Source organism: Phalacrocorax aristotelis, chromosome 1, assembly GCF_949628215.1.
Source record: "Phalacrocorax aristotelis chromosome 1, bGulAri2.1, whole genome shotgun sequence".
Classification (NCBI taxonomy): Eukaryota; Metazoa; Chordata; class Aves; order Suliformes; family Phalacrocoracidae; genus Phalacrocorax; species Phalacrocorax aristotelis.
In genome coordinates this window covers 69788953-69843278 of record NC_134276.1, presented here as the reverse complement: position 1 = coordinate 69843278, position 54326 = coordinate 69788953, and the positions used below count along the sequence as shown (strand labels likewise).

At 41.0% G+C, this 54326-nt stretch overlaps 1 protein-coding gene and 1 long non-coding RNA gene across 3 annotated transcripts in view; one reads left to right on the top strand and one right to left on the bottom strand.

The window, feature by feature from the left end:
- The window catches only part of LOC142056849 (uncharacterized), a 10636-nt gene extending 9330 nt beyond the window's left edge, over nt 1-1306 (top strand). The window contains exon 3 of one of the 2 annotated variants that reach the window (XR_012660439.1): nt 1-1306. This exon is cut by the window's left edge and continues 600 nt beyond it. This is a non-coding gene — a long non-coding RNA (uncharacterized LOC142056849). The other variant, XR_012660438.1, reaches the window with a different exon arrangement.
- Nucleotides 1307-14794: 13488 nt separating this feature from the next.
- Nucleotides 14795-54050, bottom strand: TGFBRAP1 (transforming growth factor beta receptor associated protein 1). The gene is made up of 12 exons (XM_075092345.1): nt 53510-54050; nt 50290-50991; nt 41353-41547; nt 40216-40370; nt 34323-34405; nt 27831-28172; nt 26444-26501; nt 24968-25111; nt 23777-23923; nt 22027-22186; nt 20324-20757; nt 14795-19468 (listed from the first exon to the last, which is right to left on the bottom strand). Exons 2-12 carry the CDS (start codon nt 50972-50974, stop codon nt 19280-19282), a joined length of 2592 nt encoding a protein of 863 aa, XP_074948446.1. The 5' UTR covers nt 50975-50991; nt 53510-54050; the 3' UTR covers nt 14795-19279.
- Between the last annotated feature and the right edge of the window lie 276 nt (nt 54051-54326).

Sequence of the window (54326 nt, the reverse complement as noted above, 5' to 3'; positions counted from 1 at the left end):
GATGACACTTGTACTGTGTCTTGGTCTGGAGCTGTCTAAAGCACTTTCTGAATTCTGTGGAACAGGAGGAAAAACTTTCAGGCAATTGAAATACATGTGATGCTAACCAAATCATGTTTCTTGTTTTAACATAAATTTATGGGTATATTAGTACACTTGTTTGAAATGAAGAAACTGAGTGGTTTACAGCTCAGAAGCTCATCTTGAAATATTTATGTATCATACAGTATATTGAATTAATACTTGGACTGGATATTTTGAAGAACCTCTGAGAATCTACTGACGTGCTTTTGGCTAACATCTGTGCTTTTCTGGTGACCAGTGGAGGTCTGTCAGGATGTTTTATCCCTCATGTTGGATATCATGTTGGAGAATAGAGGGAGCCCCACTGACATTAGCTACTGTCAACAGCATTTCAGTCAACGGGGGGCCAGGGAGGGCTAACAGAGGCCAACAGGGAAGGGGGGTACACAGCAATTCTCTGGATTGAACACAAGAAGACAAGAATTAATTTTTGACAGACAATAAATCTAGTCTTCTTTTTTTTCCTTTACTTGGGAAGGAATCCCGCACATTGTAGGTCCCGTTCATGCAGTCTTTCTATCCACTTGCCTAATTGGGCAAATATTTTAATGTCATAGTTCTCTTCACCTCCTTCTCCCTGGCACCCCTGAGTCAATGCTTCAGGGGCTTATGCAAGCACTGCTTCTGTTACGATGCTTGTGCCACCCAGGGACCGGTGGCCAGCCTCGGGCTGGCCAGGGTATTGTAACTGTTGAGCTAAGGAGAAAGATGCTGCAACCCATTCATGAAAACATGCAGACAGCGTGGGCAATACCCTACTCCGGGCAGAGTTCTTGTCTCCCCACTAGCTAGGTGGAGCTCCTTTACTTCAGTTCTCCTCTGTGCTTGCACAAGACGGATAGCACTGAGCAGGGGGAATCACAGAGTCATAGAATCATCTAGGTTGGAAAGGACCTTTAAGATCATTGAGTCCAGCCATAAACCTAGCACTGCCAAGTCCCACTAAACCATGCTGCTAAGTGCCACATCTACACGTCTTTTAAGTACCTCCAGGGATGGTGACCCAACCACTTCCCTCGGCAGCCTGTTCCAGCGCTTGGTAACCCTTTCAGTGAAGAAATAACCGCATAAACAGGATCATTCTCCTTTCTGCATGATCTTTCCCCGTGATATACTGGCTGTTACGTATTTTTCCCCATACACCAGAGCCTTACTAGGCTGGAGTGCCATTCACAGCACACTTCCCGCCCTGGAGATTGTAGTCAGCCCAGATGGCTCTTTGTCGCTAAGTATACGTGAGTGCTAAATTGAATGTGCGCTCTTGTCTAATATTTAACAAAGCACATTGAGTTAATGACTAATGTTTCATTATTGCAGGAAGCTTTTAGTACCAAAAGGTTAAGTGGTTCATTTGAATATCGCCCGAGCAGCTTTGCCTTGTCGGGATTTTTTTTTTCCCCTAAAGTTAATTTGCTATTGTTGTGATCAAGTCTGACAAGTGGTGGGTAAAAGCAAAGGCAGGTTATGGGGTTCTGTTTCCATGACATAATTTTACTGGTATTTAGCAAGTTAGATTTTACTCAGCTGAACATCTAATTTGCATGGACCCTTATTCAGGGATGAAAGGACTGTTCTGAGCATAGGCCATCTTCCGCTGGGAATTATTTGCATCAGAGGCAAAAGGCTTGAGGGGAAGTGGTAGAAAACCGGGCAAAGTTAATGGAGCTAGAAGAGGTTACCAGAGCTACCAGAAGAGACTTGCTATGCATTCACACAGGTAGGGGAGTAGGCTTAGGAATTATTGTTAAATATAAAATTCTAGTGGTTGAATGCTACTAGCAAAGCACTACGGAAACAAGTTTTTCTACAACAACATTAATGATATAAGCCGCTTGAGACATATGGTGATAAAAAGCTGCCATGTTGCTTTGTTTATGCTGAGCTCTCAGTTCTTTGAATGAATTTTTTCAGTGAAAAGCGTATTTCTAACAGAGGGGTTCACCATGTCTTTTTCAGTCTAGTTTGTTGAGAAGGGGAACACACATCAAACCCACACATTCCCGCTTTGCTGCTTTCCTGCACAGGAGCAGTTTATGAAGCTGGCTTCTGAACCGTGCAGGAAAAACATGGCTGTTGCAATTAATCAGCTTTTTTTCTTCCGTAGTCACTGTAGTGACTTTGCCACCCTACGGCAGAGTGTAACGCTAGATGTTCGCCTGTGGCTTTGCAGCACCGGCATTTTTAGCATAAGTTCTTCTCAGGTCTCTGCGTTCCGGTTGTCTTTTGAATAGATTTGGATACTTTTCATTCAGAACCTTCAATTCAAAAATTGTTTTGCTTCTGATTAATGATAGCCCCCTATAGATTTACCTCTCTGGAAAAGAGCTCTAGCTTAGTACACCAATGCTAATACCAAGAAAAAAGCAATCAGGGGGGCTTTGATTTTGAGATAGTGTGCATGGAGTTTCTTTTTTTAACTAGTTCATTATTACAGTTTCTATATCAACTCTTTAAATTGGGCAAGCTTCTTTTTTCTAAATAATCTAAATGATTTTTTTTTTCTAAATATTTTTTCTAAAGCCATGTAAAATAAGATGACTGTTTAAATAAGACTTGCTTGCAACCGAACCTGAAATGTTGATAAATTCAGGTACCTCCTGGTTACATATACTTGTTCAATATGTAAGACAGAAATGAAACTTCTTTACAGCTTTCAATTTGAACAGTCTGATCTCCCTCAAGCATTGGTAGGGAGGGTATCCAGGAGTCAGCCTGAGAACAACTATGTCTGTGCACTAGTATAGGGGATCTAAATTAACCATCATCAATTAATCTGACACACCTGCAGACTTCTTAGCCCTAGCACAAAGTAGTTTGAAGTCCTTTCGTGGGCTTCCAAGTAGCTATTTAGGTGTTCCTGCGGCGGAGTGATGCTTCTGTCCAGGAACGCATTTCTGCAGTGTTACAGTTACAGGAGAATTATTGAACTCCTTCTTCCCCCAGAAACAATCCTGATTTTCTTTTTGTTTACTTTGCAGTCCAAAGCTGGAAATGTTTCCTTAGACGGTTCTCAATGGCTCCCTATGTGTCTCTTAAGCACAGTAACTAGCTTAAAATTCAGCCTCACTTTTTTCGATGTTTCAGGAGTCTGGAGAATTTTGAGGTAAAAATATTTTAGCTCAAAGTACTTGAAGGGACTACTCTCTGCAGGAAAAAAACCTGACTGCTGTCATGCCAAAGACCTGCCCTTCCCAAGCCCAGACCTTTACCTCCCTTAGGGCAAAATCTCCATGACTCTTAACAAAGCACTATAATGTACTGCTTTTCTGTGTGCTTTGCTTATTCAGGGTTCTCTGTACATCTCAGCATCAAGATCCTACAAAGGGATCAGCCCTCTTATTATGAGTTTAGACCAAAAGTAGGCATGAGGAAGTACTTCTGTAAATGTGCTCTAATTCATCCAAAGGCATTATTCTCTAAGACCTAGTGAACAAGATCTTACGGGTTTGGCTTGATTTCACTCCTTTTTCAATACAGTCTTTTTTTTTTTTTTTGTAACAGTATTTCCTGCCTTATTACATCACTAGATCCCTGTTTCTGGTGGTATCTTGTCACCTCTGACATTAAAAAGCAAAACACATATTTTAGAAAGCCTTCTCAGAACAGGGTTAGGCTGCCAGGCAAAGTACATGATACAAACCGAAGCAGCCTGTATTGAGCATCACGGTGAGTGCGTACTTAGAGCCAAGACACTGTGCCCTATTTAAAAGACCAAGGAACAACTATTTGTTCACACCCTCAGGACTCCTTCAGGAGAGACACCAAGGAAAGGGTGACCAAAAGGTACACCCACAGCGGAGCACACACCTCCTCTGCCACAGAGCAACGTAAAATATAATGTCTCATTTCAATAGACGCCTCACATTTCAATGTCTGCCTCCCAGCCGTTATCGCTCAGGGATGCAGCGGCACCCACGCCAGGGCAGCAGCTGTGCCCGGATGCAGGCAGTGAGGTGTGAGAGAGCTTCTCTTAACGTGCTTATCACTCCCTGTGCTGTCTGAGGCCAGACAATGCTGCACTGAAGCCTGAAGCAGTGCTGGAGTCTGTTTGCTCCATGGAGCTGAAAATGTTTGCCCATTGGCACTTTAGAGTTGCTAAATTTGTGTCAAAAGCCAATACTTTCATGCTTCTGCAGGTCCTTGCAATGCTCAGCTCCATGTACCCTGCAGAAAAAATAAGTTTCTGTGTAGTGTCTCATTTTCCGAAACAGGTTTTCTCAGATAAGTAATTTTTTTTTAACCTTTTCTTGTCTTTTAAACTGTGAAAAGCCCAGAAGGTTGAAGGAGACCTCAGAAGCCACTAATGCTTCTCTTATGTGAAAGCAGACTCTCTGAGCCTTGCAATGTGATCCATTCCTTGACCTTACACTCACTGAAAATAGGGAATTTTGCAGTGCTGAGTAGCTATATATAGTTACTTACTATAATGTATTTCCATAAATGTACCTCTCTAGGATCTGAATCAATGTAACGATCTTCCCAGAGTCCTTCTGGTTTGAAAGTTCCCTACTTATGTCTCATTGTAGATGTTGTTTTCTGCCATTCCTGGGTGTATCTGAAGTTTGCTAAGTCTCTTCTAATTTTGGCTGTTTCCACACCTTGGATGTTAATATACTAAACTCAAACTTTTAAAAAGAAAGTTAAAAGGACTAATGTGCCAGTGCAATTAGGTTTTAAAAATAAACTAAATGGACTGCTTGAATAACTGTGACAAGAGAGGTTTCTAACGAAGAGTGTGAAAGGAGTGAATGTCTGGGACAGACACGGCTAGAGATATGTGTATCACCTCTTCCAAGACAGACAAAATGTGCTCATTGGGAAACCCTTCAGCTTATAAGTAACCATCAAAGAACAGTCGGGAAAGTGTCCTAATGTGAGTTATTATTGGGCAAAACGTGGTCTATAGACAATACTGGGATACATACCTTCTGTGTGAATCAAAATAGGCCTCAGTGGTAGCCTGGGGTGGATTTTGGCTTCTCCAGTGCTAAACTTGCAAGGCCTTAACTCCTCTGCCAGCAAAGCGCTACAGCTCCAGGTCCACTCATGTTTCCTTTCTTATCTTCAATTACTGCAGAGATGCAATAGACATTTTATGTGGTGGATACCGTGCATTTTTTCAAGGTATTAGAGCTGTCCTGTGGGGACTGCTGCCCCAGTTTTGTTTTGCTCCGGTGCGTGTTGGGGTCATAAGTTTTAATGGTGTGAATACGGAAGCCTCATCCTTACCTGTGTAGAAGCTCACAGGAACTGCCAGTGCCTTCACCCCATTCTCTGAAACAACCACAGCGCGAGCTGCCTGGCAGCACCTCACAAGGCCAAGAGGCTTGCACGTGGTGGACCCCCATCTCTCCGACAATCAGGGTGATGCATTGGCGGGCTAAAACTGCACACCCACAGCAGGTCAAGCCTCAGCCACATGCTGAAGAACTAATAGCATTTTGGTCATTAATTGGCTGTACAGACCTAAACCCAAAACTTCTCCAAAGTAAATGCAGCACAACTGGTAGCCTCAATGTAAAGACAACATCCTTCTTTTTCATGCATGTCAGGGCCCTGCCAATCGTTTTTGCCAGAAGCAAACTGAAAAAGGTCAGTGATGAAGCGAAGCTGCCGTGTCAGTGGTTACGAGGCTGGCTTACATTCCTTTGCGTCCAGTTTTCACCACTGCAGTCACGCTTGATTTTCCACGGGCATATATCTAGCCCTAACCTGCTGAGTTTTGTCTCTTACCATATGCTTCTCCCCTTTAAGCACAGCGTTTCCTATAGGACCTGTGCCTAGTGCCTATTTCTAATTACTCTGTTTCAGTGGTATTTTCTGGTAGCAGGCGATGGACCAGCCTGCCGTAGGCAAAGGTGCTACCTGGCGCCCACGGGGCGTATCGCCTTCGCTGCTCTGCAGCCAGACGAGCACCCTGCTCACTCAGTCGCTTCAGCAGATGTGCATGATTAATGGATTATTTACCTTTTGCTGCCTGATTATTATTTTTTCTGCCTCTAACCTTTTCACTTTTACAAATTTATTTTGACTTTGAAATTCTGGGGATTCCACTTATAACCTTTATGTTTATTAGTGAAGTAGCTATTATTAGACTGTTTTTCCCCCTCTTTCTAATTCTGGAGATTAATTATATTTTTCTTTCTGCCTTTTGGTACAGGTGCAGTAATTAAATGACATTAAGTCTGTTTCACGATTATTAAGTAGGCTCATTATTGTCCTTTTTGTATATATTTGAAGTTGTAAATAAGAAGTCACCTTTCTAATGAATCCACCTGATAAAACTTTGACATATCATTGAGGTAGTGATGCTGTGGCTGTATGAAGAAATGTCTCGAGTTAGGTGTAGACCCTGGCCTTTTCCAGCAACCAGCACAGAGAGGTCAGGGTGAAAAGACAAGCATAAGCCTTGTAGGTGGGAGGAGCCGAGGGGAGGAGGGGAGGCTGGGAGGAGAGCAGCAGGGCAGAGATTCCACTTGACTCTTAGGGGCAATATTTTCAAAGCCCCAGAGGCACGTGGGTGCCTCCAGCCAGAAAGATAGTCCTAAGAGCTGAGTGGGCACCGGGGGATACTTGCATAATCTTATTTTTCCTCTGCCTTTCCTTTTCTTTCACCTTGGCTTTTGTTCTTTTCCCAGTTCTTTCAGCTCCCTCCAGCCTTTTCTCTGGATTTTTTCATGCCATTTCTATAATTTACCTGATAAGGCATGTTGTGCTGGTTCCTTCCTTAGTTTTCCTTTGGATTGCTTCTCCTTCTCCCTGCCTTTCTGACTGCTTGTGCACACTGACCAGGCACCGATGCTCCAGGGACTCTTGGTCTGTTGCAGCTCTTCTCTTGCATTCTCTCTGTAAAAGCCAATCTGACTTGTGCTGAATGTTAAATAATAAATATGGATACTTAAAACACTGAAGTTATTCAGGGCTGAGTGTGTTTTTAAACTCAGGCGTGTGAGCTCATGCCACTTGGCTGAGATCCCTGATATTTTCTGTGGGTTTGGGGTTTTTTCAGTGTTTCTAAAGTACTATTAATGGAAGAATATAATGTGATAATTGTTAAACACTATTTAAGTGGTGGAACACTAGGTACCATATTGATGCAGTGTGCATAATTTCAGAAAGGGTGAATTAATCGGCTTTATGTGTTGGCTGTGCAGGAATGGACCTTGCATGAATACAGACCTCACACTTTAAAATACTGTAATGGGAGACAGAAAACATAATAGAAATGTCCCAAAGGTGAACTAGGGTGAGGAGCAGGGAGGAAGAAGAGGGGCTTCTTAGTAGCATAACTCCACAGTGTTAGTGCTCTTTTCAGCACTAGCTAAGGTGAGAAATTTATTCTCCATTATTATACTAGAGGAGAAATGTACCCATCTTTTGGAAGGCACATACACAGATTTTAAAATTTTCTTGTAAGAAAGCACGTAGAGTGAAAAGCATGGACCTGAATAAATGTTGCCTCCATGTGGTACACATCTCTCCATGCTGAAGTCTCTATGCTCCCTATGCTCTCTCTATGCTGCCAGTCTTCTCTGGATTGTGTGGATTTTTGTGGTGACCTTCTCCAGTGCCATCAGAACAAGCAGAAATGTGTTGCTCCTGAGACCAGGCTGGGTAATTTGATGGAGTAAACAGGTCAAGTACAAGAGCACCTGTCTGCGGGCATCGCCAAGTAGGCTGGATGCTGCGAGTCAATCTTTATATTTTATATACTATTGTTATTGTTCTGCTGTAGAGCACATGGGACTATGTTGGTCTATGTTGGGTCTATGTTGGTCTTCAGTGCATCAGTCTCAGCAGTTGTACTTAGTTGTACGGGTGTTCCCTTGGGTGTCCTGCCTCCCACCAGCTGCTGGGACTTGGCCAGAAGAGGCCACGCAAAGGACAGCCTTGTAAACAGCATGTCTTGCTGCGCAGCTGAGGATGTGGTACGGTTGCCTCCGACTTACGCGCCCTCCGCCGTGCCGGTGCTGGTTCTCTCTCTCCGCAGCACTGGGGTCCTGCAGCGGGCAGAGTTATACTGGTGAGGACTTGCACTTGTGCTGATGCCGCCTGCTTTCGTTACAGCGTGGTTATATTACCTACTGGAAAGTACAGTCAGCATGAGCACAGTTTTAACACCGCTGCCATCAATTTGCCAGTAGAGCGTGCCGATATACAAGGACAAATGAGGTCCTCTTTTGCCTTTGTTACAGTTTTCTGCCCCTCAAATGTTACAAAGAACAGGGAAAAAAGCTCTTTGTATGCCAGAGTGTTGCCAGCACCCTGACAGTTGTGTAAAGCAACAGCAGGTAATGATGCATAAAATGAGCATATCAAAGTTGCTGGTATTTTTTATGATTCCCATTGCCGGGACTACCTGAACAAGACATTTTATAAGTTTTCTGTGTTGGGTCTGACCTGACGCTGCAGGGAGCACACAACACTTGGGTGCCATGTTATACCAGAACTAAAGTATATAGATAAGATGTGATGACATGATGGAAAAACGTGGATAGCATTTAGCTTTTCTTCCACCTCCCTCAGCTTACCTCCACCAGCGATGGAGGTCAGCCCAGATGGGCCAAGAAACCCGCAGCCCACAAAATTTGCTGCCCAAAACTGGCATGTACTTCACCCTCAAAATGTGGTTTAGCCTCAGTCAGCAACCAAGCACCATGCAGCCGCTTGCTCACTCCCCCCAGTGGGATGGGGGAGAGAATCAGAAGAGTAAAAGTGAGAACTCGTGGGTTGAGACAAAGATGGTTTAATAGGTAAAGCAAAAGCTGCGCGCAGAAGCAAAGTAAACCAAGGAATTCATTCACTACTCCCCACTAGCAGGCAGGTGCTCAGCCATCCCCAGGAAAGCAGGGCTTCATCATGCGTAAATTACTTGGGAAGACAAACACCATCACTCTGAACATCCCCCCCTTCCTCCTTCTTCCCCCAGCTTTACATGCTGAGCATGACATCATATGGTGTGGGGTATCCCTTTGGTCAGCTGGGGTCAGCTGTCCCAGCTGTGCCCCCTCCTTGTGCACCCGGCAGAGCACGGGGAGCTGGAAAAGTCCTTGACCAGTATAAGTGCTAGTTAGCAACAACTAAAACATGTCCATGTTATCACCACTGTTTCCAGCAAAAATCCAAAACATAGCCCCGTACTAGCTACTACGAAGAAATTTATCCCAGCTGAAATCAGGACATAGGCCAAAAAAAAAGGTTTTCTTCTTTAGGAAAATGCTATGGAATAAAAAGAGAACTGCCCAAACAGGCTGGGTGGCTTTAATGTTTCAATGTTATGTTGGTGGCATGAAAGAAATGAGAAAGTTCAGGTGTAGTCGTCACCTCTGTTACCAGGTATTACCAGCTATGCTGTCACCCCGCTGCCAGGGTCTCAGGCTAGATCTGGAGGGGCTTGGACATATGAAACGAGGAAGAGCCCAGCTCCCTGTGCACTTGCCAGACACCTGTCATGCTCTGGTGGGGAGGGGTCATTGGTTTGGGGTGGTGGAGATGAGGAAGAATGAAAATCAAGTTGAAGATATCTCACAAACATTATTCCTGTAAAAACTGTTCAGCAGTTAAGCACTGCCAGTCCTCAGCACATTCCTCTCAGCCCAAGTCTTGCTATGAGAGAGTAAAATGAAGCAAAACCTATAGCAGGTGCAAGTCCGTTTCCTTCAGTTCAGAAGACAGGGATATCTTCAGGATTCACGATTTTTGATTCAAGAGATGTGTCTGAGACTTTTATTTTGCATGAAATCAGTACTTGCTATTTATTGTATGATATAAGTCTGCATGCAGCAGGGCTGTCGTCGCCTTAGCTTCCTCAGAATCCTACAGATACAGCTGGGCAGAATTTGGCAGGGCTGATTACAAATGCCTTCAGACTCCTGTCAATATTAAACAGTTAAGTTGACTTAATAGCCATTGGTTTCCCTAGAAAAAACATGAAAGATTACATTTCTGCATAGATACTTCATTAAAATAGTGGGTGTATGAAAACGTTTCCACACAAAAAGAAAAGATATTGCTGCCAAATTAAGAGACCTTGAATTCTTGTGTTAGAGCACAGCTTTGCTCTTTCTTTAAAGCGACACTTTTTAACGAAGTCAGGAACCTGTGTTTATCTTTTCTTTATTTTTATTTTCTAGCGTTTTACTAAAGCTTAATATCACACTGCACAAAGTTTTGATTCAAGTCTGGGGGAGAAAGTGGACGAACCCAGGCAGAGGAAGTCCCCCCAGGCAGGGCACAACCTGCACTGCCTTGAGAGCCACGCAGCTCTTCCGCCAGGGAAAATGCCTGGAGAACAAGGTGCAGCCAAGCAAGGGAAGCAGGTGAGCAATCCAGCCAGGGACCGGCGGGGAGCCAGCGGGCACAGCGGAGACTGGCAGCCTCTGAGAGCAGGAGCAGCGGGGCTTATCCCCAGGGGAGCAAGAAAGGGCTGGGTGGAGCGGGCTTTGCAATTTAGGAAGCCACCAAAGTCTGTTCTGAAGCCTAACACGAAGTTAAAGCCTCATCTGGCAAGACACAAGGCAGGGGGTGGGGAGGGAATTTGCTTGCCAAAAAACCTTCCTCCCTACTCACAGAATGGCAGGGGTTGGAAGGGACCTCTGGAGATCATCTTGTCCAACCCCCTGCTTGAGCAGGCACACCCAGAGCAGGGGGCACAGGAACGCGTCCAGGTGGGGTTTGGATGTCTCCAGGGAAGGAGACTCCACACCCTCCCTGGGCAGCCTGTGCCACTGCGCTGGCACCCTCACAGGGAAGTTTTTCCTCATATTCAGGTGGAACTTCCTGTGTTCCAACTTGTGCCCATTGCCCCTTGGCCTGTCGTTGGGCACCACTGAAAGGAGTCTGGCCCCATCTTCCTGACACCTGCCCTTCAGATATTTATAAGTATTGATAAGATCTCATGAGATTTTCCATTTTAACTCAATTCATGAGGTTTTCCATTTTAAAATTATTCTAGCTCATGCTTGCCTGAAGCCTGGATTTTGCATTCTGAGCTCTCTTGGTGTTTTGTGGGGTATTCACTTTGAAAAAAAAAAGCCCTGGCAGATCTTTTTGACTGCCTTCAAATCCTGTCACGGCCTGGCTTCAATCAAGAAAGTCTTTCCTTTTTTCCTCCCACAGGGAGGTAAGTTGTCAGAACAGGTGATTATTTGTACGAAACACTACACACACTTGTGACTTGGTGTCAGGCAGGTGGGAAAACCAAAAGCGTAGGATATCAAGGTACCAATAATGAATTGCAACTTAACGAGAGACTTCCTCCCTCCTCCAGGATTGTGATTCCTTTAGTTTGTACTTTCTAGTTTTGACCATCATATTTCTATGGCCATTCAGCATTACAGAATGAGCAACCACTGTCAGAAATATTTGCACTCCTGGCATGATCACTGGAGTACCTAGGGGCGATGCACTGAGCAGCTGCTATCCTGAACAAGAGCTTTCAGGAAGGTTTTGAAGGAGGAACACTAAACCTCCTGCTTGACAAATGAGCGTGTCACAACAGGGCACCGAGATGCTTTGGAATAAGATAGGACACGTTAAAACCTAAAGATGGATGAGTACAGAAATGAAAACCTCCTTTCTTCTTTGCAAATGTAAATCCCCAGTGCACTACATTGTTTTAAAAAGCAGATACAAATCCATCCTGTGCTCCTCCCTCCCCATCTTCAACTGCTCGTGGTTCAAGTAGGAAAAAAACACAAACCCTTGCTTCTGTCACACCCTGGCAGCTTTCTGGCCTGACACTGCAGAGTAACCTTGTATGTTACAGGGACTAGAGGGATTGAATCATCTTTGCACGCAGTCTGTGACTTTCAAACAGATATAAAGAACTTGCATTTTATTTGAATATACTTCCTCAGATCAGAGAAGCAAGCACTCCTGAAGCTCTCATCAGTCGCTGTTATTTTCTAGAAATTTCCTGTTTATTCAGCCCTTCTGCAGTATCTGAAAACAAGACCAAACAAATCCCTCCAAGACAGAAGACATTTGGACCCTTCCCAATCTGGTTTCAAGCTTGTCAGCACTGGTCTAAAACAACACAACCAACCTGACACAGGTTGACCCTGTTTTGAGTTGGGCTGGGACAACACGGCCCCCAGAGAACCCAGCCAGCCTAAATTTATCTAGGATTTTAACACACACTGGGGATGGTCAGCTCCCACCCCATGCAAGTACCACAATGGCAAGGCAGTATCTTCAGGAGGTTATTGGCAGCTACAGACAATGGTAATGCTGTTCATGACTGCTATTCCATTTTTAGGTGCTATTATCAGCCTCGTTAACCTATTGAAAACCTGCTGTGTGTTCAGCCATCAGCTTTCTGTTGGCAACCCCAGACTCTTTGACCCTATGCTGTCCTGCAGCTACGGTGCTGCACTGAACTGGACCTTTGGGGCTCATTTCTGCCAAAACTCAGCTATGCTCTATTGGTTATTTGTTTTGGAAGGAGTTGCCATCTGGATAATTAGCATGGACCATTTTCTAACCACTGTCTAGAGGCACTACTAGCTGAAACCCCACGGTGCCAAAGCCACAACTGCTTTTTTTGATGCTTTCTGCGTTGTCTTTCCTCCACTGACTGGATGGATGGATAGGGAAATGCAAACCAGGGCTCTCCAGGGTGTATTTCCTGCTGGCTGAGTTAATGAAGTGATGCTTGTTGCAGTAACGTTTTCCATTCCTTTCAGCATCATGCTGCACTCCAACCTTTGCATCCCAAACACCCTCTAAGAGCCTCCTGAGCACCCACCAACATGCCCACAGCCTTTGCTTCAGCCAAAGGAACGAACTTGACCTGGTAGGGCTGTAGAAACCTTGCCAGGTGAATGGAGACCTGAACTTCAAAACTAGAGCCCTTCACTACCATTCCCACTCTGCTGGATTTTCACCCTGCTGGCTCCCCAGGTACGCAGCGCACAACCTGCCTTCGGCATGCAGCAGATGCCTGCAGTGTTACTGGCACCTGCCTTCCAGGGCTGAGGGCTCACCCCTTCCTCTGCTGCCTGAGCACCAAGATGCTTCAAGAGGTCTGAGCTGAGCTCAGGCATAAGACATCCAGGACTGTCCCCAAAGTGCCTGAATGAGGAAAAATAATCCAACCTATGCTTCTGATGAGAGTCACTCAACCGTCTAAGCAGCGGTTTCAAACAAGTAGCTGAAAATCAGGGAAGAATTAGCCAAACTGCACAGGTTTTGCTTCAGCAAAAAACCCCAATGGCTTTTAATGTGCAAACCAAACTGGAGAATGAGCACATTCCCATTTGTTATTTGGCTTTGAGACATCAATAAAAATGACAACAGTGTCATAAGTTCAAAACCATGCTTGCAACTAAACCCAGGTTGACTGAATGGCATGTAGCTACTGCTCAATGGTCTTTTTGATATTGTTTCTTTACATATTACTTTCAGCTAAAAAATGCAGCAACAAAAAGACAGGTGAAAACATTGTTTGCACAAACTTGAAACAAGCAGCAAGTCCTGATGATTAAACAGCATATGCAAAGAACCAAGTGATTTTTAGCACAAAAGCAGTAAAATATTGAGGTGACAGATTCATTCATACCACAGTTAAACCACGGTTTCAGTGAGGTCTGCCCATTTTATAGTTTACGAGGATAACCACCACCATCCACAAACAGCACATGAGGGAGAAAGAGAGAGGGGTGTCCTTTGCTTCCCTTCCTAGCTGCCTCCCCTCAGAGGTAACACCGGTTTTCTTGGCTTACCACAGCCTCCCTCCGTACCAGCCCATACCACCCTCCCTTTCCTGGGGTTCCCCGATCAGTGGGTCCTATAGCGCCACTGTGGTGGCCCTGGCCCCGTCTGCTGGAAGTGGGGAGAGGGGGACACCTGGCCCTTCAGCCCTGAAGCTTGGTCTGAGCCAAGGCCATTACTCCTGAGCAGCAAGGAGAAAGGTGAGGAACGCCAGCTCCCTGCTGTAGAGTATATAGGTGCCAGCCTCATTTCCACATTGCAGGGCTATAATAATCCCTTTTTCCTGCAGGCATGGGCTAGGCTCTGGCAGTAACTTTGCTTTTGGCCTCTTAAGGTTGGATTAGGGAGCTCTAGTAAAAAAATAAATAAATCCTACCTTGGTAGCACTTGCATCTTAGTTTTAGTAAAACCAAAAATTTAGGAAGAGTGTGCCCCAGTAGAGAAGCTGCAGGTTAAACTCACTTTCTACCTGGTGCCAGAGGCACCTCTGCAAACAGCATCTGCTTTAACTGCTCCCGACTACCAGCCTATGCTCCCAGATCAACACCAGCCCTGCTGAGGTCTTCCCCCAAAATATTTCAGTACTTCTGTTCGTATTGCTCCAAAATGTCCACGTACCCGTCAACGACCAGACCCGCCGTGCAACCACCAGCTTTAATCACGGAAGGGATCGCTTTGGCTACACAGAGGCAGAGCAAGATCTTCCCATTCTGTGATGGCAGTAGCTGCTTTCACCTGAATCTGTCAAAACCCAGATTCAGTCAAGGAAGAGGTAAAACCAACGTAAAACTTCTTCCCCAAAGCAAAACTCGCTAGCTTAAGAACACTTTTTTATCTCCATTAACACCCTGCACTTGCTTAATTCAGCCTTTTTCACGCGACCACCTCTATCAGTCACCCAGATGAATCCTCTATTCACCACTGAAGAACCTTTCTTGTTCACTTGGCCACTCACATCCCAGCATTTATATGCATCTAGGAATGAATGACAGAAACATAATTAAAAGGTTTTTTTATTAAAAATCAACCTATTTATACATTTGTACATTCCACATACCTCTGTTTATGTTCACCAACATAACCATTAAATCAGAAAGCATTAACGGTACAGATTTCCATCTGAGCAAATTTACTGCAGGGGTACTTCAGTTTTGTAATCAATCACACATTACAGAACGTCATTAACTTCTTTTCTTCTTTTTCCCTTTAAAAGTAGCAGCACATTTAATTATCAGTGTTCACAAGGCATAAGCCCCCAAGTGTTGTACAGCAAGAGAAAAAATTAATTAGTAAATATAGGCAATAGAAGGAGAGCTCACAATGAAAATGCATTAGTAGCTGCCTATTGCAAACAGCAGTGTGTTAATGAAGCACCCAGAGCTACGCTGAATAGAGACTGCAGCAAATAGGGAGGAGTAATAAAAGAAAGTTACCTCTTTAAACACTGTACAAAATGCAAAGGACAGACCTTGTTATAAAGATTCAGCAGAGTCCCGATAATGCTTGTGTGTTCAAACACGTAATAAAGGTCTCGGAAAACATACGCACGCTCCATCCCTGCCGCCACCTTCCCACACCTGACATTATTAGGGTTTCACGTGGCTCACGTGACATTTTATTGAACGAGGACAGATGTGCTCAGGAGTCCACCCAGAACTCAAGATTTACCCCTATGTCAATTAAGTGCTAGAAGAGTGACATTAATCAGGTAACAAAGGCTGGGAAGTTTTTGGAGGCTGGGCGCGGGGGTGGCAAGGAGAGCAGCTCTCCTTGTAACCCGGACTCCCGTGCACACTGCAGAGCGGCCGCCCGAAGAGGGCATTCACAGGGACCCGCAGCACGCTCTGCGTAACAAAAGCCAATCGCTTATTTTCTCCAGACTTTGAGATCAGTATTCTTGTATTATCATCAATGTGATAACTTATCCCTTTAAAGCATAGAAATGAAGACCTAACTGAATTCTTTCTCATAAATGTACAGCCATTAATCTTATTTTGAGCAGAGTGACAGATTCTGGACAATTTTTTCTCATTAGTATTTTTCTCTCTTTTTGACTTAAGGGAAAAACTGCATATGATGACATACAGACATCATATGTAATTTTTAGGTGAGGAAGCGTGGAGATACGAAAGAGTAGAAAAGGGTTTAACAAGTGCTTTTTGTACCTATCGGTGACTGTAATGGAGGATGGCTAAAAAAGTTGGAGCTGCAATATTTCTGTAATTAGAAGCTACATGTTAAGCAAACGTGCCTCAATATCTGCAAAAGCATCTGTGTGAGAGATGAAACTCATTTATTATGTCCTGAATCACAGCCAGTCACATTAAAAAAAAAAACAAGGAATCTGCACTACTGTTTTGGTTTTCAAACATACAAAATTGGAGAAGACTAATTAGAAGAAAAAAGTGAGAGAGATAAGCTACAAACACAAATAAATTAAGAAGAAATATTCTGACAGAATCTCCTCTCTCCAAGGGTAGGTCTAAGACACTAGGATTCCCTAACTGGAGAGAAAAAAAGATTGTGTTAAGCTTAAACTCGCAGAACCTATTTAATTTCCAAACTAAAGGACGGCCAAAGAAATACTCCTGTTTCCTGCCTCTCCTCCTTCACGTATCTGGTCAGCAATTAACAACCAGACTACCATCACTCCCTCCTTGCTGCTGCAGCCATACCAGAACAACTTACCCACAGTAGCAATGCCGTACCAGGAGCTCAGGTACACGAAACAAGAATGAGCAAACTGACAGTGCCAAAGCCAAAGGAGGAATGAACTCAGGTTCTCCAATGTGAACTCCTCTTACCCCAGGGGCGTTGTAGTTGTCCTGCCTAAGGGGACTTGAATGCAGACCTTTCGCACATTTCCTGGTGATAAAGTGCAGAATAACAGGCACCACTCAGACGTAGGCTGCCATCTCCTCTGGTCGAGCATTATCCCAATTGCTCCAGCGCTGTACGCACACTGGAAAGTGTCCTCCACCTGCCACCTCCCTGCTGAGCTCTTGCCCTACCTCAGCCTCACACGGGTTTGTTCTGCTTTTTCTTTTTGTTACTGAGGGGCTTCCATATTAATTCATCCAAATGAGTTCTAGTATAAAATTTAACAAAGAAAGAGGTAACAATGTATGAATCAAATGTCAATGTTTTTCCAGTCCACATTTCCAGGGAGCTAGAAGAATTAGATCCCCCAAGTTAGGTATCTAACACCCTTTTGGTCATCTATGATTGCAAATACGCTACTTCTCGTTACTCTGATTTCTGTATTTTTTCTGTATGTACAATTACTGTTACTGCTGCAATTTAGGCAATGTACAGATCTGATACAAATATTGAATATTAATTAAAAATTGTGTAGTCTTTTGCAGCCATACCTTTTCATGCAGGAACGATTAAGAACTTCCTGGTGGTCTGGAATGATATCATCTCTATTCCATTGCAACACTAGTTGACAAGACTAAGTTCATCACTACCAAGCGGCTAGAATTAGTCTTAATCGTGGAGGCTAATACTTGTTTTAGTAGCTCCTTATTAGATAGGAACAAAGCACGCTGAGGATGCTTGCAACAAAAGAAGGCATTTCTTATGAGCTGCATGCTACTGTATGCAAAAGGCTCATCAGATCTTTGTAAAGTCAATTCCTCTCTATCAGCAAGACTTTTGAGACCAGGGGACTACAAATTTGTCTATGTCACCATCGCCAGTCGTCTACACAATGTTTTGTAAACCATGAGTATAACATACAGAAGAACCTGCTCATACCAGTGCAGCATGGGAGAAGCACTCGTGCCAGAATTAAGTCAGAAATGCCCACATTTGTCTTTTTTGAAGGTGCCTTTCATGTCCCAGTAGAAAGTGATACAAAATTCCTTACATGGATTTTATTTATTTTTTTAAAAACCAACACAACAGCTATACTTTTCTAATTTCAAACTCAGGACAGAGAAAGATCCAAAGGTCTTTTGCCTCAAAGACAAAGAAAGGGATACTTTTTTCCCCCAGATGTAGTCTGGTTGTCCCTTCCTGGGGGCAGCGCTATGCTTACATGGCTGTTCCATAGGCCAGCCTTTCCGTAACAGGATACCTCTGCCGAGACTGCACCTAGAAGACACTGTGCACATACCACATGTCGCTGAAAGTCTCTGCTCTGATTTGGAATGCTCAAACAGCGAGCAGCCATACTAACTCAACGCATGCTGGTCAGGAAGCTTGGTCTTTATTAGAGCTTTACAGAATTAAAAGAAATGCTTTGACTTTGAAATACTTTAAATAAAAGTCATCATTTTTTAACATCTCTTGTGGGGAGCTGCTTCTTTTAAACTGATTGCTTTAAAATGGTTAAATAGCAATGTGAATACTTATCAGGACAGTTAAGTAAAGGGGTTGTGTTGTCATTTGAAAAACCTTAGTTCACAGAATGTTTGGTAGAGTATAACAAATCCAGTACCCCTGTAGTGCACCTTTGTAGATTTCTTCCCAATTATAACTTCTTTCTGTGATTTTGATTGCACAAAGTCATTCATAAGTAAAAAAACCTATTCTTGTGGAGTTCCAATCTGCCTAAGTTACGTTATAGCAAACATTTAGCACACAACCTGTACACTTGTGTATCAGCTACATCTTTATCCTCCAAAAAACTCTAGAATAAGATCAATTTATTCAACTGTATGTACAGTATATTTGCATATTAATAAATAAATCAATCAATATTAAAGTTAAGGTCTCCTCCCCCATATAAAAGTGACTACAGTCTGACCAGACAATCTGACTTTTTTCTCTTCCAAGCACATCTGTGTGACTGAGGCTATCAGTTTCCACTCCGTTTATTACAATAGCTGTAGGAGTAGAAACCTAAGGACCAGTGCTTACATTTAAATTCTATATAGCGGGGGGGAAGCGGGGGAAGTACTAAAAAGTGCATCAAAAGCCAACAATTTGTAGAGCAAAAATCAAATTCATGATGTGATCCTGGGGGAGAGAATCCAGCCCAAAAGAGGACATGCTGCAGCAAACATTATAACCAATGCACATTTTTGTCTTGATAGTGAGCTGCACGATGCCAGTCTTGTCACGTAATGTTCCAAGAGTTCCATCTTCAGTAGATGCCATCTCCACCTCTACAAATTTATCAACACCACATTCAGTGCAAATTGACATTTCTTAAAATAACTGTTTGCCTTGTCTCCGTAACATTCATCCTTATTGTGAAGAAAAGGCTCATTTTCTTTAACTGTTTGCTACTACGTACAGAAGAGCCTGTATCTGCACCTCTTCATTTCTGGTAGTGAATTTCCTTTTTTATCTACATTCATTAGAAATCAAAGAGATAAGTGGTGATATTTCATATTTACTGGAAGTCTTCCCATTAACCCAAAGACTAGTTGTTCATCTTGATTTATACCTAAAGTAGCTGCACTTCGTTCTTTTTTCCAGCCCACTTTCAATGGGGTATAAGTCATGGGAACCTGTGGGACCGGAACATATTTCAAGTCTGATTGCTGGAGCTGGAAGAGTGATGAGTCACGTTTGAATTCAGATGTCTGTTTGCAGCACAGTGTGTGTGGACCATACCCCCATTTGGGTATCTTACAAATACAGGCTCGCAGAAAGGATTTTGGCACGCCTGACAGACCTTTTTGTCCGAAAGAAGAATTGGGGTTCCTTTTTGCTTAACCTAAAGAGAGGGGAAAAAATCCAAACATGAACCTAGCAAGAAAGGAACGGAAATTACAAGGCATATAACTTCAAACGTACCAAATGGACGAACCTGGTCAATGACAGAGGTAACAGGTAAAGGCAGCAGCTTGACCTATTCAACTTGAAGTCAATTTCTACATTCCTACTCATTCCTTTTCAAGCTTCCTCTTAAGGACTGATTTTTCTTTTTTTTTTCTTCTTTGTTTATTTAATAAAGAAAAGCACTCACACATTTAATGCAACTAAAAACCCCATGCAGCTTCCTACTTGAGGTCACAGGACACCTCCACAGCGAACTGAGCACTGACGCATTTTTATTCCGGACAGATTCTGCTGGATATACTGTCATTAGAACTAAACAGATTTAAGATCTCTAGCTAGGAACAGAAGACAGCTTCACAAGTGAATTTACCACTAACAAAAGTTACTAACAAACTTCTGTTAATACTAAGTGCTGGGTAAACTTTTTTGGAAATTCTGACAAGTCTCAATCTAGTGAAAAAAACCCTAACTCACATTTGTTAAAGTTTCTGAAAGAAATTCATTAATCTGTAAAGCTGATTCACTTTTATTCAGCCCATAAGTTCACCAAAGTTGCTCCTATTTCAAGGACCCCACCTTTTATGCTTTACAGGGAAAGCATAAAAATAAGATTGAATCTCGTAGTCATGGCAAAAAGCTAATAAATGCAGCAAGTACAACTGCCAAGGACATGAAGACAACTTTGTCCTAATTCTTCAAACTTCTGATTATTATATATCAAAGGACTTAACTGTAAAGCTTCAATGTGCCTCTATTTAAAAGAAAAACGAAAAACAAAAACCCAACCTACCTTCTCGTGTTTGTAGATCAAGTTTTCAGCTTGTGCTAACCCAAGCGCAGCCTGAGTCATTCTTTTTGTGTGAATGCTTTGCCTCACTGCTCCAGCCAGGAACGGGGAGAGGAGCTGCACTGACCAGCTGTCAGGCACCAGCTGCAAAACTAGAGCCGCATCAAATTCAGCAGCGTGGCTATTCAGGAGATCCACAGCAGCCATGACTAGTGCACAATCCGAAGCGCCTGGATTCAGATACACTGACAGCAGCATATGGAAAAGCCTCCGTCTGTACTGCACATCTCTGTTCTCAGAGTTCCATATACAGTATTCTTCAGCGGCATGGAAGTCCTTCAACTCGTGGACAAGGATATGCAAAGCCTTCTCGTGTTCTTCTAGTTTTCCATATAAAATTGCACTTTCCATATGAAGGTCTGTGCCCTGGATTTTGTCTGTTAAATGAGAGAAGGCAATGTTTGCTCAGTGGAGAAGATCACTACTTCCTCTCCCAGAGTCAATGCAAACAAGCCCACAGAACTCAACTTCTGCTATTTCTGCACACAGGGTTGCTGGCAGCTATGAAGAGGACAGCTGTTTGTAAGTACAAGAATGCCTAGATGTATGGAAACACACCTCTAACAAGAGAGTGCCACAAAATATGGAAAAAAGAAATTACTAAATAACAAATGATAAAACCAGCGTCACTGACACCTTTTAAATTCTAGCATGTCAGTCTTGCGCACTTCTGTGCACACTGCTACCATGTACGATAAACTGTAAGGTGAAGCCACGAAGTTTTTAATCTCTGCTTCTCTCAACATTATAGAAAATTACAGAACAGTTTGAAGTCCACAGAAGACAATAAAGATCAAATGGTACTTCTCTTTAAGAAAAGGGCACTACAAACCCTTAATTCAGTCTGACGGTTTAAAGTGTCAGTGACAGGCCGGGGAATGGCAAGTTCATCTGGCATTTCAAGATAAAGTAGAAAATCCTCTACTTATTGTAAAGGTGATCAAGATTTAGCATAGCCCTCTGTAAGAGGTACGGAAATACAAGTTTTTTTCCCCAAAATATTTTGGTTATCAAGGAGGAACACACTAGCATGCATTGATCTCATCTTCACGTAAGATAAGAATTGTCATGTAAGAAATCGTGTGTTTTGGAGGACATGGATTTCAAGAGAATAATCTATCTTGTAACTCTTGCCCTTAAAATTTGGTTAAAAGTTAAAAGATGAAAAAGAGCAAGGGTTTCAATGACTGTGTTACACTTGTGCATTATCTGTCATATAATGTTTTGCTGACTGGAAAGGTGAGGGGGTATCAAACTCTGGTAAATTATTTTAGTTGCTACTCAGCTATTTTTTATTTCCACATCCACCGGATTTTTCCATTGTATTTCAAGAAAACATTTCACATCTTTCAGTACAATAACAAGTCACTTCCCTTTTATCCACTGTTCCAGTGAGCTAAACATTAAAAATTAGCCCTCATAAGCACTGGCCAAGGAAAAACTTTAGCTCAACTGTTGCTTGCCTTATACCAACAGCAAGGCGTATGATCCACTTTTCACTAAAAAAGGTGCTTGTATTTTTTTCAGCATGAACCCTGGCCTCCAGGTTGAGAGTGGGTTATGGACAACAAACAAATCCTTGGTAATCAGATTTCTCAAAGCTGGAACTGACATACAGCATTTGTAGTAGACCATGTGCATCTTACCCAAAATAAAGTGAATTCTATAAAGATCAGATTTCTGAAGAAGGCTGCGTAGCTTAAACAGCAATTCATTTCTTTCTGTACAATTATCTGTGGCCACAGACTTCAGCTGAAGTATTGCCTCCAAGTACAGGACAGCTAGATGAGTATGGTACTTTTCTTTCTACAGATGAAAAGAACAAGCTCAGTTTACAAAGACAGCCCCAACAATAACAGTAATGAATATTTACATAATTACACAGACATGTGTTTTGATTTATTTAATTCAAATGGATCAGAAAGTCTTTTGTTCATGCAGATAGACAATTTATTCAGACCAGCTTCACCAAATACACTGTACCTATAGTATGGGATTATCTATTTCCTTAATACAGATATTTCCAAAATGTAGATATGAAACACCTGATTCCTAAACCCCTCTTCTCCTTATATAAAACAGGCTCTCTATAGAGATTTTCTTATGCCAAAATTATTTCCTTTCAAAAGTTCACCTAATGAAAGCCAATGCAGTGAACCAGATCTCTCTCCTTTGAGTACAAGTATGATCTCCACTGTGCCTTCTCCTTTTGTTTCCCTTACAAAATGAGTAATTTTGATCTAATTCAGTCTTCCTCATATTCAGGTACATTCTTTGACGTTTTCTATTCCTGCAATAAAATTTGAGAAAGCCACCAGAGGCAGACAAGGACTCTGAAGGCACAGAGTGTTATCCACTACCCAATATTCATCAAAAATAGTTGATGATTTGGCTGTTTGAAACATTCTCACTAAAGCATTCACAATAATCTATTACTTTCTAAGACCGAATTAATTTATAACTCAGCCTTTACTAGCAGGTAGAGTAAATTTAATTATAAACTATTTTTGTTACAAATATTCTACAAGGCATTATGTTTAACTCAAAAAGTTTGTTTGAAAATATTCATGACGTCAGAAACTAGTACATTCATCCGTCAAGGTGTCACAAATCTTGACATATTTGCAATAGCAACAGAGGGAAAACATTGATCTAACGTGTATTTTAAGAAAGTAAATTAGTGAACCAATCAACAATTCTGCAGCATTCTTTCAATGTTCATTTCCTTGCTTTATTTTCAGGCTAAAGTAACTTCTGTGCTTAAAACGTCTCATATCCAAGTACCATGATGTTTGGCTGCTTCTGCCTTGTGCTTAAAAACCTAAAGGTAGAATACACTGTCACTTAATGACCTGTGAACACACCTCTTGGACATTCAACATCTGGAGTGGTTTGGAATTCTACAGTAAGAGGTGCATGGTTTAATTCTGTCATTCATTGCACAAATCTCTCCAGAAGGACAGAACAAAACATACCTACTTGTAAAATACTGAATTAGCAATTTTAGTATATTGCTGCCACAGTGCAGTAGGATTAGCAGTTGCTCAAACATTTCTATAATCTTACCAGATGGAGGTTTAGGCCTCATCGGTGAAACTGAAAAGTATGCAATAATCAGATATAATAAAAAAACCCAAACAAAACCCAAAACCTCTGAGGTGAAGTAAGCAACTATCTTGCCATCACGAGTGTTGAAGAGTTAAAAATAATGCAGATATCCACTCCTCATCTTCTATTTTAATCTTAAAAAAACCACTCCTTCTCTACTCTGAGTAGATCCGAAAGCTTTCAAATTATGCTTATTTCTTCTATACTTTGGCTCTTTTCAGAGTTGTTCTTCGTCATAGTCTGCATTCTGAATCCTATCCCTATTTTTAGTATTCTTGTAGAACTCACCTCTATTTTTCTTTCCAATACTAGGTGTTCTATATATTTAATACGTGCTTTAGGGTATTTGTTAAGGCAACTGACGATATCATCTGGATTAATATTGTTTTTCTCCTGTTCTTCCAAAGGCCTTTTAGTGAAAATCTGTACACCAACCTAGAAAGAGTTAATCACATTTAGGAACTCAGTGGCAACCATTTTATTACCTTTTTATTTTAAATAATTATTAAATAGCACTGTGAGATTAGTTAGTACATTATTCAGGAAGATAAGCAACACCAAACCCTGCTCAACACCACCAAGATTATAGCACTTGGTGTTTACTGTGATCTCACTCCTATCTCTGCTACTTCAATTCATAGCCTATACATTGTCCAGCCTATAAACCTTGTGCTGTGCACAACCAACACTTTTTTGTGGTAGCAGAGCACAGATCTGTGTCACAGCAGAACAAGAGGCTTCAGCCTTTGCAGCAAGAAAGCCTGAGTTAGAGACCCGAGTATTTACAGCCTTATCAAATGTGATGATATACACAGAGCAAGACACTTCTGGGATGACCAAACCAAAAGTTTAGAAATCTATCGCTGCAGGTAATAACTGAGCTTTAAATTAATGCAAACTGGGCAGTGACAAGTTCCAACAGTGCAGACTGTCTGCTAGAGCATCAAGCATCCCATTTAACAGCATACCCCACTAATGGATGTTACAAAGTAATTTTTTTTAATTTTGGTGGATTAAGTTAATTCTTGTAGCAATGAGGTTTTATCTTGAATGTGGGCTATTTATTCCACATCCTAGTGCACACAGATATCACCTGTCCCTGGAATCCTTTTAAAAAAACCCAGCAGCAGCAGTTAACCTATTAGGTGATTATTCTTTTTTTGTTAAAGATCTGAAAATTATCTTGCTTAATATGAAGAAAACCAGAAGACATGCTGCATCTTTCATTGCACAGAATGACTTAACTTTGTTTTCAGAAGAAAAAGAGGCAATTATCACAGGACTTGATAACAGAGGGACTTAGAATTGTGAAATCTGGAAGTTTTCTTCCATTGATTGCTATTTAACTGGCATTAAATATTCTGAAAAATTGATCCAATTAGCTATCAAGATGGAACAACATTAATGAACACCCAAACACCACTGCAGGGAAATACTTCATATTTCTGATGTTCTGTGAACAGTACACCAAACACAAACCTCTTCATTTTTTTGTAAAACCCATTCAGAGTATTTCCACACTAGATCCTGGTCTGAGCAGAATGTAAGGAAGTCTACTATATATTCATAGAGATCTGACCGTGTAGAATCTTGAATGTCTCCATCAACTATTTTCACCCATAACTGCAACAAAAACACACACAGATTAGACTGCTTAAAACATGTACTAGCTCTTCCAACTCAAAATTTATGCCAGCTACTAAAACACTTATTATTAGCTACTGGTACTTGTGGAATTAGAAAGAGCTCCTAGGAATACCAATTGCAAGGGACCTCGCTAGTTGCTAAATTTATGCCTCCTCTCCATCACAGGTTTTTCTTGCACCTGCCATATTCAACTAATTCAGACTCCCATATCATGTGGGTTCTCATTCTGAGAGAGATTAGCTGAGCCCTTCAGGAGGAGGTACACTAATCACAAAGAAAGCTTTTGATAAAAGTCCTTTTCTCCAATGCATGGTATACTTCGCACGTGTTCTGTGTGTGTAAGGTTAAAAGCAAATGATACAACCAATTAAGAAGAAAACCAGATTTTTTGCTGCTCGTTCATTTTGACTGAAGAACTTTAAGTACCGTGTGAGATTATTTTTATATACATTATAGTTGGAATTAAAAGCTACCACACCTAGCAGACCAGTTTAACAAGACACCTTGCTCCTTGAAACATAAAGAAAAATATCTTGCACATGACGAAGGTACATACTGTTTTTTTTGTCCTTACTGGTTTTCTGCTCAGGAAATTACTAATGACACAACTAACCTGAATGCATTTGACAGTGTTACTGTGGTTAACATACTCAAAAAGCCACACAGTAAGGCAAACTACTTGAGGTATCGGATATGGTCTGAGACATAAATGCTATTTATTGATCAAGAACATATTAATTTTTTTAGATGAAGTTTTGCAGACAGGAATAACAAAATTATTTAGTTTACAGACCACTGCTAGTTGTAGGGACATCAGAAAGGGGGTCCCCGAAGGGATTATTAACCCAGCTGAAACCCACAGATCTTGCAGAGTGTGTTCACTGCCTGTCATCAGATAAGGAAATAAACTCTCAGTTGCTGTCAGTGCTTGCCACGAGAATACAATGCTGCTCTGCTGTGTGTATACAGGCTAAACAGCACAAGATATGTTCCTGAAGTCTCTTAAACACCTTTTTAAGTATCTCTTGATTATTTTAGTGCTTCTATCCATCTTTTAAGAGTACGTTTTTGCTTAAAAAATAGCATACATGCAACTAAAGAGCTGTCATCTTCAGTAAGCTTTTCAGGTTTTTCACATCTAGCATATGAATTTATTCAAGGAAGTCTTGGCATAAGTTTCTCATATATATATATATACACAGACATCACTACTTTTCAAACAGAGAAATTAGCACCTCAGGGTTTATCTTAGAGGTAAACTGGTATTTTGCAATGGTTTACAGATGACAGTAAAAGCTTTATTCTAACCTGAAGCGCTGCAGCGTCCTGACCATTGTAGTGATACAAGAGACCAAGGGCAAAATACCTGTACAGGAAAGAGAGAAAATATTAAAATCCCTAGACTTTCATACCTATTTCATTATGGTTTGATTAGCACAGAATATAACAAATAATTTCTTAGTGACATGTACACAGCCATGTCTACACTCGAACAAGTATCTGTAGGCCCTTTTTCAGAACCAAAGGAGGGAAGTTCTGTCCTAGAAATGTGTCTGTCTCTCCTGTCTCTACAGCAGTTTCTAGTTACTAGCTCCAACTTAAAGTATGTGTCAAACTAGAGATGATTCCCATGCTGTTCTTTGAAGTTTATATATAGACTTAACACACAGCTCCAAGTAATAAATATTCCTCCAATAATTAATCGGTTGTCATTAAATAAAATTTTTTATTATGCTTTTACTTAAAACTCTGTTTTCCTATCAGAAACAGTTTTTTTTCTTTACTGCAGCATGAAATCAAGTCAGGCAAGGAAGAGCTTTGTACAGAAGGTTTTTTTGCATGTGTGCTGTAATAAAAATACAGCTACAGTTCTGTAACGGCTGTTCTCATGGACTATGTTCTACCATTGACATTTGCAAAAGTTTGCCATGCAAACCATACTTACGAAGAGGATTTAACAAAACACCTGAAATAAATGAAACTACGCTAAATCTAACCACAATTAAAGACTCCTCCTCACCACTGTAGCTGCTACTACTGCACCACTCGGTTTAAAGAAATTAAACCAAGACAGAGACACTACGTACAACTGGAGTTTGTATTTTACACATTTACTATCTAGTGTTTTCTGCTTAATGACAGTCAGTTCTCCACCTGCTGGCATTTCCAATTTAAAGTCATCTATAGTCATCTTAAGCAACCTCCTTTTGGTGAAACAGTGAGAGCACAGAAAATAAGATCTCTTTCCCTGAATAAGCAACTACAATTTTAAAGCCACTAGCTGACTAATAGCTTTTACCTAAGGTACTGCATGCTTTAAGGTACCTTTTCATCCTGTCCGAGTATCACTATTGCATCCATTCAACTCTCACATTGTCACAAGGGCAAAACAAGTAAATTTTTTTCCTCCTCTCCAGATTTGTACCGATCCTTTATTTTTGTGTTGGGGACAGAATCTTTCAGGGAGAACTCCGTATTTACCAGCATAAGACAGAATGCACTTCCTTTACCTCAGACTGTCAATTAATAAAATTTCACCAACATTTTTAAATGCTGACAAGTCAGGCCAAGTTGTCTTTTGGACCTGAGAGCACAGAAACTACAAGCATTTGAACATGTTGCTCTATAAGCCAATGGCATTTAAGACAGTTTTCCCTCTGGTCTCAAAGGTGCAATACTCAAAAAATCCACTCACTTTTTGTGTTTTTCCAGCCAGGCAGCACTATCTGTTAAAAGACAAAAGTTCTCCGAAACCAGCAGATCCAGCAGGCTTTCATGATTTGCCTCTGCATACAGCTTGAGTAAAGCTGTGTCGATATCTTCCTTGTAGCCATTTGCAACCTCAGTGCTGCGGACTTCATTCAAGTAACTCATGAGGAATCGTTTGCATTTTGTCATCTTCTCCTGGTCCCCTTGGGTCAGCTGGTTTAGGTCCGCGTACTCATGCAGAGGGGGATGAGACCGTATAAATGAAGAGGAAGTAGGCAACAGGAAGGGGTAGAGAGAGATCAGCTCCCGGACATCAAGCTGGCCGCTTCTGCAATTACAGTGTCAAACTAGATGAAGCAAAAAGAAAGAAAAAGTATACATAGGCACAAAAAAAATAACATACTGGGAATGTGTGTGCACATATGCTTAGAGTCACGACACTAACAGGTTGTCAGTTTCTGAAAGTAATTGCCTTCTATGCTGGAGAAAAGCTATTCAGAACAAATTTGGAGTTCTTTTCTATTTCTATCCAAACTTGTTTATCAATCTTTTTCCTCCTCTAGAAATTAAAAATTCTGAGAATTCGGGGACTGGCCAGCTTTTTGCTTTTGACATCCCACAGCTGTTCTGTGGCACATACGAGAAGCAGCTGAACAGCCTTAGTGCAGTTCCTAAACTGTCCTAGTCTTCCTCCATACATTACGGGAGCTAATGTTCTGGTGGAGGCAAAAAAAAAACGGAGACAGCGAACCCTTCCCGGCAAGCCACAAAGCCTGTGCAAGTGCAATTCTGTAGAAACAGCAACTTCCTGTAAAAAACTAAAGCTTTCAGAACACGTTTGGATGATGAAGGCGTTCTCCCTGACCCTGAAGTGCACCAGATTCCTCCTTTGGCTCACTTCTTAAGGAGGTTCTGAAAACGAACCCGCAACACTGCTTATGCATCTGTCTAACCAGTAAGTAGCAGTCTATAGTACAGGTCTTGGGTGTCCATCTATGTCAGATCCTACGGAGTAACTTGTCCACTTCACATGTGAAGGGAATCTATACTTTATCCATGAGCAAGTTGTAATATGGATATGCTACACAAAAGATTTTGCTTTCAGCCTATATTGAAGAAATTCCTCAAGTATTTGAAGAATGTGTGTTGTGACAGAAGAATAAAATGAGAAGTTTTTTCACACATGGCAAACTACTCCCCAATTTTCACAGCTAGAAGGACTCCTCCTCCTAGGTCTTGCTTTAGAAGAATAGCAAGAAAGCAGAATTTATATTTTATTTCACTGTCAAAGTCATTCAGAATTAATCTTTAAAGATGAGTATTCCTGAAATTAGGAGATACTGTTGCTGGGAAAAAAAAAATCAAAATGAACTGACAGTTCTCTAGAAGAAACCCTGGTTAGTTACTATTTTGTTGCAAATAAAACTTTTTAAAAAATATATTTCTTATCTATCAGCAACCTCAAAAAGACTTTCCCTTCACAACCTTGATTGGAAGGAATTCCAAAAAGAACCAAGTTATAACCATGGAAGAAGATGAACGAGATTTCTGCAGGCAATAAAGTGTGAAACATCCTCACAAGCAGGCTCATCCTTTCCCTACTACTGTAAAGTAACTAAAGCAGTGGTGCATGCCCCGAGTTGTTCTCTTCTTGCCAGAGACACAGTTCCAAACCCATCCAGGAAATATGAATTAGTAGGAAGCATCACCACGTCAACACCTATTTAGAACTTTTTTAAAAAGTACATACTGTCCCTCGGCTACAAAAAAGCTATACCAGACAAGTAAAATTCTGGGAGACAGCAGCAACAGCAAATTTAAGAGAGGCAAGTATCCCGTTCCAGAACCTAGAGACCGCAAAGCACAGGAACAGCAGTGTGAACAACAGAGGACCACAACAGAGAAAAATCTGAACACTGGAAGCCTTCCTCTGAGAAGTTTGAATAACAAGTTCTTCTGATTCATAGACAGCTCCTACTGCCTAAAAAACCCACCTCTACACCAGAAAGGCCAGCCTGTAAACAAGAGTAAAGTGCCCATGTCTACTTTGCAGACTTCTGCAGTTGAAATTTTCTTTTAATCCCTCTTCAGACTTGATATTTGGTTTCGAAATTCTTAGTTCTACATCATGATGGAACTCACAAGTAGATGAGGACTTCTTTTTAAGAGGCAGAATAACCAAGAAGTAGCAAGTTCTGTCAGCGGAGTGACCCAGAACATTTGGGCTTTCAGTGTGAACTTGTTACAGTAACCTAACTGCAGCTTTGGCTAGTCCAACTACTAGTGTAAGTTTAAGACCTGAGTACCACCAGATAAAGTATATTACATGATATGTATTACACTAGAAAATCAACCCTATTTAAAGATTTTTTTTTTTCCCCTTCAAGGTTCTTCACTGATTTGTTTTAGAACAAAAGCTAACCCATAACTTGAATAACAGCAACAGGTTACTCAAAATTAGTGCAGAAGCAAGGAGTCTTGATAAATCCACACAAATTCAATGCAGAAATTCCCTTGCTGGCTATGCAGTCAAGTATTTGGAGATGGCTTACGGCTGAGATGGAGACTACGACTATGCAGATAGATGATGAAGCTAAAAATGCTGTATTTAACATGCCACTTTTAGTAAGTTTTAAAACATTTTCCACCTTCTACAGTAGGTTCTGCATCCTTTCATCTTACCATCCAATTTCTCCTAGATGAGTAGTCAGCTACTTCACCTCTGAATTTCATGGACTCTGGCCTTAATGACCGTCCTTTTCCAAAAGCAGAATCAAAACCAGCTTCCAACTCAGGCTAGCCCAAACCCTGGGCTGTGAATCACCAGTGGTTCTCTCAGCAGGTCTGACTCAAACTCACGTTGTACAGTGTTGCTCTCCCCTCAGCATGGGGATGGTAATTAGCAATCAAGCAGCCTCCTTAAAAGCACAGTATCATCCAGAACAAACTTCTTCAGAAAAATACCAAATACTAAGCAATGACCCCACCTGTGTGAATGGTTAACATTGATCTTAAGGCTTAAGGCTTCTGGGATCTGTGGATGTCTTGTGGCTCTTTCCACCACATTTGGAAGAAACAATTTAGGAGCAGCTACAAAGGGCCTCATGTCTCTTCAAAACCACATCTGAGTCTTCAGCATCTAGCATCTCAGGTTTAGCAAAATATAGCTAGCAACTTATCACAGAGTAGAAAACAGGCTCTTAAGACAAGTCAAGCTGTCAATGTTAAGAGGCAACTTCCCTTCAAGTAATTCTGCATTAGGTCTTTTAGGGCGCTTCATATATACGAACAATGCAACAGGCGGAATCTACAAGTTTTCAGGAAACGTAGGTCTAAATTCAGACCCTTAAATTTACAGATATTAGAGATGTCAAAGAAGCCTGCATGATTTAGCTATTTTGCCTAGATCCCACTGGCTGTAATAGAAGCTTATATTCTTGAATCACATTTAAGAAGCAAATCTCACACCGAGTCCTGCTTATGTCTCCAGGTGTAAGTACCAGCAATTTTTTAACCTTTTCAGTGTAGCAGAGACTTTAGCTATAAGTCTCTCTATAGCCTTTCCCAGGTGAGACAACACCGTGTAAAGAGTTAACATTTTAATTTGTGAAAAAAGAGCAACAAAGTTTAGAAAAGTTCCAGTATCTGGCATGTCAGATCGTAAGCAACATCTAACCAGTGAAAGAGCATAACCAACCACACTGGAGATAAATGGTTTCACGACAGCTACCAACATCTCTGCAAGACATCTGGAATTCAGCAAATGGCCTGCTAAGCATCGCTGTTTGCTGTAACTGTGTGTGAGCCTCCAATGACAGCAATATCAAATAGCAAAAATACAACATATATATCACAACTACATAACACAAACACAATTCCGTTATTGCCTGTAACGGAATTTGTCAGACCAAAGAAGCCCTACTACGACAGCTCACTCAGTTTAAGATTAGTGGGTGCAGCTGAAGAGATTTCTCCTCCCTTGGTTGAACTACTTGAGTTTCAATAAAGCTACCACTTCCTTCCTTTTTGTCAACCTTTTTCATTATTCAGAAGTATTGGCATAACCAAAAAGGAACTTTGCAGGAAAGTATTCCTCTTAAAAGTTTCAGTATTTAAGAACTATGAAGTTAAGCATAAGATCTAACTGTATCTTGACAAGGTTATCCAAGAAGGATTATTGATGCAAGAAAACGAGACCTTTAGTCCAATATAGTAATTTCTCCTGCTAGCTTGTAACTGACAGATATTTTCTGAGGAGTGAGACAATCTCACTTCATATTTGGCCAGAAGTAGGCCCATGTCACACCAAGTTCTTGGAATTACTGCTGCCACTCTGTTTCACTGCTAAATCCATCTTTTCTCAGACAGGTACCAAGCTCCCTTTGGCATTTTAAGACTGAAGTTATTTCTGTCTAACACTAGCTTGAAACACCTGCAGAGCCACAGATGAGGATGGGAGGAAGCGTGTGCTTAGACTGCCGTTATCTTTCACATTTTTGCCTCTGACCATCAGTAACTCTAAAACTAACAAGATTTTTTGAGTGTATATCAGGGCATAACCAGGTATTACTCAAACTGGGTGTGTTCACCAGGTCTGAAAATCAGGGAACCTGGATTCCATAAGGAGGTTTTCAGAGTCAGCAAAATATTCTGAATCACTTATGTATGGATGGCCACAAGAAAAGCACGGAAAACTTATCTTTGCTTTCTCCCCCCAGCAGACTTCAGCTATTTGTGAACAGTTGTTCTGCTTTGGAGTTGCAGCTTTTAGAGGAAGGGAGCTCTCTGGGATGCCGACTCAACTCCAAAATTCATGCCTGGACAGCACATTTTCTCATGAGGCATGTTTCTTTCTATAGAGGAGCGCCCATGCTCCTGCCCATTAAAACTCCTTTGTCAGACTGCTAGTTAGATGGAGGCTGCATAACTTATCTTGGCTCCTTCTGTAAGGTGCTGGGGCTCCCCGCAGGATACATTTCCCCCTTTTCACTGCTTTTAAAAGATCCTCGGGCCACTACCAGCAAGGTGGGCCCCTCAGATTAGACCCCACAGGGAAATATTGCCAGGCAGGGTACCATAAAGGGATAGAAAAGAAGTTGAAGTGTCAGCCATAGTCAAGATAGCTGCAGAGCTGTACAAGCCTGGCCACCTAACCACATCTAGACAACGAAGACACTTCGTAGCAGTACCTCAACAAGTTATTTTACCAAAGCTGGTCACACTGAAAAAAACTGAAAAAAAGGCCATTGGAAAGCCACATGGAAGGGCTTTGTCAGAATGTTGTAAAGGATTCCTAACCATGTACAACTTGTACTACTTCTTCAGATGCACAACACAGCAGCGATCCAGTCTAGTGTTTGGAAGGAAGATTACAGAGAGGAGGAAGATTGCAAGTTGCTTACTAATGTCAAGAATTACAAGGTGATACAGAAAGTGGTTGTGGCCAAATCAAATTGCCACTAATGCCGTTCAGGCCTTTCCTGTCATTACCTAATCTTCTCTCAGTGTACACTGCCTGTTCAAGCCCAGTGTTTCCCATTATCCTGGTAAGCAGGAGGCAAAACGGTGAAGCCCCACATCAGTAGTAACACCCCAAAGCTTTACTTTGCTTGATAGGCTTCCATAAACCCAAGGACAACTTTTTTCCTATACTGTGCACACTTAAAATATACAGCAAATTGTCTACCCTTAATCCTATTCCACAGACTCTAAACTCATTTAAAGTAAATTACAGCAGATAACGAGAATTATTTCATGTGGTCAGCATGGATTACACTAACTCTGGACAGTGTCGCAGCACAGAATGAGGCATGGCTAGCAGAAATGAAATTGTCAGGTAAAATACAGATAATGAGCAGCATTTTTGGAGTACCGAGGTCAATTTGTAAACAAGTGGCTGCTGAAACAGCTGAATCGGGAAGGTTAGTACAGACTTCAAGAATAAATAATCAGTCTTCTGGAAAAGGCCTAACAGACCAAGTGTTAAATTCAGTATCAGCATCCTCAAAAAATTAGTGCAATTTTGTCAGTAATATTTAAGTTGTGGCTAATTTATAAATTGTAATGTTTTAAAAAGATTTTTCTTAAAAAACCCAAAGAAGCCCCCCCCAAACAACAACAACAACAACAACAACGAGAGAACCAGGCAATGTATGAACACCACAGCACAGGCTCAATAACAAAGCCTTGACCTTCATGGACATAAAGTAAAAAATCTCATACACATACAATCCTCAGATTACAGGATTATAGCCTTAATGCTACTGCATGTTAGAATACCAAAAAAACCCAATTGCGTTACCTCTTCAGTTATAAAGTTGTTTCAACATTACTCTGCTTTTACCCCCAAAACCCCATTTTATCACAGTGAACTCACATCTGCATCAAAAAACATTCAAGCAACTAAGTTTTTAAAACCAAGAACACTAACTCCTTATTTAAAGAAGATAAATTAATAAGTTTCTTGTCACACAATTACCTGAAGAGTTCTTTTGCTTCAAGGAACTGAAGCTGTGCAAACTGTATAAAACCTGCTTGCTGCAGGATTCGTTTGTACATTACCTATGAAAGAGAAGGGGGGAAAGAGGTTTATTATATTTGTAAGGAGTTATTTACATAGTGCTAGTCACTGCTGCAACAACTACCTGCCCAAAACAGTGAACACATGATCTTCAACCAGACCTCTCAAGTTACACGCAAAATAAAGCCCTGATCCTCTAAATTCTAAATTGTATGTACCTGAATATACTGAATCTGCTGCCCAGACTCAGTTTCTTACACAAAAGCATGTGAACACAACACTGGTCATGAGTACTTACTAAAAGCAAAGTCAACAAATAGAAAGTTTAAGTTTTCTTATTCAAATAATGACTTATCTGACATCAGTCTGAGTTGCCTCAAGTTTTTGCTCCTGGTATTTGCAAACATAAAAGCCAATGGTCATTTCTGAAGTTCCCCGTCATTCAGCAGGCACAAAAAAAGGAAGACTTAAACTCAAGGGTGATCCCACTTGACGACACGCAGCCAACTCCCGCCCCATTTCACCTCACTTCTACAGCAACCTTGCTGATGACCACATTTCAGACTTCCTGCCATCCTGGTTTTTTTCTTTTTGTGTGGTTTTTAAAATATTTAAATTATTTTTTAAAAATAAAAATACTTCCAAACTAGTTCAACTTATCCAATACGCAGTACATTATGCAATGTACATAAAAATATGGTTAAAAAGAAGAGTACAAGTAAACCATAGGAAAACCTATGTGTTACGAAGTTTTACTGTTAAGTCATGCCTAGACAGAGAAAAATTTACAAGAAATTCACTAGAAAAAGAACACAAAACTACTTTAAATGCTAAGTGTTTATGTAACCTGAAGGATCAATCAGTTACCAAGAGATTAAATGAAACCTTCATGCTCAGAATATTTCCCACAGCAAAAGTGAATTACTAAAAGCAAGGAACCTAAACTGTGCTCTGCAAAGCATCCACCGTTTGCGACAAGACTGGTATTTTGCAAATACAGCTAGCGACATCCACATGGCCTCAGTTTTTCCCTTGAAATTTCTCACGAATATACAGCCTTCTAATGTTTAACAGAATACATGAATGCTGTTATTAATAACGGACTCCCATTTTCAATGAAAATACCTACAGAAACTGCAATACATTAGCAATGTATTCTAGGCAGGAACTGCTAAAGAGTGTCAGGCCTCAAGCAGGGTAGACTGATATTCTAATTGGTGATTTTTCACCTTGATTAAAGATTGTGGATTTACCAAGAGAAAAGCTTGGCTTATGTCCATTTAGTCTGTGTATGCTTTACTAATGGACTATCTTAAGTCTTAAGGAAATACTTAATCATTAGCAAGCCATTAAAAGCTATTCATTTGTAAGGTTGCGGGACTTTTCTTACCTCCCCAGTGTGGGGAGAGAAGGGGAAACAGAGGGAAAGGCTACCTGGCACACCTTTTCAGATAGACATAACAATACCAAAATAAACAAACAATACCTCATGACATGTTTATACTAATTATGGTTAATATGCTTTACATCCAAGTGTACTAAAATTCAAAATACAGTTAAATAAAGCTAAAATGGTATGTAATTACAGTAATAAAGTAAAGCTACCTCAGGTGAGTAATTCACAAAATATCCAAAATATTTTGTATTCACAACTGTGTTATTAAATGAATAAAGAGTAATCTGTGAACTGATGAATACCCGCCTGGGCACATTCTTAAGGATGTTGGTAAAGGATTTCAATCTGCAACTATCTGCATCTTGGAGCACCAGGAAAACTTCAAAATCTGGCCTCAGACTTTCCAGAGAGGGTTGAAGTACAATTATTTCTCACCCTGCTAACTACTATCAAAAGTAGGTTAGCTTGGTTTTTTGGTATGTTTTTTTTTTTTTAAAAATTCTGTTTTCAATCTTTGCAATGGTGTGACCATTAATATGTACATATTTAGTGAATTAGGATCTTGGAATTAAGTTTGAATTGATCTAAGACACTGAAAATACTGCTTTAATTGTACAGCTTAGTCTGTACAGCAATCTTTTCAACTAGAAGTTGAAAAGAGCTCGTTGATAGAGTCTAAGTATAGGCCCAAGGAATCAGTTTTAAATTTGAACTGATTAAGTGGTATTCACTTTCATTTAAATGTTGACATATCTTCACTTGTCTCTTAAATAAGCCACGCAACAAAAAAAGCTATAGAATGTCTACAGACAGGTGCTCTCCCAACTTTCTAAAGATGCAGTGATGACATAGGGAATATCCAGGTTGATTTTCAGCCAACAAGATAAACACTAGACATTAAGATGTCTTGTGGTAAAGATTATAGAAGCAACAGACCAGACTGCCTGTGGAAAATTCAGTATTCTCTTTCTCACAGGTTTTTAAAAATGGGCTAGACCTATATGCCAACCACATACAGTTAACTTTTGTTTGTGACACAAAAAACATCCTGAGTTCTGCCAGACCCGTTTGCCAGAATACCGCAATAAGCTTCTTTTAAAAAGATACTAAGTTAACACTCAGTCAAAATTCAACAACACTGTTTATTGCCCTATCATTTTTGAAGAACCACCATAGGACTCGAACTGCTTTGGGCAAATTATATATTGTTGCCGAATTCACATTTGAAAACTAGCTACAAAAAACAGGAAATAAGGTTTGTATTAGTTCGTATCTGAAAAAGCATTAGAAAACAGAAAGACAACTGGTGAAGCAGCGATAGCTATAGTGAACCCTTAATTGTCTCAAATGCTAGAAAAATCCTTTCTAAAATGATCACCAAGTAGATTGCCAAAAATATTTTTTCTAGAAAAGTCCCGTCGGCTTCTGGTAAGGTGTGGGTGCAGTTCATGTTTTTTGAAACTAGAAAGAAATTAGAAGAAAAAAAAAAGAAAAAAGAAAGATACCTATGCAAGATGTGTGTCAATCTAACCAAGGTCTTCACTACCATCAACCATGATTTCTGCAAACTTCAGCTGTCCTGAAAAATTAATAAGTAGTATTCAGTCATTTCATGGTAGCATGGTAGAAAGGCCTTTGTATTCTTCTACCAAAAAAATGACATCTGTTGAAGCCATCTCCTTGCAACACTTTTGCTTAGCCTTTTTTACCTAGCAGTAATTCTTGATGCTCGAAGACAAAGGAATTTTCATCTAATATGGCAGAGGTAAGTTTGCAGTCTGCAGGGACCACAGGTTAAGTAACAGATTAGAGATACTAATGCATGACCTGCTTCTTTCCGATAACTAAATATTTGCTGTACAAATAATTCTGAGAGAACAGTACTCTACTATTTCAATCCCACTAGCATTCTGCATTACCAGCTTTTTATATATATATATATTTATGCTGATATAATACTGCTGATATAAAGAGAGAGAGCATGCACCTGTGTACGCATGCAATGACAATGCAGTATTGAACTGTAGGAAAAAAGCCCCCATTGTCAAGAACTGTCCTACAACACATGACTGAGTTCAAGTCACACCTAAGATGGCAACAGCCATTGCAACCTACAGAAATTAAAGCAGCATGTGGAAAAGGGGGCACTATCCTACATGTACCAGACAACTACTATCACTCTTGTTTATAGATAAATTATAATTTAAATGTATAATTTAAAACAATATAAAATAATATACTAATATAATAAACAATATACTAATATAATAAATAATAATCTAAATGTATAAATAAGAGCCTTACTGCCAAACCTATGCATTCCTTCCCACCGCTCAATTTAAATGGCAGAATAAGGCCTTGAACTATCAGCTACTCAGGAACCAGTAAAGCTTGCAAAATATTTATCAAAAGATAGATAATAGATTTCTATTAGATATCTATCTAATATCTATTATCTGAAGATATTGCTCAGACAGGAATTAGAAAGGAGTGACTATGTGATCAGTTAAAGTATGCCACGGAAATGTTACAAAAGACGTATGTAAGGCATGTAATTTGGTTGAACTCCATCAGATTTATATTATTTATATTCTACAGTAAAAGAAAATCTGATGTGCTTGTCACAAACCTGTAATGACAGCATTATATATCAGAGGCACACGAGAAAGCAAGCTCAACATGTTACATTTCCAGCTACAGATAAGCTCTGAAAAACTGGACTAATGTCTCAGTGACTAAGCCAAGTTGAGTCATTTTAATATAAGCCAGTGGGAGACTGTCAGTTTAAGCTGGTTAGTATCAGTTTGCAAATACAGCCCAGAATGAGAACAGGCTATTTTGCTTGCAAGTAATATGTTTTCTATTTTTCAGCTGTAGTATTGACTCAAAGTAACAGAACATCCTTAAAAGCATGTTAAGTTTGAAAGAATTTACAATATTCGTGGAAACAGTAATTTCAGGAAGACAGACTTTGTCCACATAAGATATGTGTGAACAGAATTAACTTTAGGATAAAGACAGAAAAATCCTAAATGCGAGAAAACTTAGGAGGAATGAGATTCTGCATCACATATTTTAGATAATGTACTGTAGTTCATCCTGTGGCAAAGCACAGAAAGACATCTCCCACACTACATCTACATAAACCAGAAAGAAATAATTGGAGAATTAGAAGGCATCATACATAGAAGACTTTGCATAGATCATGCATCCTGTCCTCATAGCAGGATTTTAGCTTGCTTCTTCAAACAGATTGCAAAGGAAAAGTTGGAAGCGAAGATGCAAAGCAAAACATTCTGGAAACTGAACTCTGTATTTGCCTAAATACTTTTCAGCTTCAAGTGCTTCCATATAGTTGCACCTTAGGCAAAAGGATGGCCACACTTCTCTGCCTAAGGTTTTTATTTCCAGCAGCCTCCCAGCTGTTCACTCAACAGAGGAGTTAAGGATCAAAATGAGAGCTGATACAAATTTTATTAAATTTAATCACTGCTTTTCAACAGCAAAATTAAATGACAAGGAATTAGAAACTTGAAATAAAAAACAAAACAAAACAAATAAAAAACCCCAAACCCCTTTCCATCTTCCTAAACAAACCAATGGTAATACAACAGATATTAACTTAATGGCAACAAAATGCTCCAAAGTGTAGTAAAAAAATAAACCAGATTTTCTGCAGGTTACAGACCAAATTTTGCTTTTACAAAAAGAACAAAGCCAAGTCAAGTATTTATTCACCTACTTGGTGAGCAGAGGTTTCATGCTACTTTCCAAGTTTCAGTCTCTAAATGACAAATAAGAACAAATACAGCAGAATACGTATTGTAATGTAAACCAGAGGTAGAAGGAAATGAGTGCATATCTCTAATCAACACTCTAATCAGAGAGTTACTAAGATACTTTGCCACACAAAAATCTTAAATATTCAGGTACACACCAGTGTGAGGACTTTTTGTATGAGTTTGGAATTAGGACGCATTTGCTTTAGACTTCCCATCATTTTGCTTTGAAGTGGTACTACTGTGGAGCTTAAGGATATGGTGAGAATCTCCCATAGAAAAAGTAAAACCTAAAAATTCTGATTTTAAATAAAGTATCCTTTTTTAGAACAGCAATAACGAAAAATAACTGAACCTAGTACTACAGAAGAATCACAGTGGATTTTCTATCACTAGTTTTTTGTTACTGGTTTTTAGTTACACACTTAAAAAGAAAAAAAACACCACCAAAACCCCAGCAGAGCAGCAGCATTCAACCTGCTAACGTCACAGCCTTTACAAGCACAAGCCAATCCAGCAGCATGTCTATTTTGTCAGGCTGAAACCATAAAAGGTACTAGGTTTCTCTTCAGTGTAAATTCCTCCCCCACCCACCCCCTCTAGTCACTTGACCATTGGTATACATGGCCCCACTGTGAAATCTATATTTTCATGAAAATTAAAAGGAAGGACAGACCTGAAATTTCTCCTTTGGAATATTCCTTCGAGCTCCTTTTGCTAGAACAAGGGCTTCTTCCACTCTGTGGCTAGCTAGAAGATCCTGAATCTGTTTTTCCAAAGGCAGCGGCACCAAGATATACACACCCTTATTAGTAGCAACAATCACCTTTCCTGGACAGAGCAAACAGACATATTCAGTTTACATTCTCTACAGAAAAGAACCCCACATTTCAGAAATAAGCTTTAATATTTACTATTTAGGATACAAGAACCTAAACAGTGATAAAGTTCCAAAACTCATCTTTGTTGTTACCATATTTACTAGACAGTATAGTTACCTGTAAATTGCACCTCAGAAATACAGACATAATGGTAAATTTATTTACAGGAGATTTTGTTCCACTCTGAGTAAATTAAACTGGCTATAATCTCTCATAATGAGCTAACCTATAAAGGCCACCACTGAAACTACTGCCCTGATTCCAGAGAACAGGGACTTTTTAGCTGCCAGATATTTTCACACGCTTACATTAGAAAACTGTAAGCTGTTCCTCAAAGGCAGCAAGTAACATACAGTTCATAGTACTAGAGCTTGTGCCTCTTCTGGAAAAAAAAAAAATAGCAATGCAATGTATTCCACACTTAAGAGTTCTTAGTTGAAAAACAGATCAAAATAAACTTTTGTATTTTTAACAGTTCTTTATGAAATATCTTCTTTTAAGCCTCTTACACAAATATTTTAGAAAGGAATACAAAGGAACAATTTTTAAGATGTTAGCGCCTTGTCAGGATAGCCAATGGACTTGTAGTTCACAATTATTGACTCATAGCATTAAATTAACATTGCTGCTTTGAAAGAAATAATTAAGTTACAAAAAAAAGCTCTAACCCCACAGACTCCTACCCAACAATTAACTTTACAATTAGAGCACATATAAAGAGCATATATTTTGTCAGAAGTGTGGAATTTTGGGTGACTAAAGTTTTCCTATCACAGTCTGCAGGAATCTAATCAGGAAAACATTTGCAAGAAAAGTTTCAACAGGCAACATCCTTGCTAGATATTTTGTTTAAAAAACAAACTGAAGTGACTGTGCCCATAGCGGCGGTTGTTCCAGAATTACTGAAGCAAAAAAAGCGTCATTCTTAATACCTTCAAAATCCTGTAGAATGTGACCTTCTTTAAAAGGCAGTGTTTGCTTTTGCTGCTGATCCAGCATGCTGTGCACTGTAATGAACTCATCATCAAGAGCAACCACGTAAGGAAAGCACAAAGCCGCTCCAATCACGTTCTCTGACCAGTGCACAGGGGCACGCTGTGAAATGCCGTCTACAGTTGCAAACATGCCTACAAAAAGGGAAAAAGAAAGCCTGAGGCTCAGGCCAGTTGAACGCTGTTGTTTTCCCAATATGAAGTGTAGGTACCAAGGTACAGATGTGGTATCAGGTGGCATGTGATGACAGCGCATCACACCTCCCTGGACCTTACAGACCTGTTGGTTAGTTCAGTTCAAATTTTTTGTTCTTTTTCCTTCACCACAGAAACACCAAAAACTGAAAAGAGAGGAATTATTCAAGTTTACTGTCAGATTTTTTTATAAGAATTATGACATGTACTTTGAATTCATTTCAAAACAGTAATATTTAGTGAGACCCTGCATTCCAACAATACTGCCTTAGTAGGAGCCTCAGACCTGCATTGCCTGACCTATCTGGTAACACAGGCATATTTATTGCTTGTAGTGTCAAATGCCTAAGAAGCATTTTAGTTAACAGTCATTTACTTACACTTCACTTTTGCTACAGCAAAATTGTCACAGAATGAGGGTGCGGCTCCTTGGGACAGGTCACTTCCTGCGAGGCATCTGTGTTTCCAATCATTTGAAAAAAATGCAAAGGCTGCATATAAAGCATATTTTCCCAAAAGCCAAGCACAGTGTAAAGGTTTTTTTAGTATCCCAATGGTATCTCCTATGCTGTCTTCAAAATACCCATCTTAAATATTCAGTTAACTTGTGTTTTTCTTTGCCTCTATCTTTCCTCTGTCTTTTCTGTTGTTCTTCCTTCTCCCAGATTAATAGAAGTTTGACTTGCTTTTGGATCACACGCCATTGGTTCTATTTATGCTACTTGGTATTCCCCAATTCCTCCTGAGCCATTAATTTAAGAAAAACTCCAGACAAAAGTTTTCAGACCTAGTTCAGTAACCTTTTGCCAGCTGAGCCACACTGAAGAACTACTAAACTTCTGCTCTAAACATGAATGCATACCCCTTAAAACCAATATTCTCATGCCATTAAAAAGACACACCATGAAAATTGTACTTCAGCAGGAACAAGCCACTTGACAGCTGGTGGAATAAATCTGAGCTCGAAACAACAGAGGAGATTAAACGATTACATTATTCAATTTACAAAATCTCTTGCAAACAGAGGATAATGAGGTAAGGGTGGCTGGGTAGGAGGACTATCTTGGAGGCGGGGCAAGTAAAACAGACAGTTGTAGACTTTTACAGAACTACAGAGTAGAGACTAAGCTTCTGGATCCTTTATAGCAGCTTTGAAATAAATGATCAGCCCTTTGCCTTGACTAAGGGTGCAACACAAAATTAAAATTTTGCATCTGACTATTAGCAAGTAATGCTCTTTGCATTTTCACTGTAACGATCAGCTTTTCAATCAGAGCACCTTACAGAAAATACTTTTTTTTTTTGCGCCATAATATACAATTGCCAATTTCCTCTATAGATCTTGATATTATTACAGAGCAGAAGTGGCAGGCAGACTGCACTATCATTTTTTAATGCCTTCCAGTTGTTACTGTGTGCTATAATCCCATTTCAAAAAGTGGGAGGAAATTTGAGTTAAACACATACTAACCCGTAGTAAATTCAGGGCTAATTATATTTGAAAAATTAATTATGAAAATTTTCTATTTCTCTGACATTTTCAAAAAAATATTATAAAAACCTGATTTTAAAAACTTTTTTTAAATGACAGAACTGTCTTTTAGGTAAGTTTAAAAAAAATAATTTATGGAAGTAGAAGGGTAGGCAGAGCAATGCACAGGACTTTTCTAAGTCAGTATCTCTCTACATCCCTCTGCTCTCAACAGCTAGGGCTTCTGTGATAGAATGATGCATTTTCTGTCTTCATCCAGCTCTCACCTAAAGAGTACAATAAACATGACAACTACAATCATAAACTATGGCCTTTTTATAGTATAGGAATGAGTCTGATGAAACTGAGATGAAGCCAGTAATCAATTCCTTATTAAAAATGCATACACTATCAATATGTTCCAATAGTTACCCAAAACACAGTTATACTGTTTTCAGCGCCAAGAGATACAGAAATTTATAGAATCACAGAATAATTTAACTCGGAAGGGGCTTCTGAAGGACATGCAGTCCAGCCCCACCACACTTGAAGCAGGACCAACTTAGATCAGGTTACTCAGCATTTTCTGCTACAGACTGTAGATTTTATTCATTTTAAAACAAAAACCTTCTTAGTGAAAATATCTATTAAAAAATGGAGTGAAACTTCATTATTATTATTATTACTACTACTTGTTTAAAAAGGAATATGAAAACTTTCAGTTACCGTAAAAGTTGACAGCATGAACACTGAGTGGGTGAAAACAAGAAGGGAACATGCTGGTTACTGTTGACTACCCTGCTTTATGCACCGTCACCAGCTATGAGAAAAAGCACTGCATAACCTTCTATGAATCATTCTCTGCTTAGTACCTGTGTGCTTGTTTTAAGTCATAAGGCTTAGTTCTCCAACTCCATTTGTAGTCTACTCAATCACTATACAACTGTTCAAACCATGCACCACTGAGAAGTTTATTTTGGAAAAGCAAAAGGAATAAACTAAAAATCAGGAATTTAAGATTTGTATTATTTTACTCATTAAAGTGGTGGAATAGTTAAAGCAGGAAGGGACCTCCAGAGACTGTCTAGTCCAATCTCCCTGCTCAAACCAGGGTCAACTAGAACAGGTTGCTCAGACCTCACCCGGTCAGGTTTTGAGTATCTTTAAGAACAAAGACTCCACATCCTCTTCAAGACCTTTTTCCTGGTTTGACCACCATCACAATGAGAAATTTGGTTTTTTATGTTTACATAGAATTTCCTGTGTTTCAGTTTGTACTGACTGCCTCTCATCCTTTACATTGGATACAATACTGCCAGACGTGGCTCTGTTTTCTTCACCCTCCTCATACATGTTGACAAAATCTCTACAAACATTTTTTTTCTTCAGACTGAACAGTCCCAACATTCTCAGCTTCTCCACATACAAGGTGCTCTGATGACTTAGCTGTCTTTCTGATCCTTCCATGGATTTACTCCAGTATGTCCATGCCATTCAAGGGAGCCCACAACTGGACCCAGTACTCCAAACATGGTCTCGCCAGGACTGAGGGGGAAAAAAATTTGCCTCTCTCAACCTGCCGGCAGCACTTTTCCTAACAGAATCATTTAGGTTGGGAAGAGGCCCTTAACATCATCAAGTCCAACCACTAACCTAACACTACCAAGCCCACCACTAAATGAGGCCCAGTAGGCTGTTGGACTTCTTTCCCACAAGGGCACATTGTTGACTCATGATCACTTTGCCCACCAGTGCCCCCAGGTCCCTCTCTGCAAAGCTGCTTTCCAGCCAGTTGGCCACCAGCCTGTACTGGTGCATGGGGCTGTCCCTCCCTAGGTGCAGGACTTGACATTTCCCTTTGCTGAACTTCATGAGGTTCCTGTCAGCTCATTTCTCCAGCCTGTCAAGGTCCCTCTGAATGGCAACACAGTCCCCTAGCGTATCAGCCACTCTTCCCACTTTTGTACCATCCACAAACTTGCTGAAGCTGCACTCTGCCCCACCATCCATGTTGTTAATGAAGATGTTAGTACAGAGCTCACTATCAGCCCTCTGGTGTACAGGACTAGCGACTAGCCTCCAGCTGGACTTTGTGCTGCTGACTACAGACCTTTAAGCTAGGCTTTCAATGCACCTCACTGTTTCTCTAGTTCATTCTTCATCTGTTTGTCTACAAGGATGTTAGGGGAGACAGTCAAAAGCCTTGTTGAAGTTCATAGTATCACTGTCCTCCCCATATCCACCAAGCTAGGCATGCAACCATAGAAGACTGTCAGGCTGGTCAGGCAATTTCCGTTTTGTAAATCCATGTTGATTACTCTTAATCACATTCTTGTCCTTTGTACATTTGGAAATGGCTTTGGGATTTACTCCATCACCTTTCCGAGGATCAAGGTAAGGCTGGCCAGTCTGCAGTTCCCTGGATCCTTTCTTCCAGTCCTGACGAATGTCCCCTGATCATCATGATCTTTCAAAGATAATAAAGAGTGGCCTCACAATGACATTGACCGCTTCTCTCAAGCATTTATGGATGCATCCCCATCAGGTCCCATAGATTTGTCTGTCCAGTTTATTTAAATGTTCCGTAACCTGATCCTTCTCTACTGGTGGCAGGTTTCTGATGCTCCAGATTTTCCCACCTAGGGTCTGAGGATTCCTGAAGGAAGATCATACCAGTAATGACTGAGGTAAAGAAGGCGTTAAGCACCTCAGCCTTTTTCATGTCCTTTGGCACCAGGTCTCTCACCCCCTTCAGCAGTGGGCATCCTTTAGTCTTCCTTTGCTGCCAGTATGCTTGTAGATGCTCTTTTTGTTGCCCTCCATGGTGCTCAGCAGCATCAATGCCAGATGGACTTTGGCTGCTCTAACCCCATCCCCACATTCTTGGACAGTGTCTCTATATTCCCCCCAGGTCACCTAGCCCTGCTTTCACCTCATTTGCTTCCTTTTTATATCTGAGTTTAGTCAAGAGCTGCTTGTTCATTAATGCAGGCCTCCTGCCACCTATGCTTGTTTTTCTGCTCATTGGGATGGACCACTCTTGAACTTGGAGGAGACAGTCCTTCTCTCCAGGACCATATCCAATGGGATTCTTTTAAACAGGATCCTAAGCAAACCAAAGTCTGCTGTCCAAGCTTGTGGTCTTTTTGCCTTGTTCTCTCCTCTCAGGATCCTGAACTTCACCATCACATGGACACTGCAACAAGGTTGCTCCCCTGACATTCACATCCCTAACCAGGTCCAACAGAACACATCCCCTCACCAGCTCCTCAGTCACTTGTGTCAAAAAGTTAACACCAGTACACTCCAGAAATCTTCTGGACTGCTTGTGCCCTGCTGTGCTGCCCCTCTAGCAGGTACTGGAATGGTTCAAGTGCCCCCTAAGAACCAGGGCCTGCAAATATAGGTTTCCTCCTATTATCTGAAGAAGGCCTCACCTACATCTTCTTCCTGATGAAGTGGTCTGTAGCAGACATTCACCACATTGTCACCCGTGTTAGTCTGCCCTCTAACTCTAATCCATAAACTCTCACCTGCCTCCTCCTTTGTCCCAAGGCACCACACCACACCCTTCTGCTGCTCTCATGTAATGGGTAACCCACACCTCAGCTGTTAACATATAGCTGTGCTGGTTTCCCAGAAAAAGTAAGAGCACTTTCACCATCGTGTTGTTTTGTACATGTTTCTCTGTCTATATATGCCTGAAGTGGGGACTCTTCAGCCCTGTTTGTTGATTACGAAGTCTCTCATCCACATCATCCTACTCTTCATTTGCAAACTCATCTGACAGCCTCCAATCCTACTTTAAATCCTCCTCACCAGGTTGGTCAGCTTGTTCGCAAGAGTACTTTTGCCTCACTTGGCCTGGTGGATCCCATCTCTTCCTTAAACAGGGGCCCACAGTCATAAAAGCCAAATCCCTTGTCACCAAAAGCTGTGCAACCAGTTGGTGACCTGCATGGATCCACCCACTCCTCCTCAAGCTGTTCTTCCTCACCAGCAGGATTGATGAGAAAGCCTCCATCTCCTATATGAGGGAGTCTCATGCTATTATTACTTGCTAATTCCTCCTGGTGCTACTGCATTATACAGGCTCAGATGATTTGTTGGAAGAGCTTCCTGCTTCTCATCGGCTACCAGAGCACCAAACGTATTCTATAGATGCAGATCTGCAAGCAGAGAAGGAGATTTCTTCCTTTTATGAGAAGTCACAGGCTTCTTGCCTTTGCCATCAAAGACTCAAAGGGCAGAGACTCAGCCTGCCCTTTCCTCAGTGCAGTTCAGCATTTGGGCTCATACCTGGGTCCTGGAGAAGATTCTGTTTCCTTTTTGTCACCTCTGATGCTGTGCACTCTGCTGACCTCCTCCTGCATCTCCTTTACTTGGCAACACAAATTCTCAACGAAGCACGCGTCTCCTGCAGGCAAGGACAAAATTTCCCCTGCCCTAGCCTCAGCAAAAGGCACCAGGCACTTCCTTCAGCTCTAGACCTGAAGAACTGCACCCTCCCTTGGGAGCTCAGTCTGAGTTGAGGTCTCTGATGTTTTGGGGTAGTTGCTCCAGCTGGTGCTAGGAAGCATGCCCTGTGCCAATACACAAGGACTGTTTGCTGAAATTTTAAAAGCTTAAAGCCTCTGTACAGCAGGAAATCTGGTTAGAAACATGCAACAAGAGTTTCATGAAATGAAAAACTGAATTTTGCTAAGCATAGTTTCATACATAATAAGAAAGAATTGGTTTTCAATTCTGAATGAATTACTGGACAGAATAAAGATGCATCAAAAATTAAGTTCCTCCTCCCTTTGAAAGAATGAGCTATATGCTAACTGCAAGCAGAGCCAAAGTACCAAATGGCTAAGTCTATGGATCAGCTATGAACAATTATAATGATCAGTTTCAAACACAAAGGTCCAGGTAAGGAAAAAGGTTACATACCCAAGAAACTCAAAGATGTTTTACTTTATGATTACCACTTCAAGCAGTTGATTTCTGCCATTCTAAATTCCAGTCTTAATTCAAAAGCAAATTAATCTACATAAATGTCACTTCAAATGCTATAAAGCCTGATTTATTAATGCAGAATACATCCACCTCAGTAAAAGAGGCTGAATTTAGCATAGACGTTCTACTAACTGCCAAACAAACATGTCTTAACCAATAAGACATACAAAAGCACACCAAAATTAGAATTGAAGACTTAAATCAAGCCTTTTTGAGTCCATTCACTTTACAGCAGAGGCCTACCTCAAATGCTAATGTATACAATGCCTTTATAATATAAAGATGCTCAACCATCTTCGCAACTTCAAAGAGACAAGTGTCAAAGACACTAAGAATATTGCCAAGGAAGAACAGCAAGATGAATAGTACTAATCAAAAAAACAGCAGGGAGAAGAACAGAGAACAAATGATTAAAAATTGTTTAAAATTATTAAAAAAAACAACCCATAAGCTGAATTAGGCAATAAAAAACCATACAAACCATGGCAAGCAGTCTTTTTAAAGTTTCTGAGCTAATACAAGGCAGACTTTGCTTGGATTATGCGAACAATGGAAGTTTATAGCACATTTAGAGCTGCAGAAATGTATTTGCTTAAGATGCCACATATCTGATACTTTAACCCCAGGACAATCTACTTACACAGGGATGTTGGATTTTATGAGTAAAGGTCTTACTGTATAGCTCTCTTCCAGAACACCAGATAAAAGGAAAAGTCAGACTAAATAAAATTCTGCTTTCTGACTAAATACAATTATGCTTTTGAAAGTGTATCTATGCTTCTTAAATCAAAAATGAACCAGTTGAACAGAATCTGGCTTGACATTCCTAAAAAGATAAATAAAGTTTAAAGTAAGAATGGGATCTCCTTAGAAACATGTCAAAAGGGAATACTTTCAGACTGTCAACTCACAAATTTTGACTTTCATAGCACCATTAAAACTATCAGTGTCCACAAATAAAAGCCCACATTTCAAGTAACTAACAGTTTTAATAAGGAGTGGGCAACCAAGACGACTTAGAAAAGCCCTACAGCTGAAAAAACAAGTTCATCCTGGAACATCTTTAATTTGCATACACTGATATTCTAATGAGTGTCTACTTCTTTAAGGAAAAACTGTGGAGTTGATGTACATCTCACATCCTGGTCACAAGACAAAACTTCAACATAAACAACTGATTGCACTCTTGCATCTCCTTGGAATTTACATTAAAAAACCAAAGCCCATGCAGATCCCTGAATTAAGGGCCTAAATAGTTGTGACCTTTGTGTCATGCTATTCCTAATGTGTCAGGGAATACACATAAACTGAGTCTCCTAAGTGGAGTGTCATATGGCAAACAGCATGAAAACATTCTGCCTGTGGTCTGTCAGCTCTAGGATATTGCTGCTTTTCCAAAAAAAGCTCAAGATGACTGACTTTACAGCATATTGTTGGTTTAGACAGATTACAGCAAGAGTAGTCCGTACAATCACCTGTCTATTAGAAAAGAACATTATTTCACACAATCTAACCTTGACTTTGCGATACTGAAACTATCATTTTCTGTAATACAGAGCTGAAAAAATACTATTTAAAAAAATAAGCAGATGGGAGCATAAAAGCTGGGTAGTATCTGATATCTAGTCAGGACAGGGTTTATTTCTACAGAAGTCAGGATACAGTTTACTTCCACTAACATTTCTTACTCGCGCTGTAGTACAACATGCCTATTCATGAATCTGTTACAATCTATAAAAATGGACTTTGTATGAACTCATCTGAATAGCAGCTGAGGAAAAAATTAACTCATTTACACTAATTTAACAATTTTATAGCAACATGGGGCTCCTCAAACCCAGTCTGGCTAGTCACTACAGAAAGGCCATCAGCCTCCGAAGTTTCACTTGGTACCAACCAATTTTTTTACCCTGGGCCACAAGATACTACTACTGTTAGCTGTGTATACAGAAATGAAGCTTTCTGCAGACACAATTAAAATACAAACACTCAGATTTTTGTGCGTTAAAAAAAAAAGGAGAGTTGTAATAATACTCGGTACCAAAAATTTACCATCTACCTTTCTATCTCAACATTCCAGTATAGCCCTGTGAAGAAAATTATCATTATTGTGCACAACACTTAATTAGTTAAGCTTTGCTTCCCAAACTGAAAGAAATTAAGCAAGAGAAGTTAAAAAAATGGCAAAAAATTACAATCCTTAGTCTCACCTAGGCCTCCGGGGCCGGCCAGCAGAAACTCTTGTCTGCCTATCCTTTTCACAATTGGCCGTTTCTCATCACTGCAATAAGGAAATAGATCCTGGGAGACGCCGGTATTATAATTCAAAATGATATACTGTGTAGTAAGGGCAAGACATAAGTAATAACCATCTACTGCCACAGCACAGGGTTGCTCTGGAGTAAACACTTCCTTCACTATCTGGACTCTGTCTTCAAACACCATGAACATTTGAATGGTCCGCCGCTTGACTGAGATAATGCAGACTTCGACACAGAAAGGATCCCCACTCACAGGGTTTTCATTCAGCGCGAATGTCACAGCTCCTTTGATTCTAGCACCAGTGGGGACGGGTTCCAAGTTCATCATGTTAACTAGTGTTATTGTGTTGTCGCAAAGTACGAGAAGCCTGGTGAGGGCAGAGGCTGCTTTCAACTCACTCACAGGCTTCTTCAAGCCCAGGTATTTATGCAGTTGTCTGGTGGCAGCAAAAGTTGTTTTGCCAGCTGTTGAGATCTTTTCATCCAACAGGAAGTGATAGATAAAACAGTCATTGGTTCCAATATAGAGGTTCTTTCCGCAACACTCAATGCATTCAATGTTGATGTAATTTTTGTCTCCCATTAACATCTCCCGCTCAACAGCAGAAACGAGCTTGAAAGCTTTAACACTCATTGTGTCTTCTGGGTGATCTGATTAAAGAGAAAAAAAAAAAACCAACAAAACATACCACTATTTACCTCCACACACATAATCAAATATCAGAGTTAGCAATTTAACAGTCATCAATACAAAAACTTCACTGTTGCGTTTTTACTGGTCTGTATTTCTGACCCAATCACACAAGCCAGAATGAGCACAATATCAACCACAGAAATGAACCGAATTCTATACTTCCCCTTCAAGTCTATTCCAAAGTAGATTCACAACACCACTCGGCTGTTCTGAAGTGATGCTTTCCCCACAAGTGACCAGCATATTACTGGCTCTCTGATACTTTGGCACTACAAGCTGCCAGTGCTTAGTGATTTATAAACCTGTCATGTACAAGCTTATATCACCTGCATATGAAAAGAAACAAGCTTCGGCTCTCCCATTTCTTGAGAAGCCACAAGGCATTCAGTGATACAAGTTAACATCTCATGTTGCTTTACACTCAATTTAGGTCTATTAGTACATACTCTCTTAGTGAAATATCCAGAAATATCCAACTCAAAAAAAAGCTGTTGGTTTGTGGGGTTTTTTTTAATATCTACAAAGTGTCTCTTTCATTCAGTGCTGCTTACACATTCTCTGTATTGGACTACATGCACCAGGAATTATAAAGCAATGGCACACAGCAAATTTGGAAGCATGGTCCACAAAGCATTCATTAAGCTCCAGACGCAACTTCACAGAAATTAAAAGTTTCTCTTCTCTACTATCACAACCATTCCAAAAGTCTGTCTTTAAGTGCTAAGCAGCACTTCTAATATTCACTCTACAAACTATACCTACTGTTTTGCAACCAAGCACAGCCAAGGGACAGATGTAATTTATGAAACAATTATTAGTGTTTTAATAGCAGTCGGTGTAATTCTGCTGTACTCCAGACTTGTGTTATTTTTAAAAAAACCAGCAGACAGCTGTGCTCAACACTCCAAAGAACAGCAGATGAGAAATGGCTGACCTTGTTTAATCACCTTTTAATTTCTCATGACTGGTCTGTAACAACCACTTAGCCAACACAGGGAAAGACACAACCTTGAAAATCTTGAATGGATTTAATAATACATACAATTACTTCTAGTCCACGTGTACAATGGAGATATAAAACATCAAATGAAATTTCTGTGGACCAACAGAGAGACCAACATCAACTAGATGCTCTTGTGAACAATCCTGAAACTATAGTCAAAATGAATTTAGTTTCAAGTTATTACATGTAAAAAAAACCCTTTGCTTTTGCAAGAAAACACTGAAAACCACAGCAAAGATTTCCCAAATGGAGTGAGAGAAGGTAAGGTGCACAACTCTGAAGGAACCACTGGATAAAATGAGATCAAACTAAGAATACAACCAGAAGTAAATCACATTACACAAACAGTAGTGATCTTTTTTAACTTCTGAAAAAAATAGCAAGTTGGCAAAGAGATTTTAGTTTGAGCTTCCACGACATTTTCAAACTGCATCCTCACCTGGGGTGTAAATTAGCGTTCTGACCTTCAACAAGAAAACCCAAACCCAGGAAGTACCAGAGAAATAGCCTAAGGCAAAATAATGCAAGTCTCCGGCAAGGCAGCCCTCCAACGTTATCAAGAGAAACACAGCACATCAAGTTAAAGAGGGCTGCCCAAAGGTCGACTACCAAAAAAAAAAACCCCAACCATTTTTAAGAGCCTGTGTGTAGCCTGAAGTGATAAACCATCCTCTAGAGAGGTTAGGTAGTTTTTGTACCTGAAGTTGTTGACAACTTAACGTTCCTGTAGCCCGAGGTAAAATGTTAATGCATGCCATTGGGAGAGCTATAGAACTTTGCTCCTGACCATTAAAAACCTCCAAAAAACTTATTAAATCAAAGTAGATAAAAAGTAAGAGCATAAAAGAAATCAAAACGGATCTACAATCCTCGAGCCGAAAGAACTAAAAATAGCGTAGTACTACGTAAGTCTGTTAGCAAAGAAATCCAAGCATTCATGCTAGAAAAAAAAGCCGTCAAAAAAGCTTTTCAAAACAACCCGCATCAACACGCATAATCTGCATGCGATTTTTTTTTTTTTTTAACATTTATTTTGTTCTCACTTATAAAAGCTTAGGGGCCTGCGCGCACTGCACAGAAACAGGACCCGCAGAACACGCTGTCCCTTTAAAGTGCAAGAGGCCACCCCGGAGTTACAAACAGAAGTCAGCATGCCATTGCTTAGCTGTTTAGAACTCCGGAAAACCAGATAATGGGGATGTCTGCTGTCAAAAAATAATCAATAGGCAATCAAGTTATCAGCCTACTAAATTTTATTTTCTGAAGGGCACTAATAACCCCGCGGGCACTCGTTTCCGCGGAGAGGTGGAAAGCAGCTCTCCCCCACTTCTGTTAAGTAACACCTTGCTTTGTATTTCCATTTCGCCTGCCGCTGCCCTGCAAACCCGCACCCTGCCCGCCCCGCCTCCCCACCGCTCGCTCACGCAGCCAGGTTCCCTCACCCCACGCGATTAACTGCGTGCGAGACCTACCCAGCCCTCCGGTACGATTCCGCAGACCCGAGGCAGCACCAGCGGAGGTTCAGGGCAGCTTTTGTTTGCGGCGGCCCGCTCCGGCGCCGGGGCCGCCCGCGCCAGCCCCCGGGGAGGACGGGAACGCCGGAGCGACCGTAACACGCCCGCCAGCCGCTCACTTCGCCCCCATCCCCTCACAGGCCCGGGCGGCGCAAATCAGGCCCGGCAGCGCCCGGCCCCCACGCCTCGCCCTCCCGCTCGCCCTCCTCCAGCACCTGCCGCCGCCGCCGCCACACCGGGAGCCGGGCCAGCCGCTTTCAGGCCGAGCAGTGCGATGCGATGCGGTGCGGTGCCGGTGCCGGGCCGGGGCGGGGCGGGCGGCGCCTCAGGGCGCGCTGTCAGCGCCCAGGCCTGGCGGCGCGCGGGGGTCCGCCGGCGGGCGGGCGGGGACGCGCCGCTTCCGGTGTGGCACGGGCCCCGCCCTGCACGAGCGTCACCGCTTCCCGGAGGGGAGGGGCGAGCAAGGCAGACGGGCCGCCTGCACCCAGAGGGGCCGCCGCACCCTTCCGGTCACGTGTCGGGGGAGAGCCCGTCGCCCACGGGTGTGGAGGGGTGGAGCCTCGGCTGTCTCCGCCCACCGAGGCGGGGCCGGGAGTGGGCGGGGCCTACATCAGGGCAGCGCCTACGTAGAGCAGCCCCTCGACACACGTGGGAGGCGGATTTTGGCGGCGGGCCAGCTGCGTCCCTGGGTCCCGTCCCCCGCGGCGCGCTGTCCCCGAAGGGGGAGGCGAGGAAGGGCGGCGGAGGCCCCTTCGCCGGGCCAGCGTGGCCTCAG

Coding starts and splice junctions, on each gene's coding strand:
- TGFBRAP1 (XM_075092345.1), bottom strand. CDS start 50,974: ATGAGTGTTAAAGCTTTCAAGCTCGTTTCTGCTGTTGAGCGGGAGATG. Junction 41,548..50,289: donor GGCCGGCCCCGGAGGCCTAG/GTGAGACTAAGG, acceptor CCCTTTTTGTAG/GCATGTTTGCAACTGTAGAC. Junction 40,371..41,352: donor CATTCTACAGGATTTTGAAG/GTATTAAGAATG, acceptor TGCTCTGTCCAG/GAAAGGTGATTGTTGCTACT.